Raw genomic sequence first — 72,089 nt, forward strand, 5'->3', positions numbered from 1 at the left:
GAACCTCCTCGTTAGTTTTTCAATCAAGAAATATGAAGATAATTTTTTCTTCATTTTAGCTTTCTCTGTTTGCCTTGTTTGCACCCAAACCCCACCCTAGACTTGCCGCTCGCTGCCATTCTATGTCCCTCCTCCCAACTTTCTTTCTATAATGATTCAACATTTGCAAAACAGTCTGCTACCTATTTAGCCTCTCTAAACGCATAAGAATAAGAAAATATGGGAACTCATAATATAGCATTTGGATGCTTCTCTTGACGGGACTTGTCTTTTGATTCAAGAATCATGGTGATCAAATCTCCCATTGGAACAATTTTGCCATCTTGCACATGGGTCAACTGTGAATCCAAGTTCATATCAAGCCCCAATAACTTCTGCAATTGGAACCAAATTAGTGAACATCGGGATTGAGCCTATCTTTAGAATCCGCCCTTCATTATTTCTAATCACAAAACCAATTTGGATATAACACAGTTCTGGGGCTTCTAGGAGGCCAGTTTGTCGAGGAGAATCTGCAAATATTCATGGAATATGGAGCCCTAGATTTCAGTGCCCTTTATTTTCAACATGTCTATGGACCAAAATCATTTTTAAACCCTCGTATAATCGCTTCTGACTTAACCACTGGATTTGTAACAGCATTTTGAATTAGTTCTTCATTCCTTCCCTTCCACAGCAAACCAAAAGAGATATGCCCAAAGGGATTGCCACCTACACATCTCCATAGAGTTGGCTTTTGAGAGCATAAGTTCCACAGCTTGATGACAAGATTGAATGTGAGATGGAAAGACTCCCGAAGTGCACGCCAAACTGGGCTTATTCTATTACCTTGGAAAATCAAATGATTCAAAGATTCGGCTCCTTCTTCACATCGGTGACAAATAGACAAAATGAAAAATCTAGTGTGGATTTTCAATTGGATAAATGTCAAGAATTTGGGCTGCATGCATCTGTGTTTCTAAGAGTAATTTTTTGTATACCGCATGCATGCAGTGTACAAAAATATACCATTCCATCTGATTGGACCACGTAGCCACCACTCTTCAATATGCATTTACTACCTATAGTTCTATTTTTTCGTTTGAAATTTTGAATGATAAAAATATTCTTCTTTTTCTAAAAATATTATGACATTCTATCAGTGCTGGCTTAAGGGTAAGACCACCAAAGCAAGGGCTTTAGGCCCCAATTTGTTTTAGGCCCCCAGGCCCCCTCCTTCTACCATCCATCTGCACCACATCCAGCCATCCACCTACGGGCACGAGAAGATGAACGGCACTGGAGAAAAAGACGGAGACGGCGAGACAGGAGACGACGAGCGGGAGCGACGAGACAGAAGTGGGTGAGGAGGCCTCAAGGCGGAGAAGAGCGGTTGCCCGTTGGGGCCGTGGGCGAAGAAGTTGGCAATTCGGGCAGTGGGGTCACCAGAGAGCTTACACAGGGAGGCCTTGAGGCAAGTGAGGGCAACACCAATGAGAAGGCCATCAGAGACATCGATGGTACCACCATTGATAGAGAGGATGCGGACCCGTCCCACCATCCGACGGTAACGATCTGACTTGAGGGGCATCTCCTGGTCTCCGACGGCGGACATTCCACGCTTGAGGGATATCTCCAGTGGGGCAGAGTTTCAGGCTTCCGACGACATCGTGGCGGGGAATTTTCGAGCTTCCAACGTCTGAGCGACGGCAAGAAAGGCTGAAGGTCAGAGTCTCCATGCATCGGTTTGTTTCTTTTATTTTTTTCCTTTCCTGAGTCACGACACATGTGGCAACTGGGACTGGCAATAGCGTGGTCGAAAAAATAATGCTGCATTATTATTTTTTTTTTATAAAAAGAAAGTTCAACTAGAATCGTACTATGGATTCCCTTCACTTTTAACAGCACCTTTTGTAACAATCATGCTAAATCTTTACTATTATAGATGGAGGCCACTTATCCCTGCTTCAGCATACTATACACCTTTTGTTCAGGTTCAAAGTTTGACTGGGTTACTCAGATTAATGTTCATTTTCTAACGATTTTTATACCTTTTGGATCTACTGTATTATTTATAGTTGTTGTTTTTTTTATTTTCTTTTTACTTTTTGAACTTAGTCCTCTCCGTTTACTAATGCAAATGTTTGTATTGAGGCTATGTTCAGATGTTTTGTACACAATATATATTTCTAAATAAACTCCTATAGTCGTGTACAAAAAAGGCTTCATATTGGATATAATATGAAGGGCAAACAGAAATATATGAAGGCTAATTCTTGTACTAAAGTTATATCATTTTTTAGAGTGGTATAATATATATATTTATTATTTTCTTCTTCTACTAAATGATAAAAAATTTTATACAATAATATATCTGATCTAACTCTTAAATCATTGTCACAAACATATTGAAAAAGTCGTATTGAAAATGTTAAAACAATAAAATTTCAAGCTCCACAAATAAGAGATATTTTATTGAAATTAGCAAAAATTAATGAAAATTCTAAAACTAAAAGTGAAGCTAAATGCTTAGCAACAAATGAGTTTAAAAATTTTAAATTTTTGTTGGGTATGACTATTTGGTATGATATATTATTTGCTGTTAACTTAATTAGTAAAAATTTACAATCAAAAAATATGCATATTGATATTGCTATAGAACAACTAAAAGGTCTTCTTTCTATTTTTAAAAAATATAGAGAATATAGATTTGCATCTACTATAATTTTTTTTAAAGCAATTATATTTGAAATAAAAATAGAGCCTAAATTTTATGATAAATATATCATTTATAGAAAAAAATAATTTGATGAGAATGTTTACAATGAAATAATAAAATCTCTTAAAAAAATATTTAGAATTAATTATTTCTTATATATAGTAGATCAAGCAATTTTTTCACTCCAAAAAAAAATAGAACAGTTTTAGATATATTGAAAATATATTTAGTTTTGTATTTAGCGATAAAAAATCAAAGTCATTAGACAATGATAGTTTGAAAGAATATTATCTTAATCTTGAATATTTCTAAAAATATAATAACTACTCTGATATTGATAATTTAGATTTATTTTTAGAGCTAAAAATTTAAAAAAAAATTATACAAGTGAAAGATAACAGTCTAATGGACATACTCAATTATATAAAATGATTTGACTCTTTTTCAAATACATATATTATTTTAAAATAATATTAATAATTTTAGTAAGTATTGCTTCGATAGAAAAAAAAATTTAAAATTAAAATTAATAAAATCTTACTTAAGATCAATAATATCTCAAAAAAGATTAAATGAATTAACTATATTATCAATTAAAAAAAAATATTAGAAGAACTTTATTATAAAAATTTAATTAAAAATTTTGCATCTTAAAAAATTAGAAAAATAAAATTTTAATAAAAAATTTACATAAAGTTCAATAAAAAAAAGATCATATTTTAGTATTTAGCTTTAGGCCTCTCAATGTGTTGAGCCACCCCTGCATCCTGTGATCATATTATGACATCCTGCGGCAAAATTATAATTTCATGTTCATAATTTGGCCACAGGATGTCATAAGGGAGGGATATTTTCATCATTTAAAAATTTTATAAATTTTTAATGATGAAAATATTCTTTCTTCTTTATGACTTTTAAAAAAAATTATGATTTTCTATATACAGAAAGTTATAAGTTGACCACAGCAGTCATAATGTGGCCATAGAATGTTCTAATTTTTTCAGAATAGGAGGATATTTTTGTCATTCAAAATTTTAAATAAATAAATAGAATGATAGGTATTAAATGTGTTATTAAATGTGCGTTGGATAGTAGTGACTACGTTCTTCAAGACGATTCGATGGTACGCTCCACATTACTTTTATTGCACCGCACGCGATGCACAAAGACTTTCTTATGTTTTTAATTTTTATTCAAATTTTTGTGGCCCATCTAATAACTTCCAAACCGTATATCCAACAAAAATGTGGGCCCCAAATGTGTTGTTGGAAGGGGCTCACGTGCTACTAGATGCTCGTGGAACAAAAATAAGCACTATGAGAATGTCTTTGTACAATAAAATTGACGTGGAGCGTACCATCCAATTATATTGGATCACGTAATGTACTTAATGATGAAACATATATTTAATATTGTCAACTTTTTCTTTCTCTAATTTTAGTGACGAAAATATCTTTTTTTTATAGAATAAAAAAAGAACAGTATTATTACTTCCTGATGTCTTGTATGACTTCTTGTATCTTTATGACATCTTGATAGGACTGAAATCTGATCGAATTCGGATTGGATATTAACATATCCATATCCATATTTATTTTATCTGATGAATATAAATACGGATACGAATATTATTCGAATGAAAAAATTCAAATTCATATTTATTTTAAACAGATACAGCTACAATTCGGATACTTGAAGTAAAGATATAATTACAGATATAATTTAGATAATTAAATTTTATAACTATAAAATCAAAGATATTACTAAATATATAATAAATCAAGTTAATAACATGTTTATCTGATTGTATATTTTTTTAAAAAAATTAATAAATACTGCATAAAATTAAATAGGATTACGATAGATTTGGATATTCGCATACGAATCAGATAGTTGTCATTTATATCCATATCTATTTTTTTTATAGATATGGATAAGGATATGGATATTAGTCAGATCCTCAAATTTTTATCCATATCTGAATTGACTAGAATATGAAAACAGATCCGGATCGATAATATTCATACCACTTTCACCCCTACATCTTGAACAATATATATGACTTTCTAATGTCTTGGATAACTTTCTATGAATATGTATGATATTTTGAACAATATATATGATTTTTTATGAATATATATATATCTTGAATAATATATATGCTTTCTAATATGTTATACGACTTTCTATGAATATATATAATATCCTAAATAATATATATGATTTTATAATACCTTATATGACTTTTTATAAATATATATAACATCCTAAAAATATTTATAGCTTCTTGATGTCTTATATGATTTCCTATTCGTTCGAATTCCAAAAAGGGATATATATCGAGGTATTGAAAAACTCAAGCCTGAAAGAACCTATTCCTGTTTAGTAGATTGAAGAAGAGCCTTGCTGGATTGTTCCCTTGCTGAAGTACCTCAGATCGGATAAATTACCACATAATAGCCGGAAAGTTCGAAAAATCCGCAAGCAAGCTGCCTGCTATGTGCTTCATGATGACAAATTGTGTAAGTGATTCTTCTCTCTCCCGCTTCTGAAGTGTCAGCGACTATCCGAAGCAGACTTTGCACTAAGAGAGGTCCATGAGGGGATTTGTGAAAATCATGACGTAAAGACTCTTTCTTACAAATCCTCCGTAAGGCTATTGTTGACCTTCGATGCAAAAAGTTGTATTCAATTTTATCAGAAGATGTGATCACTATCAGAAGACTTCTAATGTTCAGCATCAACCAGCGGTGCTCCTTGCTCTTATCACCGCTCTATGGCCTTTCGCTTAGTAGAGAATGAATATTTTGGATCCCTTTCCTCAGGCCTCAGGTCAGCATAAATTTCTCCTCGTGGATATTGATTACTTCACAAAGTGGGTGGTGGCCGAGCCCTTAGCCTATATAACAAAGGCTAAGGTTAATGACTTCATCTAAAAATCCATTATTTGTCGCTATGATCTCTTGAGGGTGCTGGTAACTAATAACGGCAAGCAGTTCAGCAGCTTCTGACTCTGAGAATTCTATGAAGAACTTGAAATTGAACAATGCTTTACTTCAGTCGGATATCCACAAGCAAATAGGGAGGTTAAAGTAACGAATAGGACTCTCTTACAAGGCCTGAAGGCTAGACTTTATTAGACTGGGGGGTCCTAGGTGGACGAACTGTATCATGTGTTGTGGCCAAACCGAACAACTCAGAGATTTTCGATCAGAGACACTTCGTTCAATCTTGCATTTGCAATTGAAGCAATTATACTGGTTGAAATCAGATTTCCTTCCTCAGAGTCAAGGAGTACAAGGAGGGCACCAACTCTGGATGGTTGTGAACCAACCTTGATTTGATTGAGGAGAGTAGGGAACAAGCTGCCGTGCGAATAGTATCCTATCGACAAAAAGTGGCCAAATACTATAATTCTCGAGTCAAGTCTAAAAATTTTGAGTTGGTGATCTGGCCCTGCGGCATGCTAAAGTCTCACAACCTATGGAATAGAGAAAGCTATCGTCTAATTGGGAAGGTCTTTATCAAGTGGATGAGATGGTATGCATCGAAACTTATAAATTAAAACAGCTTGATGGAATTCCACTTCAAAGATCGTGAAGCTCAACTAACCTCCGCATGTATTATCAGTGATATTGTAATTTTACTGAAGTATATGTATGAATGAACGCTCTAATTTGTCTACGTCGGTCCTTCTATATATAAGTACAAGTAATATTTAAATTGACCTCTGATCAGCCTTGAGATGTTAAATACCTTTGATCGGCTTATATTTGAACTTGGTCTCTGATTGATCTCGAAGTGTTAAAAATTTTTGATCGGCTTATATTTGAACTCAACTTCTGATTGACCTCGAGATGTTAAAAGCTTTTGATCGGTTTATATTTGAACTCGACCTCTGATCGACCTCGAGATGTTAAAAGTCTTTGATCGACATATATTTAAACTCGACCTTTGATCGATCTTGAGATGATAAAAATCTTTGATCGGCTTATATTTGGACTTGATCTCTGATTGGCCTCGAGATATTAAAAATTTTTGATTGATTTATATTTGAATTCGATCTTTAATCGATCTTGAGATGTTAAAAGCCTTTGATCGACTTATATTTGAACTTGACCTCTGATCAGTATTGAGATATTAAAAGTCTTTGATTGGCTTATATTTGAACTCGACCTATGATCGGCCTCGAGATGTTAAAAGTCTTTGATCGATTTATATTTGACTCGACCTCTGATTGGTCTCGAGATGTTAAAAATCTTTAATCAACTTATATTTAAATTCGGCCTTTGATCGACCTCGAGATGCTAAAAATCTTTGATCGGCTTATATTTGGACTCGGCCTCTGATTAGCCTCGAGATGTTAAAAATTTTTGATTGGCTTATATTTAAACTCGATCTTTGATCGGCGTCAAGAAGTTAAAAGCCATTGATCGACTTATATTTGAACTCAATCTTTGATTGGCCTCGAGATGCTAAAAGTTTTTGATCGACTTATATTTGTACTCGACCTCTGATCAGTCTCGAGATGTTAAAAGTCTTTCATTGGTTTATATTTGAACTCAACTTTGATAGGCCTCAAGATGTTAAAAGCCTTTGATCGGCTTATATTTAAACTCGGTCTCTGATTGGCCTCGATATGTTAAAAGTCTTTAATCGGCTTATATTTGAATTCGACCTCTGATCGGTCTTGAGATGTTCAAAGTCTTTGATCGGTTTATATTTAAACTCGACCTTTGATCGATCTGGAGATGCTAAAAGTTTTGATCGACTTATATTTGGACTCGATCTCTGATCGACCTCGAGATGTTAAAATTTTTGATCAACTTATATTTGAACTCGATCTTTGATCGACCTCGAGATGTTAAAAATCTTTGATCGACTTATATTTAAACTCGATCTTTGATCAATCTCAAGATGCTAAAAACTTTTGATTGATTTATATTTGGACTCGATCTCTGGTCAGTCTCGAGATGTTAAAAGCTTTTGATTGGTTTATATTTGAACTCGACCTTTAACCAACCTCGAGATGTTAAAAGCTTTTGATCGATTTATATTTGAACTTGACCTCTGATGATCTTGAGCTATTAAAAATTTTTGATCGATTATATTTAAACTCGACCTTTGATTGACCTTGAGATGCTAAAAACTTTTGATCGGCTTATATTTGGACTCGGCTTCTGATCGATCTCGAGATGTTAAAATTTTTTTATCGACTTATATTTGAATTCGATCTTTGATCGGTCTGAGATATTAAAATTTTTGATCAGTTTATATTTGAACTTGACCTCTGATCGACCTCCAGATATTAAAAGTCTTTGATCAGCTTATATTTGAACTTAGCCTCTAATCGACTTTGAGATGTTAAAAATTTTTGATCGACTTATATTTGAACCAGCTTTGATCGATCTCGAGATGCTAAAATTTTTGATCGATTTATATTTGAACTCACCTTTGATCGATCTGAGATGCTAAAATTTTTTATCGATTTATATTTGAACTCGACCTCTGATCGGTCTCGAGATGTTAAAAGCCTTTGATCGGCTTATATTTGAACTTGACATCTGATTGACCTCCAGATACTAAAATCTTTGATCGCTTATATTTAAACTCGACCTTTAATCGATCTCGAGATGTTAAAAGTTTTGATCGACTTATATTTGGACTCGACCTCTGATCGGCTTTGAGATGTTAAAAGTCTTTAATTGCTTATATTTGAACTCGGCCTTTGATGACGTCGAGATTTTAAAAATTTTTGATCGGCTTATATTTGAACTCGACCTTTGATCGCCTCGAGATGTTAAAAGCCTTTGATTGGCTTGTATTTAAACTCGATATTTAATCGGTCTCGAGATGTTAAAAATTTTTGATCGACTTATATTTGAACTTGACCTTTAATCAACCTTAGATGCTAAAAATCTTTGATCGACTTATATTCAAACCTGATTTTGATCGGCTTAGAAATTCAAAAAGCCTGAAATTGGCTATAACTATCCCTATTATAGTATCAAAGGCAAAAGAAAGGTACCAGTGCATAATCTGAGAACTAGCATCATATAGCTACTCCCACAGCCCGATTCTTGAACTCGGGAGTAGGGGGCAGTATTACAAAGATTGAAATTTTATTAAGATAAAGTTTTTATATTTTATGATGATCTTACAGAGTTAGTATGATTCAAAAAATGATAAAAAAAAATACATGAACGTATCGTTGGAAAAGTTGTAACTTTATTCCAATAAGGAATGTTTATAAGAGTCTGATCAGCTCTTTGTCTAACATTATAAGATGAAGAAAAGATAAAATGAGGAAAAGAAAAAAAGCTGGCTATTCGGCTGGTGGGGCATCATCAGTTGGTTGCACCTCGTCGACCTCGAAAATTCCCCCACCATTAAGATCTTCGACGCACCGCACTCCACGAAGAATTACAAATTCGAAACATATGTAAGTATTCCCTCGCTTTTCATGTAGCTGCTTCAAAGCATCTTCCATATCCATCTCGAGACTGGATAGCTTGGACAGATCAAGTTGTGGATACAAAATTCGAATTGTGTTCTGACAAAAGCTGTAGCCGGAATAACACCCGATGGCAAAGGTCGTAAGGATTGTTAATTGAGAACTATCCATTAGCTGCTCATGAGATTGGGAATGAGAAGCTCTTTCTCCTCTATTGGAGATTAATCTTCTGGTTTCCGCTCTCCCGATCGAGATCTTTCATCATGGAAGATCGAAAGAGACTCTATTGGGCCGACGTTGGTGATGGGAGCAGTCATTGGATACCTCGTTGTTGTACTTCCTTCGAGCGACGATGATCTTCTTGCAATTCAACACCTTTTGCAACTTTGAAATTTTCTCACTGACGTTGCGGAGTTCGTCTTGAAGTTGCAATATCCGCTTGGCCTTGTCCATCCAAATTTTTTGCACTTAATCAGGGACTCTAAGGCACGGATTTATCTAAGAGCAGAGTCAAGCTAACGACGATATATAGTCAATTTCGCTACTATGCCTCAGGACCTTTTTCCCATTGCATCGGATATCCTTTATATCTCTTCGGCCAATTGTGCCTTCTCGGTGTTGTGTGCTACAACTCCTCGCGAACCTCTTGTTGAAGTCTACTGATTTCTTTCTCGATCTCATCAAGTTTCTTTTGAGCCTTTTGAAGTCTCTTTCTCCGATCGATGGCTTTTCCTTCGAAGAATTTAAGTTTTTCTCCAGGCTCTTAATACGAGCTTTAATATTAACCACCGTCATCAGAGAAAGAAGAGTGATCAGTAAAGAAGCAACAGCTACCAGATCGACGTCGCAAGCATCATTCACCAACTATATAAACAATTGAAAGTGGTAAATTCAAAAAATTCATAATTTCATTTCATTAAATAAATTTTTTTGTAGAAATAAAAAAAAAGAGATAAAAAGTACAAGCATTCGATCTCCGACTTTCTTTTAGGAAGTTGTATCCAAGGAGGCTCGGAGGAACCTGCATCAGCAGTTGAAGAGGAGAGCGGCTCAGCAACATTCTCTTTCTCGAAAATAGGGAGCTCGGAGGTAGTGTGAACTTCCTCGTCATCTTCACCTTCATCTTCATAGTCCAAGAAGGTGAGATCAAGCTCCGAATGCTCCTCCTCTATTGATATTTGACAGTTGACCTAACCTTCTTTATGAGCTCGATGAAAAATTTTCTCGCTAAAGGCCACTTGGCTGTGACGGTATTCTTCAGATGCCTTGAAAATCTTAACCGCTCGAGCCATCTCCTCAGCAAAGGCTGGTGATGTCTTGAATTCCTCGATGGAAGAGTGCTTGGCATCTTGAATGCGCTCCTCAATCTTTTCTCTGCCTCTTTCTCCCTCTCTAGGATGAGGGCGAGATCGAACTTCACCTGCCCGAGGGTCCCCTAGAGATCCTTGGCTTCAGCCTCTAGTCTTTAATTTTCACCCAAGCTATCTGAGCGTCCATCTCGACTTTCTTCTTGACCTCTCGTGCTTATGCTTCCCTGACTGATGGTCTCCATATTTAATACGTCTTAGCAGAGAAGAGTGGTGTTTGTATAGATTTCAAAAATTTCATCATCAGTTCGATAATTTTTTCGTCTGAAAAACTGCACGCAAATATTTGGCTTAAAAATAGCTCTTCAGAATGCCAAGATAAATACTCTCATAGTTTTACTAGAGCTCAGACTAGGGAGTAGGAAGGTATCTGTTAGGACTAATTGGAATGGACTGATGATGTATAAAGATTCAAACCCATTATGATCCATCGGATCCATATCGACACCTCTCAAGCGGTCTAATTGTTGTAGTTTGCCTGACCTCTGATCGATAAATGTCTGTCCCGATCTCTAGTCAGAGATTATTTGTCCGACCTCTCGTCGACATGTTCTTGATCGATTTTGATCTAAAAGAGCTAGTCGGATTGCACACCTTAAGTAGCACAGTCGCATGATTGATTATGACTCGTCCGACCTTTGGTCGGCGTGTGTTTGGTTCAATCATTGATTGAAGAATCAGTTGATCGATTTTTAGTCACATCCGATTCCTACATGACTTGCATATCGGAACAATCTCTGATCAGCATAACAACTACGAGTTGGCTAGTCTGCTGGATCAATCCACTTAATCGAGCTTTGGTCGAAAAATTCAATCCCAACTTCTAATCGACATGCTACATTTTCTGATCTCTCCTCAGAAGCAGATTGATCGGGCTCAGATTCTAAAAGCAGGTGTCAACTGGCCATAACTGTCAATACTATCTAGCTATAGCTGTTAATATTATCTGGCCATAGCTGTCAATGCTATCTGGACGTAACTGTCTGATCCTTAGAATCTTTTAAGTGTAACCATCTGATCCTGAGAATCATAATCAAATAACTGCATCAGATTCGGCTAATCTGTCTACTAAAAATGGTTACACAGCCGTCTCCTTTATAAAGACTCGAACTCCGAGAATCTAGGTAAGTAATCTATCTCAGAGAGCTAAAACTCTGCTTCTCTGTTTGCGTGTTCTGATTTGAGCATCGTAGGTCTTCGTCGGAGCACAATCCTCCGATCCGAACTTTTTTGCAGGTTGCTCCAGCATTGCGCTTCTCAATTTTTCGACATTAACCAGAAACAAACAACAACAAATATTATATAATATATTATAATATATATTTTATTTTATTATATATATTATAATTTATTATATTATATATATAACATATATTATCTATATTTAAGAATATATATTATATAATACTATATATTATAATATATAAAATATAATAATAATATATTATATGATATTATTATATATAATAATATTTATATAATAAAGAATAACATAAAAAATATTGATAGGTCCTGACAATTTATCCAAAAAACTAGTAATGTAAAAGAATATTGATAATAAATTTTAAATTATTTTTAAAAATATAAAAAATATAAATAAATTATTTTTTATTTATATATTATTAAAAAATATTTTATAAAAAAATATAAATTTTTAGATAAATTTTCCATCCATAGACGTTTAAATAGAAAACGCGCCAAAATAAAAAATCCGCTTGACATTTGCTTTTGTTGCCCGCTCTGAATGTTTTTTTTGTTCGTAGCCGTGGTGCCTCTCCTTCTAGGGAAGGAAACTTTTTCTTTGTTGGTATTATAATTATAATTTACTCTTTTTTTTTGGGGGGAAGGCATTGTAATTACTACAAATGGAAGATTAGAGTAGTCATTATCATTTACACACCTTAGACGGAACCCAATCGTTCAACCCGGGTAAGAAAATCCATCTGGCAGGTGACGTGAGAGGGTGTGTCACCCATTAGGGTGTCTCAAGAACTTTTGATAGAACGACCGTTGGGGTTTTAGGCACTCGGAGATGGAGCTTGGAACGGCTCTTCGTTTTCCCACGAACAGATGAATTCTGGGAATTAAATCAAGTTTCTAATTTTGGAAACCCTAATTCCATCGAGTTTCCTCTCCTTTGATCTCTAATTTCTTTTTGAACTCCTGCTCGCTCGCGATAGGACCGTAATCCAACTCAAACTCTCTCTGTCTCTCTATTCTTATCCGTCCGACGTCTGAGAAATTTTCGATGCAATCAGGTAAGACCCTCATCAAAAGTTTTTTTTGCTTCTATTGTTTTCTTGGTTTGCATATGCCCATCTGGATTGCTTTTACTTCCAAAGGAGCAGACGTTCTTCATTCTCGTTTTGTACTCAGGTATCTAAATTTTGCGAAGCATTTATCGTCAGGGATTCCAGTTGTTGCTTGATTTGGGTTTTTTTGTTCTTGGGTTAAAGAACATGTTCAACTGTACGGCATAGTCTCTTTTTTTGCAAATTTTTTATTGGAATATGTATATGGATTTTCCATAGTAGCAGAGGTTTTTTCTGTCAATCTTGATTCCCGTGTATTCGTTGGATTACAGTTTTTCGATCCATATTAGCGCCAAAGCTCTAGTTTTTCTCGCCGCTGTCTTGATTCTTGATTCTTTGGTTTTGCTTGGATTACAGTTTCTCGATTCATGTTAGCATCAAGGGAATTCTCCTAGAAGTTTAGAAGTGATCCGTTGGAAATTGGTAGACAAGAGCGTAATTTTCAATGGATCCGCCTCCGGATCGAGCCTTATCTTTCTTCATGCCTCCTCCTCCTTTTGCCACTGCTACCAGCGGCAATGTGATCGCGTTGCGGCCACAGAACCTTGCAGACCAGCCAGAATTCGAGGCTCCGCTTTTGACGAGACCAAGAAATTCAGATGATGCCCCTCTGAATCCACTGCGAAACAGACAACCAGTATCAACGATGCCTCGTCCCCCAAACCCTCAGTTCAACCCTTCTCGAAATCCTCCAATCAGAGGAACAAGTTGCATGTTTTTCAAGACCCGGCTTTGCCAGAAATTCAAAACGGGGTCTTGCCTATGGGGGAACAACTGCAACTTTGCGCACGGGATCGAAGAGCTCCGCCAGCCGCCACCCAATTGGCAGGAGTTTGTTGCTGAGGAACGGGTGAATGGTAGTGACCGACAGAGGATGCATAAGAATAAGATCTGCCGGAAGTTCTTTAACAGACAGGTCTGCCCGTACGGGGATCGCTGCACTTTTCTCCATGTACAACGAGAGAGCTCAGGGATGGCCATGGGTCCTATGGCAGGGCCTGATAGTGTTGGGGGATTTAGCTCTGCAGCGGACTGCAATGGGTCTAATCAGAAGCCAAAGGCAAAGATTTGTTACAAGTGGGAGACCACAGGTCATTGCTCCTTTGGTGAGAGTTGCATCTTTGCTCATGGCCTTGCAGGTAATCTTCATTGGTTAGCTTTAGACATCATAAATTTCATCGAACCTAGTTTTTTCTTTGCTTTTGACTTTCTCATCCTGACTTTGTGCGGTTTTATCTTTACTATTTATTTTGAGCTGACTTCTGCTTTGTTTTCTATGCTGTGCTGTTTTTTTTTTTTTTTTTTTAATGATCTAGGTCTTTGGAAGTTATGTCATTGGAATTCAGTTCTTTTTCTGCATGGTGGTCTTTATTAACCCTGAAATGCATATTGTTATGTTATGTGTTTCTCATTTGTATCAATAACCAATCTATATTCTTCTGACAATAATCTCTTGCTTGATATTGTGCGACCTGTTTTAGTGTTTCAGAATGACAGCTTTTCTAGTAATTATAGTGAGCGTTCTTAGTCATGACATGCTTGTGTTTGAATCCACTTTTCATATGCAGTAAAGTTTTGCTTACTTCTAATCATGTCTTCAAGCTTTCTGGAGAACTTGCAATTCAACATGTCAACTGAATCGTTACTTGGATTAAAGGTCCAAAATTGTTTCTTCACAATTGAAATTTGAATGGCACATCAAAAGCTGAAACGTTGGAGTATGATTAATCTTATAATCCTCGCTGTCCAATTGAATATATAGTCATATTTAAAGCCCTAGTCAAGATTTTAGGGTGTGCGTAAATGCATGGCTATACTATTCAGGAGATGTCATATAGCTGGAGCGCAATTGCAAATTAAGTGTTTTATTAGAGGGACTGGTCACATGTTTGTTGAATTGGAGCCTCTCACCATATCCATATTGTGGAGTACTGAAAGGTAGTGGACAACTTCAACAATATTCATTACTCCAAACATCTGACTTCTATCTACATCTAAATTGTAGGTTCAAACTTTTGCTTTTGATCCATCTTGGTGGATAGCTGGTTTTCTAAACACCCTCTCAAGTCTTTACATGGCACACGATGTACTCTATATGTTGCTATTTTCATGGTCGTTCACCCAATTTTCGACTTCATTTGTTTTGCTATGAGTTTGCAACATCTCTTCTTCCTCATGTCAAGTTTCCTATTCACGAATATTCTTCTGTGACTTCTTTTCCTCTTTGTTTGATGAGTAATGTTCTGTGCAAATTAAAATTAAGTTTGGTTTTCTCTTTTATTAATCTGCCATTTCTTTTAATAATCTTGTCTTTCAAAATCTTGTTATGATGTTGGCATTCTTATGTACACATGAATGCATGGTTTAGTTATTTGATAAAGGTATATTTGCATTTTCCAGCCACCAACCACTATATGATTCTGTTGATGATCTATTGCCTTGATACTCTCAGCCATTATTTCTCATGATCCATATCCAGTTCTTCCGGAGTGTATGCCGTGGGTTTCACAGTCATGCCAAATTTTTATTCGATGTGCTTTGTTCCCATCTAACATTTTCCTGCTTGGTCCAACCATGTCTTCTAGTTTCCACGTACTCTGTACCATTTCAATCAACAGGTTGGTTATCACTTTATCAATGGAAGAGCAGATTAGTTCTTCGCAATTTTGGGACAACGTGGATAATATCTCAGAAGCACACTGATCGGACAACAACATTAATTCTGTAATCCTCAAAGACCCATCGAATACTTCTTCATGTATGAATGTCAGGTTCTGTAATTTTAGAGCTTGAGTCTAGATATAGGGGTGCGCGTATATACTTCACAATGCTATCTCTAGGATATCCTGTATATGGAGGAAAGGATGGAATTTTGAGTGTTTTGCCAGAGGAGGAACTTTAGGGTTGTTGAGCTAGAGTCCCTAATCAATTTTATTGATATATGTGGAACACTGCAATCTTCTCTCAGAAAAATGGAATACTGCAATCAATTTGATAGGTAATCCATAATTGCTCTGGTATTTTCTACTGCTGCTACCTCATATCCTTAACTGATGCTTCAACTTGTGGTTGCCAGCAATGTACACTTATCATCTTGAACGGGCAGTTGATTTTCATACACCTTAGAAAATCTTTATGTGCACAGAGTTCACATCCTTTCTGCATCCAGGGATTTGCTTCTCCATGTTTTTGTGGATCATTCATGACATAAAATGATATCCATCTCAAAGAAAATTTATGCATGATATGAAAGGATACTCTCTTGCGTCAAACGAGAAAATGCCAGAGATGTTATTCCATGTCGGATTTTAGTCTCATGGCATGTCTTCTCTATCCAATCAAAGCAACAATAGAAGAAACACACTCAACTACTTTTATTTATTGTTCTTTCTTGTTTTGTATTGTAGACCTATGCTAGTCAGGATTTTTTAAAGTTAGAGATGTTTACTGTGTCACGTAACTTCACATGCTTTTTCTATTTGGCACAGAGTTAAAGAAGTCTGGAGGCCATGTGGAGTTAGATGGTGGAAAAAACGGAGCAGATCCACCGAAACCTCTTACTAATTCTACAAATAATGTCCCACCAACTAAAGCAGAGTCCAGTTGTATGCATGAAGCTCAGCAGAAGGGTGTTTTTCCAAAGTTGGATGAAGCTCAGCAGAAGGGTGTTTTTCCAAAGTTGGCTAAGAAACTAAGTTGCATCTATGCAGATTGGATTGATGGCGCTCCACTCTGTTCCCCGCATCTCCCGCAGCTCTCAAAGCAAAGCTGAAACTTGATTTAGGGCCTAGCCATCAGACGCTCTTTCTTTATCAAATACTTTTTGCTTAGTTGTGGCATTTCACTTTTTCACTTTATACTTTGTTTTTCTTTGGAAGTTTGATGGCCTTCCATATGTTAGCAGACAACTCCATGCGAATATTACAGCATTGTCTTTCTCACAAAAAAAAAAAAAAAAAGAGGGAAAAAGAAAAGAAAATACATCATTGTCTCTCAATTTAGAGTCATGAGAACCTTCAGAATTTTTTTTTCTTTTATTTTTTTTTTTTTAAATCATCGTTTTTGTTCTCAAGAGCTATTGAAATGGGTATAACTGTATCATTTGTCATTATATATAATGAAAATTTTACTAAGTAATGAATGGTCGAACTGCTATATGAACTTGTTGATGGGAAGTTGCTTGCGGTTGTTGGTTCTAAATGCCAGCTATTTCTGGAAAATTTGGATATAGATGTATCGTTTGTTGTTACGTATTATATAACTGTTATTTGGTGATGAATGGGTAATCTGCCATAGGAACATGTTGATGGCAAGGTCCTTGTTGTTGTTTATTTTAATTTCCAAGTTTTGTTTAAAAAAAAAAGAAGAAGAAATTTTCTCTCTGTTCCTTGTTTCTGTATGATTGGGCATCATCTTTTCCCCTCTTCTTCTTGAAGGTTATGATTTTTCATTTATTAACCATGTGGGATGCTGGAATTGGGCTCTTGTTATCTATTAGATATATGATTGCTAATTGTGGACTAATCAATTTCCTAAATGAGGGATTTACTGCCTATTTATTTTCCTATGTGAGGAGAGATGATTCCTTATTTGAGGACATATGATTGGTAACTATGGACTACTTTGTTCCTCTAACGATGGGATCTTGAAACTGTGGAGTAATTGACTCCTCTAATGATGGGATCTGTTGTCTATTTATTTCCCCACTTGTTCATGTGATTTCCTTATTTGTTGATCTGCACATATCCAAAAATTTGTAACGGATACATGTACGATTGTGTACAAATATTCACATGCCTATATCCAATCCATTTGACAGCGAAATTTCTTTCATTATCATGTATAGATTGATAGTACTGATGGACGAGGCCTGAGCAGGCCATTACTAGTTCATCAATCTCGCGTCTCTACTGCTACTGACTTGCCTCTTGCGATGATGCAACGGCGACTGGGGTCATGTATGCTGTTCTTTCATTTCATTCTCTATTGATAAATGACTAGGTCGCTACGAATGGGTGCCAAGTCCTACACCATGGTGCATGGGTGCTCCGTTTCTTATTCTTTTTAAACAAATTGGCATCCCGAGAAATCGGCAACTTCCTTCACACTTAAACAATTAAACAGCCAAAATGGTTGTTAATTTTAGGTTGCAGTAGTAGTTGCAGCCTTCTAGTAAACCTAAGTTTAAAGTATGAACTAACAAGTTTTTGGGCGTCATACAAACTAACATGGAGCCCCAATGGATGGGTTGGAGCTAGCCTCATGCTTAGGGTTGGAAATGGACCAGGCTACACCTTTATGTAAGCTTAATCCAAAACCTTTTTAGAACTTTAGGCTGGGCTTAGGCCTAAAAATTTTTGGAAAATCTAAGTTCGAGCTCGAGCTGAGCATGATTGGGCTAGCCCAAATTATCTATTTGGATCAAAAATTGGTTGGCCCAAATCTGCAGCATCCATCGCTACAAACCCCACCTTCGAAAAATAGCTGGTTGGCCCTCGCTCAAGTACTCAAGTGGCACTAGGTTGAAGATAGAGCAATAGTCTGCACGTCAAGAAGTCTGGCAGCGGCAAGAATTACATCCGCAAAGTCTTGTTCATTGATATTGCCATTAATGCCACTTAAGGAGGCCATGGCAGAGGTAGGGTTGGCGGTGGAGGTGGGCTTCAGCCCCATCAGCAAGTGGTACCCTGGGAGGGTAGTTGGGCTAATCACAATGAAAATGAAGATGAAAAAGAGTGAAGAAATTGGAGAAAGATCATGGTACCTCAGGTCCTCAATGAAATCTACAATTGATCGATGACTGGCGACTGATGAGTGGCAATGATGGATAAGTTTCAGGGAGGACTGATGATTAGTAATAAGAGACAATTGAATTAAACTTCGAAGTGGCCAATCGATAATAGAGATGGAGAGAAAAAATTGAGAAGTGAGAATTGAGAACCCCAGAGCCCAACAAATAGATGTTTTGATTTGAGAATTGGGATTCCACCGAAACTCTTCAAGAATCAAGAGAAGAAGAGCCTAGGTCACCCATTTCCAGTGATTCTAGTTGGGCCTATTAAATTAAGCAAACCTATTTTGGTCTAGCCTAAATAATTGAGCCTACGTGCTAAATTTCAGACTGGCCTAAATGATGATGATATATCCATTTTTGAATTGAACCATGCTAGGTTTGAGCCTGAATTTGAGCTTCGTGTCTAGCATGAATTTGGGTTTGGGCTTGGGCCAGGCTCAAGTGAGCTCAGGTCGCACTATGATATACCCAAGCCTAGCTTGAAAAGTAAATGGACTCTATATTTAAGCCTACAATCGGTCTAAATTTTTTATGCCTAGTCTATAGCCCGTTCTAAAGTTGACCGATCTGATGGGCTTCAGACTGGTTTGAATCCATTTCCAACTCTATTCATGATTATCGTTGGAGTCATCGAGAGAGGGGTGGGTAGGGGTGGCAATTGGATCGGCTTGGGTCACATACGAGTCGAGTCAAATACAAGTCGGATCAAAAAATTTCAAATCTGAACTTGATTTATTTATTAAACAGATAAAATTTCAAACCTAAATCTATTTTATTTAATAAGCAAGTAACCTATTTAATCTGCTTAATCTATTTATAAAACAGGTCAGAAAAAATTAATTCCTGAAGATCATCTAATCTGAGAAAGGCCATTCCTAATTCCTATATTTGACAAACCTATTCAATCACAAAAAAAAATGCATAAGTGCACAAAAAAGAAGGATCAATAAATCATTAAGTATTTCAAAAAATATCAATCTTAAACAAAAAAAGTCATGACTTCTATTGTAGTAATAAGAAACAAAATAGAAGAATATAATAGCCAAATCCTAGATTCTTTATATCAACAATAGCATCCAATTAAGATCCAAATGAAAACTACATTGTTTCCATCAAATAAAACCTAATTGCAATCTACTATGGCTACAAGCTTGTCTTTTGATTTAGAATAAGAAATCATTCAAAAAGATAAAAATGGAAAGACCATACAAAAGGAGAAAGATAGGAAATGTCTGAAACTGAGAGGGTGGAACCAAATCAATGATGAAAAAAGAGAGATCTACTCACCAATGGAAAGAAGTTGGTGCTATTATAGAGGTTAGCATTGAAGGTGATGGAGGTCAGCGGTGCCACCTATATCTTTCATCACCCCTCCTGGGTGCATGTGATCTCCTCGTCTAGGGGGTCCATTCATTTCGTGGGTATCAAAACCTTAATCATATAAACCTAAAAATTTGATCGAGAACTAAATCAAGATCGAGATCAAGTTAAACCCAAAAAAAATAAATGGAAAGAGAGATCAATGGAGAGTGATAAAGATTTGGGATTTGGAGGAGAAGAGAAAGAGATACCTTTTCTCGCTAGGCTAGGGTTTTGAAGAGCTCATGCTTATTTGCATTACGATGAGACAAGTCTACAAGATAAAAGTAACGAGGCCAAAAAGATAATAAAATGAAGGAAGAACAAAGGAGGAGAGAAGAAGGGGCATTCTACCTTGCCACTTGATCATGAGGAATGAAAATAACGTTTGGAGCTCTCCGAAAAGAAATAACGTGATTTAGGACAAAGGATCTGAAAGAGAGAACATGCCATTTTGGGGTGGACTTGGGACTCTAGTAATTAATGATCATTTTTTTTTTCTTTTGTGGAGGTTGGGTTTGGGAGAGAATAACATTATTTAAACATCTTATTTGATCTAATACAAAAGTTAAATGAGTTAAATTGATTAGACAGAACAAGAATTTAGAACCCAAATACAATCTATTTATTAAACATGTTAGAAGGGCCAATCTGATTATGACATGAATCCATTTAGTATAAATCTAAACCTACTTAAAGCTGATCGAATATGGGTCAAATTGATGTGTCGGCTGGGGAAGGGGAAATTTGGGGGGGGAATAAAAGAAAGCGCATGCAGAGCCAACATTACTCATTAGCCTGGAAGAGTAGTAAATGCAAGCGAAAATGCTAAAGTCGGTTGTCTCGTTTGCCGACTTTCGTCAAACTCCCACGCGGTCGGGATACACGTCATCAGATCCGCGGTAGCTTATTAATATGAGTGGGTAAGCGGCGACAGTTGTTCTTGAATGAACAAAGGAACCAAAATCCATTGAAGAGAGGACACGCGAAAGAGGAGCCAGCGGTTGGATGGCATCGCTTCTTCCCTTCTTTCTTCTCTTCCTGGTCTTCTCTGGTTCCTCGCACATGTGCTCTTCTCGCAAGTAAGTCTTCAAGATTCCCATTCTATCTCTTTCCTGGTGTTTAGGGTTTTGTAGTCCCCAGTTGGGGGGTCTAATATCTGTTCCTCTGCCTGATCTCGATTGAACAGCCCGTAGGGAGTTCGATTTCTTTTAATGGATTTCTTGGAGGTTGAAACATTTCGGTTCTCGATGGAATCCCATGGGATAAAAGCGATTATGTTGGGGACTCATGCATTCTTGGTCGCTGGTTATGCGGGTTTCGGTCAGTTTGATGTCAAAAGAACCTGACGAGAGGGACCGCCCCAGTTTTCTACACTGATTTCTTTGAGATGAGTCGGTTAATAATTGAATTCCCTCAAAGATCAAATCTTGGAAGGGATCGTTGTGGCAATGTGTAGGGAGAAGTATTACTTGGTAATTACTGTCGAGAACTTTTGATAGCAGTGGCATAGGGATTTTGTGAAGTCATTGTCTAGTATTTTTAGAAATTAAATTTTCGTGCCGAGTTATATGATTGGAATTTTTTGATCAATGCATAAGTATGAAGATTTCAGTTAGTCTGAATATAAATATGGATTTCTTGGATATGTTTTCTTTTTCAGTTGGATACTGATGAAATCAAATCCAGTAGGAGAATGATTGGAAGAGAATGATTGTCGGAAGAGTTTTGATTTTGGATTAAAGCATTTCTTGATCATTGATGATGTGGGTTTCTTTATTGATTGGAGTTACGTAAGTTGCTGAATTCTTGTTGAGATCCATTAAAGATCAAATCTTGGAACAAATTGCTTCGGGGATCGGGAGAGGGAGAATCTCTTGGTCTTTACTGATGAATGTTTTCAATAGGAGTGTCTGATATATTTAAACTAGTTTCTGAATCTATTTATATGAAACTACATTTTCCTGCTAAGATATACAATTAGAACCTTTATGATCTAAAATCTTAATTTGAGACTTATGATAAAGCAGTCCTTGAGAACTGAAATCAGATTTTCCCTGTCTCTGTAGAAGTGCAGATAGATAAAGATCATGTAGGGCCAATTTTGCTCCTTTCTCATGCATTATAAATGGCTCTTGACAATCATGCATTTTGGGAGGTTTTATGGCCCGAAGTAGAAAGCAAACTCTCTGTTGAAACCACGTGTTTGGCTAGTTTGGTTGTAACCCTATCACTATTCTCATGTCTGCATGATGTTTGCATTAACACCAAGCTGATGCAACTTTAGCCTCAATTTTGCAGTTGGCATTATTAATCTACCTCGAAACCTTTCATCTCCATTTCATAATTAGTTCCCGATCATATTTTTCCTACATGTCTTGTTGCAAGTTGTTTTCTAATCTGTCAGGTAATTGTTCAACACTACTTTGTAGGAACAGATTCATGGGGCCAGTCACACTCTTTGCTTCTTGAAGAAGGCTGCTAGATTAAGTTATTTGACTTGGCTGAAATTTTAGAATGGTTTGTCCTTTAGGTTTCTTTTTGGATTTTTTTTTTTTTTTTTTTTTTTTTTGTGGGGTTTGGGGGGGGGGATTTTTATGGGCTATTCATGAAAGAGAGTCCTACATGGAACTCTATTACCTAGTTAATAAATGATCAGTCAAGGCATGCCTTACAAGAATGAATTGGAGGCATGATCTGTAAATTTATGGATGAAGGCAAGTACATCAGTTATAATTATAATGCAAGCATATGCAAAGGACTTACCACTCCTGTTGTATCCTATTTTCAATTTGTTATCTTTTCATCATGCTTGCATTTGATCTATATATGATTTTAGCAATTCTTGTATCCAACTCTAATATGTTTTTCCATGATGTTTACCAGGCCTATCGTTAGGCTTGGGGTCCTTGACTTGCTTATCTAACCAATGAAAAGTTCATTGGGACCTCCATAGCCTTGTATGCAATCTTTAACTTTATAAAATGTTACCATATTAGATCAACAACGATTTTAATGTTCAAACTGGGGTAGTGATGAGCGTTGTGGTCTATTCTGCTATCAGAAACTAGGGACCTCATATATGTTGCCCGACACACTTATTTATCTTATTTCCTTAGAAAATTAACACCTCTAATTAAGGTAAAAAGGACAACATGATGGCAAGATTCTGTTCTCTATATTGGCTGTAATTGTTTGACTACCATGCTGTACATGTCTATGAAGAAAAACTACATTCATTCTGAATCGATGTGAGTTAATGTACTTGAATTGTAGTACCATGAGTTACCAAAGGTTGTCTTACCAAATAAGAAAATGAATATGTCATTGATATGGTGCATTATTTTTTGGAACTACTGATTCATAATTATTGTTCTATTTTTTGGTCACTTGCTGTTGTTCTATCCAGAGGTTGTTAAATGTATTGCTCTCAATTACTTATTACCTGACTTTTGGTTGCTTTGTATTGATTTGGCCCTGGAAGTGAACCACTCTGCTAGCAAAGTAGGACTCATATAGCCATATACAATTTGACAAAGTAATACTTCTGTATGTACAAAAAAAAAGTAATACTTCTGTTATACCTATTTATGTGAATTTGACATACATCTCGATGCATTAAGTTGTCTAATTCATTCTATAATTAGAATAAGATAGTAAGCTTAAGATGTTAGCTTCAGTTATTGTCCTATTGCAGGGTGGAATTGGGAATTACAGCAACAAAACTTGAGCATCATTTGCATCCAAATATTTCAACCTTATCCACTGGATTTGATCCCTCAAAAGTAGTCCAAATATCATGGCATCCGAGGTCAGTTGTAATTAGAGGTGCCCAGTCTTCTCATGCTTAATCTAACTTTTTTTTTTTTTTTTTTTTGAGACTATCTTTCATGGCCACTGTCATTGATTAGCACTGTTTATGACATTTCAGACATAAAGTAGTATGAATTCTCAATTAGAAAAAAATTGTCTTAGTCATCTTTTGTTTGTTAACCACTTGACATTTCTTCCTCATGTTAGGATCTTCTTATATGAAGGTTTTCTTTCTGATGAAGAGTGTGATCACATGATTTCTCTGGTAATTTCCTGCACTTTCACTTTTACAGTTTGGTACAATGCATCACATATCCTGTATTTTTGAGTGCAGGCAAATGGTAAGCTAGAGAAATTTATGGTGGCTGACAATGACACAGGACATATTATACCAAGCAGTGACTGTACATGCACTGGGGTGTTCTTGTCCCGGGGTCAAGTGAGTCAAGTGTCAATCCTCTTCTTCTTGTTGTTTCCCCCCTATTGATAGCTTACCAATGATTGACAATTTTGAATATTTTGGGGATTTTGCTTGCCCTAAAAAATCATGTTGGTCATAGTTGCATTTTTATTGGACCCTTATTTGTTTTCTAAACTCTATATAGACAATGGAATAGCTGCAGTGTTGCAACATACATCCTTAAGAGTACTGATCCAAGCAGCATCTGTTAGGTTCTTTCCTGTATCTCAATATGGTACGTTAGGAGTAATTTTCTTTCCCAATATCATCTATGATTCCCTTGGCCCATATATCAATTACTAGAACCAGTCACCATAATGTCTCACAGGACTTGCATTCAACTGCTTTCTCATTTTATATTGGGTATTGTAGTCTGCAATATATAGTTATTCATCCAGTCACGTGGCAAATTCTCTAGTAGTTTTTTTGCCATGCAATTCCCTATTTTATATAAGTTTTCCTGTTATTCAGGATGCAGTTGTCTCAAAGATTGAGAAAAGAATATCAACATGGACCTTTCTTCCAAAAGGTATGACTTTAAGTCCCATTCATCTTTTAGTTCTTTCTGCTCTTAAGTTCTTGTTTTAATTCATAGTCACATGGTATTCAGAAAATGGAGAAGACATTCAGATCTTGCATTATGGGATCAATGAAAGTTATCAATCACATGTGGACTACTATCAAGATAAATCCAAATTGACATATGGTGGGCACTGTATTGCTACTATTCTGATATACTTGTCTAATGTTACTCGGGGTGGTGAGACAATTTTTCCCCTGTCAGAGGTGAGGAAACTGATTCATATATGAATTTTCTTTTTCCATCCTTGTTACAGCAATGTGAGATGGATCAATTGTCGAGTATCTATCCCCATTGCAATTTGTGGTCATCGGGTTATTGGAATTAAAATCTGTTGATGATTATTTTACAGATGCTGCTGCTACTCGGTGTTTCATAGCCACAAGAAAATTGAGCATGTTTGGATAATTAATTTTTGTAGACTTGGGGTGGATATAAAAAGCCTTTAACATCCAACAGTAGTGCAAATATATATATATTTTTTAATACATATGTCATTATTGAATCTAATCTAATGCTTTAATTACTGCAATCGGCAGTTAAAAGATGTGCAAGTGAAGGATGAGACATGGTCTAGCTGTGCGGCCAAGGGTTATGCAGTAAAACCTGTCAAAGGCAATGCACTTCTCCTTTTCAATCTTCATCCTGATGCCACAGCTGATCAAAGTAGCCTTCGTGGTGGTTGTGCTGTGCATGAAGGAGAGAAATGGTTAGCCACGAAACGGATCCATGTGAGAACCTTCAACTCAAGGAAGCCTTTATTTGTGCCTGGTGATGACTGCACAGATGAGGATGATAATTGTCCCCACTGGGCTGCCGCTGGGGAATGCCAGAAGAATCCAGTTTTCATGTTAGGCACTTCAGACTACTATGGATCATGCAGAAAGAGCTGTGGTTGTGCTGACAGTTTTAAATTTGTATAAATATTGTGACGCACCCTGAGGCAACGCATGCAGTAATGCTGGCAATTGGTTTCATAGATTGTATATTATGTCATGAATCTCATGATCTTGCATGGAATTGACAATTTTTTGCAGTTGCACAAGCAGTCAAGTGATTTGTCTTCTTCATGATGTTAACCAACAAGGCCATCACAGAGCTCCCTTGTTCTACATTCCATCAGCTTCTTGCCATGATATGTTCCTTGCTCCCAAATGATCCTTTTCTACTTTCCGGATGCATTAACCCAGCCTGTCTTCGTATCTGTATTCGATCAGGAATATAGGGAACATGGTATTGAAAGCCATCAATTGGAGCTGAACATGGTATTGAAAGCCATCCATCAGGAATATAGGGAACAGCAGTCGTTATCAGATACAATGGAACTCTATCGGCATCTCATATCACGAAAGCTTACTAGTAGTCGGTATGACTGGAAATACTAGCGTTGTGTATATGTGAGTCCTGGAATAACGAAGTAATTGATGCATTCTTGTAGTATTGCGTCCCCGATCCTGAATGAGACCCCGCAGATGAAGGCGTCAGTAAACCCTGAGCTCATCTTGTTGCGGTTCCATGAAGACCGCAGCTTTACATGCAAAAATCAAATGCTGGACCGCAGCTTTGACCCGCAGGTATAACTTATCTGCGCTTCCATGAAGACCGCAGCTTTACATGCAAGATGAATCGTTGGAAGCTTTGACACGCAGGTTTAACCATCTAAAGTGAGTGTACGTGGGTCCACAATATCAGCGAACAGGTGCCGCGACGGTCACGCCGTCAGCCAAGAAGCTCGGACTTTGGAGGATGTGTTATTTGTACGCTATTTTTACTTGTGGCCACGCCTCATTCGATGCCCCTTATAACGCCCCCCCCCCCCCACGCGTGACCCCTCCCCCTTTCTCTCTCACTTAAACTGCGGTGGAAAACGCTCTCTCAAGGCTCTGGTTTTCTTCCTCTCTTACGATTCTTGGCGGCGGCGATGGCGCTTCTAATGAGAAGATTGTCGAGGGCTAGTGCTCTAGGACTCGGCAATGCGTTGAGAGTGGAGCCCAACTGGAAATCCGGTGGCCGCCGGTTTCCCTTTGGGGCGGCCGCTGCCGTCTCCAGCGGCATCGCTGTCTATTATTTCTGCTCGTCTCCCACCATGGTAAATTTCTTGCTACACAAATCTCATCTGGGTGCCTTGGATAAAAACCGTCCTTCACAGATATTTCTCACGGTCAATTTTGTTTTCTTGAATCCTCATCATATCATCGGATCACTTCTGTTTTCATCTATTTCCTTTACTTTTACATGCTCTTTTGTTTCTTCGTCTCGATTGTTCCATGGCCACAAATTTTTCTCTCTTCGATGGGAATTCAGGGTATCAACAATGGAGGATTCTTTATTAGGGTTTGGTGCCTTTCTTTCTCGCTACACTCGTTCTTGGTTCTCGATCCTGGTATATTTATGGTCCCTGACTCATTTTCCCCTGTTCGAATGATAAGTTTGTGATGGGTTGCAGATATCGTTGATCATGGTATCTCTTTTAGTTTTCTTGTGGCGTAAGACCTTTGTGTTGATGTTATAAAAGGATGGTATGGCATGTCTTCAAAATAGAAAGTTAAAATCTTGGGAAAGTCACTATATAAAATTTAGACCGTACAGATGATAGCAGATCGAGAAGAGTTGATTACAGTGGTCGCCTTTTCCATGATTGTTGGAAAAAGTAATGGTTTTGACAAATGATAATTATATTTTCTTTATGGATATATTTTTTACTGACAAGTCCTTTTTTTCTTGTTTTTTCTTTTTTCCCTTGCATCGGCCTTCTGGACATCTGCAAATTTAATTCTCATCCGATGTCCATGCAACACCGCCATCCTGTCTTTAGTTAATTTAAATTCATTATATTCTGGTATTCCTATATATATCTGCATCTCTACAGGTGTAAGAAGCATCCGAAAGCTCTTATGGAAATTAGATTTTGCTCATATCTTGAGGGGCACGCACACCCTGCTTCAGCCAGTATTTGTGTTTCCATATGCTTATAATTTGATTTGCTTTTACATGTCTTCGTATATTGAATTCTTCATGCCCTGCAGTTTTTTCGCACAGTTCATGTGGCAGTTTCTGATACTCTTTCTAGAGTGCTATTAGATTATAATTCATATTGCTATTTGTTATGAATTACATATACAATGATTTTATTGTTTAATTTTGCAGCTGGCCCAGCTTGAACCGAAAAGTGAAGAGCCTGCTGGCAAAGTTGGTGAGTTCCAACTTCAATTTTTCTTACTAATGGAAATCTGAACAGTCTGGATCGGGTGAATGCTTTTCATGATCATCTAGACTCAGTTTATTTCTAGAAAATGTCTTTTTCTTGGTATTATCTCTTCTGGCTTTTGTGGCATTAAAAATTCGTATGTACTTTTTATGTAGACGTTTTATTTATCTGCTTGCTGCCGTTCACATTATCAAAGGGTATATATAATAAGTGCAGAAGACTGGGCCAGTGGGCTCTAATTAAACATCAATTAGCAGACAAATTTTTAGTGCTGAGAACATATGGAAAAGCTAGGATATAATATATGAGTAAGGTTAACCATATCGATCTAGAAACGCAAAATGAATCTTTCAGCATATTCTTGCTAGAGAGTGAATCTACTATATAACTTTATTGTTCATGCATATTAATACTGCACTTTCTTTTGTTGGATGACTAGTCTAGGCTTGAAACATAGAAATTTTATTTATCTGCTTGCTGCTGTTCACACTATCAAAGGGTATATATAATGAGTGCGGGAGACTGGACTCTACTTGAACAACCATTAGCAAACAAATTTTTAGAGCCGAGCACATATGGAAAAGCTAGGATATAACATATGAGTAAGGTTAACCATATTGATCTACAAATGCAAAGTGAATCTTTCAGCATATTCTTGCTAGACAGTGAATCTACTATATGACTTTATGGCTGATGCATATTAATACTGCCCTTTCTTTTGTTGGATGAGTGGTCTAGGCTTGATAGTTCAATTATCCATCATCACCAAAAAAAGTCAAATTTCTCTTTTCTTGCACTTTATTTAATTGTATTTACCTTCTTACGTTCTTGCTCCAAACCTAAGTTCCTTACAAAAATTACTACAGTTAATGAAAGCCAGATCCATTTTGATCTCATGTCTTTCATCCCTTGGCTTTTTATTGTCTTCAACCTCTGCACCTCTATACCCTCTCCTGCACCAAGTTTCCTATGGATTCCACAGTCCAAATAATCATGCAATGCCTGAAGCAGCCCTACCAATTCCACTCCTATCCATGTACATTGCACAACTGAAGCTGGTATTTGTTGTAATTATATAATTGGCTCACTGTTAATTTATTTGTCACCTTATCGTTGGACCTGAGTCACCTATTCATAAAGTCAAGGAGAAAAGGAGAAAAACTTGAAAAGAACACTGCCAAAGTATGGTTAGGTGTTGCATCGAAAGTGATAACTATTATTTTTTTGAAGAGGCCAGAATTTCCATGGAACAATAAATTTTTGACCATGCCAATCCCACTTAAATGTCTTTGTTAGATAAGCATTTTTTTTAGACCCACCAACAATTAGGAAGTTCTTGGGTCCTCTATGTGTTTTTTTTTTCACACTCATGCTCTTTTGATGCAAGTTAATTGCTCATGCTCTCTTGAGCTTTGCACTTAATCTTTTTGTTCATTCTCAGCACTTGACCCAGAAAAATGGTTGGAATTTAAGCTGCAAGAGACTGCAAGGGTCAGCCACAACACTCAGTTATTCAGGTAATACTATTTGATGCTTTTTATTTGTTCCTGTTTTTATCATTCAGGATGGCTGTGGAGGGTTTTAGTACTTGGTTTTTGATTTTTTTATATATTTTTTTTCAAAATATTTGTTTCTTGGCAAGTTTGTGTCGTGATCGTGAAAACTCATGAGGTCTTAGCTGTATGGCCTGTCATCATAATTCTTCAAATTTCAATTTTGAAAATAGACCTTCGTAAAAGAATAGACACTGAATTGGATTAATTTGTGATTGCATTGTTGAGTTCCACATTCTTATGATATAGCCAGTAGTTTTTGCACGTGCATGGGATGTCTTTGTCCAAATTTTTTCTTTTTCAGTGCATATAACTGGAATGTGGCCTAGCAAACATGTCTCAGAATGATTTTGCTGGGTGTTGGTCCTCAAATTGTGAGGGAATGCATACGATTTTCTCCAGTTCATTAGTCTCATTTGCTTGAATCTGACACTCATTACTAGGCGAGGAATAATTGTGGTGCTTTTGCTAAAAACTTACAGGTTCTCATTTGATCCTGCTGCCAAGTTGGGGCTTGATATTGCTTCATGTATTCTTACAAGGTATTATTGTGCTTACCAAGTTCTTTTTTTCATACTTAATGATTATTAGGTGTATCTTGAGAATTTTTACAGAAGTGATCTATATCTCTCTTATGGCTGCTACTAATTAATGTTTGAATTGAATGAGCCAATACATTGTATTATACGCTTGATGATCCATGAATATTGAGGTAGTTTCCAGATACCAAGGAAACATGCTTGTGAACTATTAATACATGAAGAGGGAGGTGTATATTTATTTAAAGATGCACTGTAAAGAAGGAATCTAAAGGGAGGATGGTGAGATCAAGGAGTAGGTGCTAGTGAGATTGTTTACCATTTTCTTTTATTTATTGTGAAACCCTTTTCTATGTATGTTTTTATGTATACATGCATGCATATGTCTGTTCTCATCCATCCCAAGTTTTATATGAGTAAATAATTGGACGAAGTAAGTAAGATGACTTTAACATCTTTTCTTTTAATATTTTTAATGTGGTTTAATGTGTACTTGCTGACTTTCTTCAAGTGCCATGGTGATTGCAGGGCACCAATTGGAGAGGAATCAGAAGGGAGAAGAAAATATGTTATTCGCCCGTAAGCCTTTACATTGGACCATATTCATGATTGCTCATGCATTGCAAATTATGATGGTATTCGCAAGATGCATTTGTATAGTCAACTTGGGTCATGGCATCAATAATCTGCGTGGTTTCAAAGCCTCGGGCAGATATTGTCTTTGGATAAATGTAAATTATATTTTGTTATTTTTCTCTTTCTTATGTTCCAAAATCCAGAAAGTTAGGAATGAAATATGACTTTCCTGACTAGGAACAGGTACTTGCGTAGAATATGGGGATTTACAAGGTTAGGCTAGTTAATGTAGTTCTACGTTCTCATAACCAAATTTGTACTTAGACATGCTAGTACTCTTATAATCACATCCTGAAGATCCGATTAAAATGGGGCATGGTTTGGATTTTGATGAATGTTAAGTTAAAGATTCTTGTCAACTTGTTTCCCTGAAATCTGAAAACTTGCTTGGACATGCCATTCTCATCAGTTTTTTGTTTTTACCTAACCATATTGACTTGAGAGAGAGAGAGAGTGTGTGTGTGTTTGGTACAAGATTACAGAGTCTGAATTTTCAGTTTTTCAGGTTTCATGTGCCTAATTAAAATAATTCAAAACAAAACAGTTATATATATATACAGCTACACCTATAGAATTGGAGCATAGCATAGTGGTATATTTAAACTGGTAGCTAAAAAATGTGGCTTAACCACTGGTAGGGATTTGTCAGGCATTTACTTATATCCTACCTTGTATTACATCAATAAAGATGTTTGCACTAATGTTGCCGAAATACCAGTGATAAAGTTCTTGTTGTCCTTTTTCTTAGTTTCGTTGGAGATTCAGGTACCTGCTCTGTTGTTTAGCTCATCAACTAATGTTGTCTAGCTCCAGTAGGATTTTGCCAAACTTTGCTCCACAATCTGAGCAAGACCAATCCATGTTGATCCAGGTGATTACCCTTAAAGAAAGTAGTTCTTGGCCCTCTTCTGTTTATTTATATATTTTTCTTTGAAGATGAGAAAACATTCCCTTGTCAACTAATAGAGTTGACAAAAGTGTAGCTGTTTCTGTTTCAATTGTATCTGAGTGCAGCATCCTTAAGATGCTAATTAAGGGGGAAACACTTTAAGAAACCTGCTTTAGAGGCCATAGCTTACTGCTTTTCACTGTTATGTAGAAAACGAAATGTCTATTTAGATGTTAGTGTCGTCCATCAATTTAAGTATGGATCTCTTGGACTAAATCAGTCCTTGTCCTATTAAAGTCTGGTATCTGGGTCCCCTTTCTTTTCCTGTCTGACCACATGTCTACAACAGAACAACCCATGTTACATTAAAAAACTGCACTTTCTTTGAGATATTCCACAGCTGTAATATGCATTTAGGTTTTATGAGAATCTATATCTCCTATAATGGTTGTGAAATATTACATGTATATATTTGTTAAGCCACCTGCTTTTTTTTTTTTTTCCAGATATACTCCTATATCAGACCCAGATTCAAAGGGCTATTTTGATCTATTAATTAAGGTATGATGACACCAGCCTATGATGTTGGTCATGCCAATTTTTTAGCCGTTTGTCATCTTTTTTCTTCATTTAAATTCTAAACTATTACTTTTTTAACTATGAAATATTTTGATTGTCTTTCTTTGACCATTCATGGGTTTTGTTGTTATGTTTCTTTATGCAGGTTTATCCTAATGGGAAGATGAGCCAGCATTTTGCAAGTTTAAAGCCAGGCGATGTTGTTGAAGTCAAAGGGTAAGTTATCAGATGAATTTTTGAAAACTATTCTTGCATTAGGAGTTGTTCTTTTTAATTTTTGCTGAACACTTTTGACTGCCAGGCCAATTGAAAAGCTGAGATATAGCCCAAATATGAAGAAGAAAATTGGCATGGTAAGTAATAATTGATGATTGGTGGAACTCATGCTACTATATTTTATAGTTCTATGTATGATTGCGAGCTCTCTTCATGTTGTACAAAAATATTTTCAATTGTCCTAAATATGATATCCAACTTCTCTTTTTCAAATAGGTTAACATATGGAAAGAATTTTTTCTCATACCATAATTATCTTTTTTTTTTTTTGGGTACAAATACCATAATTATCTTTGCTCTAATCATTTATTAAGATGCTCATGACTTCCTTTTGACTATGCCACTTAAGTATAATTATGATGTGATGCTTGGGGAATTGCATAATGCAAAAGAAGATGGAGGTGCTAACATATTAATTTATATCCCTCCTTGGGCAATCAACTTGATTGAGCTGGGGCACTCTTCAAATGCTAGCTTTGCCTGGATATAGGGTGATGCACCACATAGCAATCATTGTTCATAGATACAAGTAATAAAGATTATATTGTACTGGCTTCTCAGATTGCAGGAGGCACAGGTATCACACCAATGCTGCAGGTTATCAAGGCTATTCTGAAGAATCCTAATGATAACACTCAGGTATGCTTCATTATCTTGGCTAGAATTATGAAACTCTCACCTGTTGTTTATGTGAGCTGTTTTCATCATTGGTTCGGCCACTTTTGCACATGATTCCACTTTTCTTCTTTTTTCCCCTCTTTAATATGAATCCAACACCGTATATTAAAAGCTTTCATTGCCATTCTTTTCACAAGCCATAATTTATTCTTAGAAGGTGAAGATTTTGAAATGGTGTTCTTGGACTGGTGACGACAATGGCATCATGATTTCCGTCAGGACCGTTCCTTTTGTAATCAAAATGAACAGATAAATAATTAAGACATCTGAAATTATCTAATTAACTGAATGGATATTGTAGATAAGATGATACTGAAAGATTCTTTCATAACCTCTGTTCAGATGACACTGTTTAGCTGCATTCTGGTACTGATCCATGCTTTTTTTCTGAATCAGTTTGTACCACACTAATATGTTGCTAAATATTGGCTGTCAGTAAAATCTGTTTTTAGTCTTTAAGAGTTCCAATTCAAGCCTCTTCCTTCAAAGTTTCTATGATGAACCTCCATGCTAGTCAGCTTGCTTCCCTTTGCTGAAGGTTGGATGACAACAAAATCTGTTTTTAGTCTTTAGAATTTTCAGTTCAAGCCTCTGGTTTGTTAAAATTGGTGTTCCTCCTCCTCAGTGACCTTTCTAGGATGAGCTTCAAATTTAATGAGCTTGCTTGCGTTTTCTTTTGCTCAAAACTGGTAGTCATCACAATAATATGAATGTATCTTTGCACCTAATCTAACACTAACATTCTACAATGTGAAGTGGACAACGTGAAACTTTACCAATATGATAACCTAAATGTATATCGTAAGCCCTTATCATTCAGAGATCATTGCTAACATATTACTGGATGATATTTTGCTAGAAACAGGCACTCTTAACCATCCAATTCTCCTTTTCTCAAAACTTGCATTAATCATGATAATATGAATGTATCATTGCAACAAATTTGACATTAATGTTCTATGTGAAATGGTCAGTGTGATACTTTACCAATATGATATCTTAATCTGTATGGTGACCCCTTGTTCATTCAGGTATCATTGCTCTATGCTAACATATCACCAGATGATATTTTGCTAAAAAGGGAGCTTGACAGACTCTCTGCTAGCTATCCAAATTTTAAGGTAGCTGCCACAAGACTCATTCTTTTAGTAGAAAGATCCAAAATTGGGGTTCCTGGATCAATTATAAGCAAACTCAATTTATTTCTTTTATTTTTTCTGTAACAACAGGTATTTTATACTGTGGACAAGCCGTCTAAGGACTGGAGAGGAGGTGCTGGGTATATATCAAAGGACATGATTGCGAAAGGCTTGCCTGGTCCCACAGAAGACTCTCTTATACTTGTGAGTTGTTATAAATCTATTACATTCTGTATACACCCACATGTTAAAGAATTTAGAAACTTTAATGCTTGAAGCGGTTAAATGAATGCCCTGTATCTTTGCAAGCGGTTCCACATTTCTGGCATCATAAGTTCAATATATATGCTTACATGAAAATGATTTTATGGGCATAATTGAGAGAAACGAGGTGATTATCATGACAGCCATGTTTAAGGAGTTGTGGGCAAAGGTGCTCTATTGAGACAATCTGGAAAAGTGTAATCTTATTAAAGAATTAACATAGTGAATAACAATAATTAATAAGTGCCCTCAACTGTTTGTGTTTTCCAAAGAAGTTAATCTTACTTAACCAAAGTAGCTGTATTGATAACATGCATTTTTGTATTTATACAGGTCTGTGGTCCCCCAGGAATGATGAAACACATATCTGGAGACAAGGCAAAAGACAGATCACAAGGCGAGGTATGGAGCATCCATTCCTTTTGTTGATCTTTTCTTATTTTTGACTTGGGATAACAAATGTTGTGAAAATTTGGAAGTACTAAAACAGAGGGAAACTAGAATTAAAAAAAAAAACTCTTTTAAGCTTGAGAGATACTGTCATTCACTAAACTAAAACAAACACATATTTGCATGCTATTAGTAATGGAATTGCTCTGGCTACCTGCTTGAAGGGCAGAAAAAGACCTCATTCTATACATACGAAATATGATCGAAATACTACTTGCCTTGTATGATGAGCTTCACCATTGTTAACTGCAATCACTGTATTTAGTTCCAGTGTCCTAAATCTTTCGTGCTCATTTGCAGCTCACTGGTCTACTCAGGGAAATTGGATACACAGAAGAGATGGTATACAAATTTTAAGAGGCTTAAAGAATGCAAGGCTGAGAAATTTTCCCCTGCCTGATGACCTGGGCTAGAGAAAATACGATAGTCGAGCTTTTTATAACCTATGTTGGAGGCAAGATGGAAGATTGCGACATTCGAGATGATCAAATAAAATTTCATGTGTCAACATACACCGTAAATCAGTTTCAAATCATACAACTCTCTGGAGCTTTGAATTGCTTTATCAGCTGTTGGAGCCTGAGCACTTCTTGCTTTGCGATCTGGTATATACTAATGCAACCATAATTATTGCGGAAACATGTACAATCTGCATTCCATTTTACGTACTGGGAGGGCTACCAATGTGCTCTATCCCTGCATCGCCTACAGGACCGAGGAGAGTCCTCGCCCCTTACAAGTACACCTGCTTAACAGGCAGGCTGGGCCTGATTCGGGTCGGGCTCAATCTAAAGTTTCCTTTAATTTTTCAGGCCCGTATCTGGCCCAACCTGATGTTTAGGCTGACTTTTCATGACCAAGCCTGCTACTTATCGGACTTTGGGCTTTTGAGATGGGCCACGGGCCTTAAATTTCTCTCTCAAAAAAAGAAAAGCACTTGGAGGGAGGAGGAGGGAAGGGCAGGGTGGTATGGGGACGTCTGGGTCAGTAGGAGGAAGCGGAGGAGGAGAGGAGGGGGAGAGGGGATGGGGGATGGTCGAGGTGGTGTGAGGAGTGGAGGGGGAGGTGGGATGAGCGGCTAGAGCGATGGGAAGAGGGGAGGGGAAGGTTGCACGGGTGGTGGTATGGAGGGGCAATGGGACGGGGGGGGGGGTGGGGGGGGATGGGATGGGTGCAGTCAGGATGATGGGAATAGGAGGAGGGGAGGGGGGAGGTACGGTGGAAGGACAGGACTGGGAGCAGGAGGCAGAGGATAGGGGAGGTTGGATGGCTGTGGGGTGGGGGGGGGGGGGTACAAGAAGGATGAGATGAAGAGAGTAAAAAATATATTTTATTGTATAAATAAATAAATAAATAAATAAATAAATAAATATATATATATATATATATATATATATATATATATATATATATATATATTTGTTGCTATTTGATAGTTTATATATATTATATTTTTTATATAAATATCAGATGCGGATTAGACTCAAATTGGGTCAATATAAATTCGAGCCTAGATTCGTTGGAACTGGCCTGGACACGAATGGGCTGTTTGGTTTCTTATCGGGTTGGGGCGAAAATTTTAGGCACCCGTGACAGTGCTAAGCATTGGTGTGGTACCATCCCTGGTATGCCTTAAAAATGAAAGGCTTTACTCAAACGTACATCAAGAAGCGGAGCGGCTCGGAAAATCGGACAGGATGAAGCATCTGTAAGTCATTGTGCCACTGGTACGTACCGGTTAGCTGTTCGAGTCGAATAGCATTCGTGTGTCTAATCCCGTTGCATACGGATGCTTGCTTGATCGATGATTCGTATTGCTAGCTAGTACCATAGCTCCAAAGAGGATTTGGTATCTGATCATCCTGACAACCTGACAGTCCGCATGTTAAGCGGAAGCATGCATGCACCCAAAGCTTGAGCAGGCTGATTGAACGGCTGGAAGAACATTTGTCAGAGCGAGGCAAAGTGCTTGGCCAGGGTGGTATGAAGTTCCATAGTTGTTGACCTGCTTAGAAGCCGATTCAGCTCGTAAGAATGGGTGCTTCATATCAGATCGGTGCGACTCTTGATCATGACCGGTAAGATCGCAACGCAATGGTCTCTGTTGTCCCTTCAGGACACTATCATGCGTCAACTTGCTTGGTTCATTGTGAAAGGTTATTCCATTTCTCTACATGAATTTGGAGAATGCCATCAATAGAATCCCCTATGTAAATTGTTGTTTTTGGTGACTTTGTCATATCACGAGCGGACTACATCCGTGATAGTCGGGACTGATCATTCAGCTTCCAAAATATAAAACATAAGAAAATAAATAAAAATCTCTACCTTTTAACTTGAAATGATGGGACGATATTTGAATTGAGTATATCATCGTTATGTTTAGCGTCCAGAGAAAAATTGTTGGAACTCAGGGCTCTAAAATCCAGGTTAAGAGTTTTGGGTAGTTTATTGAATTGAATAACATGTAAGAAATTTAATCTTGATACAGAAATAACATATCTTTAGCCATTGTTGTTCAACGAATAAAAAATGAAGAACGTTGCGAAAAATACCGGAAGACGGATCATATAGATGAATTTGCTTTGCTTCAATCCTACAAAAGAATACTACAAAAGAATTTTTTTAGTCTATATCTAGAGGATCTTGAAATCTGTTACTGATGGAGAGTCACAGACTGTATTTATAGACTAAACCAGATACTCTTTTAGATTAACACAAATTCTTGTCCATCAAGAAATCATAATCGTAGTGGAGTCCTTATTTTGATCAGAATCCATCTTTATTTTAAAAAAAAAATTAATTATTTATTATCATCTTAATTATCTTGAATTGTCTTTAATGATTAAGTCACATATAGGGCACATCAAACCCCTAATATTAGAAGAAGCACAACATTCTCCATTTGGCCCACATATTACAATCAAGATACTGAATAGGTGATAAACAAAACTGTAATATAGTGTAAACCAACTCAAGTCAAAACTCTCACTTAAATAAGAAATTTCAATACACATGACGGTTATATTCTATAAATTAAATACTTCCTTCCATGTATTACGATGCATGAAATCTTTTATTTAAGCACTTTATACTTTTCTTTATGAATAACTTCCTATAAACTATTTAAAGTCCAAATTTATGATATGATTTTTTTATGCATAAAACAAAACTATGTCCTTTATTTCTAAGAATATCATAAATATTTATACAAAAAGCGAATTAAACAAGAATTGAACCAATGATTTCCATATGATCTACATGATCTTTAAACTGTTTGACCAATACTCCTTTAGTCATAGGATCCGCAATCATTTATTTAGTACTGATAAGCTGCTTCATTCTTTTTAACGTGATCTTTAATAGTAAGATACTTTATATCGATGTACTTGCCGTAACTTCTATTTTTATTATTTTTAGAAAAGAAAACTGCAACGAAGTTGTCGCAATAAATTTTTATTGGTCTTGCAACAAAATCAACAACTCTCAAATTAGAAATAAGATTCCTCATCCATACTACCTGTGAAGTAGCTTCATAGCATGCAACGAACTCTGTCTCCATAATAGATGAAGCAATTATGGATTGCTTGTTACTTTTTCAAGATACAGCACTTCTAATAAGGAGAAAAATGTATCCTGAAGTAGATTTTTTTATATCTACACATCCATCAAAATTGAGTTTGAATAACTAATTACTTTCAAGTGACTGGTATGTCTATAGGTAAACATGTAATGCTTGGTTTCTTGTAGATATCGCATAATTTTCTTTATAGCTTTCCAATAATCAAGGCCAGAATTGCTTTGGTATCTGTCCAAAATTTTTACTACAAATGCTATGTCAGGTCTTGTATAGACCTGCGCATTTATCAAGCTTCTAATTACAGATGCATATGAGATATTCTTTATCTGGTTCTTTTTTAATTCATTTTATGGACATTGATTGTGACTGAATTTATCACTCTTCATAATAAGTGCAACTGTAGGAGTATAATCTAATATTTTAAACCTTTTCAAAATCTTTTTTGATGTAGACCCTTTAAGACAAACCTAGAATCATTCGTGATCTCTCTGTGAACCTCTATGCCAATGACATAAGAAGCTTCATCTCATATCCTTCATCTCAAAGTTTTGAGGAAAAAATGGTTTTATCTCCTTTAACGAACCCAAATCACTGCTTGCAAGTAATACACTACAACAGAAAGGATTATTTGCGATGTAAAAAAAGTATCGTAAATACTAAATTTTCATCGCAAATATCTATTTGCGATGAAAATTTTATTGCTAATACTGCATCGCTAAAAATACGGTCGTAGATATTATTTTACGATAGAAAATAAATTTTGTCGCTAATAAAATATTTTTTTCGATGAAAAATCTACGTTACAAATTTTTTTATTTTTTAAATTATTTAAGATAAAAAAAATTTTCATCACAAATATAATCTTTTACGATAAAATTTATTTTCATCGTAAATAAGATTATTTACGATAAAAATTTTCATTGCTAATAATTTAATAAAAATTTTTAATATTTTTTTAAAAATAAAATAAATTATTTTTTTACAACTAAAAATTTTCATCATTAATATTTTCATCGTAAAAAACACTATTGGTAATGAAAAATTTATGTGTAGTAAATAATTTTAAAAATGATGTATAAATTTTAAAAAATTATTTGCGACGGATAATTTTCATCGCAAATAATCTTATTTGTGATGTATTTTCCATCACAAATAATTTCATTACTAATTAAAATATAATATTTTTTAAAAATAATTCATAAATATATATTTTTAAATATATATTTTTAATGTTTATATTTATAATCTATAAAATTAACATAAAAAATTCATACAAGAGATCAAAAAATAATTCAATCATTTTATTATATTAAAAATAAATTTAATAATTATAAAAGATCCAAAATAAAAATAAAAAATAAAAAAATAAGCTGTTGGCCATCAAGCATCAACATCTGGAGAAGGAAAGCGAGTGGAGGAGTTCAGACCGACCTGCTGCTGCCTCATTAGCTCCATTATCTACTCCATCTATGTCATCTGCTCCATCATCTACCTCATCAGCTATCGATTCTCATCAGCTATCGATCCTCATCAGCTTGCTGTCGATCTTCAGCAGTCTATCTCTGTATCTCCACCAGTCGGATATTGCAGGTAGCATGGACATCAGTCCAGGATGAGCATGAGGATGGGAGAGCTCTGATCCCATACCCTAGCCTCCTAATATAACAAGGTCTCATACCAAGCACCTGATCACAGATCTGATCATCTGTGGGTACGGTCGAGCCCTCAGAGATAGGTTGGGATCTAATCTCTATCATACGATCCTGAAATTAAAGTCATAGGTATTCTAAGTTTGTACTAAAAATCAAAATACCAATGAAAAAAATAGTTAGAAAAACTTACATAAAGCTTCTGGCTCCCCATCGTCCACTCTCCTGACCATCGCTGGTGAGTCCGCTGGTAATCTTGATCCTATCAAGAAGCTCGTCACTATCTACATCTCTTTGCAATTTAAGAATAATTAATAAAAAATTTTTCAAATAGTTAAAGAGTTAAAATATACTAAATAAAAATTATTTATCATCTGCTCTATATGACGAGCGAATGGCCTCGAACCGCTATAGTACCCGACGATCTGTCTCGCCTGATGGGCGATATTTTGGACATATCGATCCTGTACAGTTAATAATCAAATTAGTAAGTAACTAATTGAATTTAAGAATAAATGATTTAATTATTAAACTCAAAAAAAAAATTTGGATGCTTAACTTGATATGCCGGATCCTCATATCTGCGGCATATGACAGTCCAGTCCTTGATGCTGATGCTGTCATATATTCACTGTCGTGCTGCCTCCACTCCTTGATCCTGTGCAATATTGTACCAGTGGTGGTGAATGCAATATTGGTAATCCTTAAAACACGAGCATAGGTGATCATCCATAGCTCACCGCACATAGTCATACTCAAAATCAACAATATCAAAAATAGCCTGCCAATGACAAATATTATTAGAATACATAAATAACTAAATATTTTACTAAATATTATTTTATCTATATGTGGCTATAGAAGACCTCCCTCTGGGTCGGTGTAATGTGATGCCAATCGAAGAGCATCACAAGGACATAGTTACGGCATATGATGCCGAGCTCAGTCCATCATGGCTCAGACCATCCTCTAATGGGTGTGGTGTAGTCGGACAGAATCTCAATACGGAGATGCTGTCCCTCGTGCTCACATTTCTAATGTTCCAGGATGAGGTTCTTTGATGGACCTCGCTCTCGCCTCACCACCTACACCGAATGACTGGAAGCAATAATGAATAAATCATTAAAAATACAGCTATCTATAAACCTAATAGATACAATTAAAATTAAATTTTATTATATAAGAAATATTAAAATATCACTCAGACCCGCCTCTACAATAGCCTCTGGCGGCTTCGATAGTGCAGTAGTGGAAATGGGAGAAGGCTCATCCTCAGGGGGAGGCAAGAAACTCTGATGTGGCTGTCTCCCTCATGGCGTCGTACCTGCAATGCTTAAACCATGCATATAACTACCTCAACATATAAATGAATGTAACAATGAACAATAATAGCAAAAAATACATAAATACCAATAAATAGAATTATATTGCATATCATTATTGTAAGAAAAGATTCAACAAAGAATATAAATCTACTCATCAATATCCATATCCTCCTCGATTTGAAGGTCTTTCTCCAAATCGCAATAATCAACTAATATATCATCTTCTATCTTATTATCATTTATGAACTGATCATTGCCCTCCGAATCATCAAGATTAAATACAAAATCAGCTTCAACTTTGTTGGACGGCAGATCAGTCCTATTCAAAGAGTTGTCACAAGTTTTTCGTTAACAAAGAGCTCGATCAATGTTTGTTTTTCCTCTTAAAATACTTTCTCTTCAGGTAGATCTGAATTTTCGTCCATCTCTAGTCGGATTGGTATGTCATATACACTCTAGGTATTATTGTTTGTACGACATGCCAATCACCTCGATACTTCGGATTTTTCAAATATATTACTTGTTTCACTTTAGTTGCTAATATATACAGTTTATTCTTGTACTATATTCGTACAAAATTTATATCGATAAAGCGTGGATTGATATGAATACCGATCTTCTTATTGCTAATATCCCACCATTCACACTGAAATAAGAATATCAAATTATTGGATCCATACTTCAATTCTATGATATCTACTAATACATCAAAATATTTAATCACCTCTTCTCCTTCATATTCTATCATAGCAATCTCACTATTCTGGATCCATTTTTGTATCTTAAGCTCTCTTATATAAAATCTCATTCCTCCAATGATATAGGATGCATAGTGGTTAACTTCTCGATTGGGGCTACATGTTAAATTGTATAACCCATCGGTCGCATCCTCTTCTTTATTGAAATGCTTAGATTTCATCTACAATATAATATAAAAAATTATATTGGTTTAAATAATTAATTTTATAATTATAAAAATATAACGTAATACCTGTGAAACTTACAAGATCTCCAAATCATTTTATAAATTTTCTCCTATGTCGGTCATCAATATCTATATTATTTTTTCTGAAAAGTATCCTCTTATGCTTACTGCAACAAGTCATAGTTTTTAATTTTATATCGATATAAAAAATTAGTTAGAATATTAAAAATTATATTAAAATGGTACTTACTCAATAAAATCTTTAATTTTTTCATAATTATTTAGAATATAGAAGTGTGTCTTGGATAGCTCATTTACGTCTATAAACTCATATCTCCTTCCACTTATGGATCGAACCATTTGTTTGAATATAGACAGTGTTGGCTCAATGTCATCCCATTCACAATCTGCATGACTGAATCTTATTTCGATATCGTTAAGATATATCGAGAAGAACGTGACACACTCCATAGCTATGTATGCTTCCGCTATAGATCCTTCGGACCGTACCTTATTGCACACATACTTTTTCAAATACACAACAATCTAAAAATAAAAATAAATTTAAATTTAACTAATACATTTATATCTCATAATTGATATGATAAAAGGATTACGATTTCTTTACCTTTCAATAGGATACATCCATCGATAATGTATCGATCCGACCAAAAGAGCTTTCTTTGGAAGATGAATAGCCAGATGTACCATAACATCAAAAAATGATGGTGGAAAGATTTTTTTTAACTTACAAAGAATGAGTATAATATCCTTCTCAAACTTTCAAGTAGGTTAATCTTCAATTTTCTACAACACAGTTCTCGAAAGAAGACTCCCAACTCAATCAATGCAGCTTGAATATTACCACTAAGATAGCCATGTATGACCACAAGATGCAAGCTCTGCATTATCATATAGGAGTTATGACTTTTCATATCACAGATATTGTCGTTGTTGCTGCCCACACACCGTGATACATTTGAAGTGTAAGCATCAGAAAATTTTACGGCTTTGAGCTATCCACAGAAACTCTTCTTCTTCTCGTCAAATAGTGAATAACATGCAGGTGGCATAAAAAAATTATCACCTCGATGAACTAAATACAACTTCGATCGGATTTTTATTTCTTGCAAATCAAGATAAGTTTTTGAATTATCTTTTATTTTTCTTGTGATGTTTAACACTGTACCGATGACATTATCATAAATATTCTTCTCAATGCGTATTACATCCAGGTTATAACAAAGTAGTAGCTATTTTTAATATGATAGTTCGAAAAATATGCTTTACTTCGTCCAATTCAGCTCAGCTTCAGTATGCTTCCGCTTATGAGTATCCGATATTTTTTCAAATTTCATATTTTCATTGGCTTCAAGTTGTTCTAAAACTTTCACTCCACTTAGCTCCTTAAGTCATGAATGTCGGTCGGACTTACCATCAAAGTATTGGTTATAATGGATCCTCCAAAAGAGTGATTAGCAAATAGAAACCTTCAATGACCCATGAAGCAGATTTTCCTTCTATGCTTTAAATGTAAGAAGGATGTATCCTTCTTACATATTGGACATGCCAGATATCCTTTGGTACTCCATCCAGATAAGTTTTCATATACAGAAAAATTATTGATGGTCCATAAAATCAAAGCATGCAACTTAAAATTTTTTCGCTGATAGAATCATGTCTATTCTCTATTTTTCTATAGCTCTTTCAGATCATCGATTAAGAGTCATTGATATATATCAATTTTATTACTTAATATTTTCGGACTCGAAATTAACAGTGACATAAAAAAAATGATTCTTTCATATACTTTCAAGAAGACACATTATATGATATTAGCATCACAAGCCATATGTTATAGAAAGTACTCGAATTGTCAAAGAAATTAAATCCATCTGTCGCTGAACTAAGTCAGATATTATGTGGGTCACTCGCAAAGGAGATACTTTGCATTGAAGTTTTTTCATACTACAGAATCGGTCGGATGGCTAAGTATGTTCTCCTCCGGAACTCGCTGCTCATGATGCCATCTTATTTCTTCAACTATCTTTGTGGACATATACAATCTTTGAATTCTTGAAATTAATGAAAAATATCTCAAAACCTTATGAGGTATATTTTTTCTTTTATTATTATCAGTTTTGTACCTAGGCTCATCGTATTTCAGATATTCATTTGCTTGTTTGTTCTCTTTATAAAATAATATACAGTCATTTTTGCAGGCATGTATAGGAATATAGTCAAGTCTCAATTCTCGCATGTATGTTTTTGCTTCAGAATATGATTTTAGAAGTCTTTCTCCATCGAAAAGAGCTGCTTTAATCAATGTTAAATTTTGGTCAAATGACTTTGACTCCATCGATTCACGATTGTAAAATGAAGCAATTTGATCAAAAACTTTAATTTGGAAAACTTTATACAATTTGGATAGAGTGGCTCTCGTGCATCCCTTACAAGCTTTGCAAACTATTCAGAAGTCCTTCTACCTTATTAATATTGAGTTCATGATTAGAATTATTTTTGACTGTACTAGTACTCATGGGTATATTTGAGTGAACATCCTGATGTAACTCGTTCAATAGTGAACCTATACCACCATATTCAATAGGTTCAACAACATCACTATCATCTTCAATATTATCATCGTCATGCATAACTTCATTTAGATCACCCTTCCCATGCCATATCCAATGAGTATACTTCTTGTCCATACCATAACGTAGTAAATGTTCCTCAACAAGTGATATGTAATGATATACTGTATTGACACATCTCTTATATGGAACTTTATTCTACTAGTACTGTCAGCCTTATGCCGTGCAAACTCTATAAAATTTTGAACACCCGCTTGATATTCAGACAAAAAAATATCCCTGACATTCATCCAACTTTTGTCGATATCCATCTGACAACAAAAAATAATGCTTAATGAGTCCTAACTCCACCAACTCCTTCCTAATAGGTGTGGCCCTATCCCTTTAAAAAATGTATCTCTTTTATTGTTGCCCCAACTTTGTTCTTTATTCCATATCTGAAAAAAATTCGACAGCATCTCTCTACAGTTCTCTAAGTATACAATATAGATAAATCATATTTTAACCATATTTAATATATACCGGAGAACAAACGAGATAACTGCAACAGAATTTTTCATAATAGAATAAAGAACATCATGACAATAATAAAACATTGATGCATTTTTGAACTGCTCAAACGGTTCAAGAACTGTTCACAGAGTTCATTTTGGGGATCCTGTGACTGACTCTTGAACGAAAGTCTAAGGTTACATCAATGCATGCATTAAATCACTACTATGCATCTTTCTATGAAAATAAAATAGAGAGATGTAGCTGGATCCGACTCGAATCCCGATCCAGATTCGGATCAGATCCCGATCTGGATCCCAATCTAGATTCAGATCTCGATCTGAATTCTAATCGGATCCGATCCGAATCGTGATCCGAATCCGGACTGAATTCTAATCTGGATCTTGGATCAGATCTCAGTCCAGATCAAGCCTCGATCCAACCCGGATCATTATCTAGATCCGAACCAAATCCCAATCCAAATTTCAAATCAGATAATTCATATGCATTAAAAATTCACTGAAGGATTCGGTTAATCTTAGTTAAAATATTAAATCATAATCATAATATTTTATATATATTAAATTTTAAAACAATATGCATTAAATTATAACAAGCAAAAAAAAGATTAAATTATAACAAAAAATATTTTATTATTAATCAAATAATAAAATATTTGATTGATATTTGATTATTATTATTATTTTTTTTTATTTTTCTCCTCGTTTCTCCCTTCCCTTCCTCCATCCCCGCCCCGACCGACCTTCCTCTGTCGGCGACCGACCCACATCCGCCCCCTTCGACACGCCACCCACAGCCTCGCCCCACCCGTTGTGCCACCCCTCCGCCCTCCGACCCTTCGGCCCCTGTGCTATCCCCGACCACCCACTCCCACCCCACGAAACCCCCTCCGCCCTCCAGCCCCCTGACCCCCTCTACCCTTTGGCCACCCAGTCCCATGGCCCCCAAGCCAACGTCCCCCTAGCCCCATGGCACCCGAACCTCCTCCAAGCTGCCACCATCCTCCTAACCCCCACTGCCATCCCCCTAACCCCCACCGCCATCTCCCCAACCCTCGGCTCCTGCGCCCGCACCCCATCATCGTCAAATGAACCCCCGCGACCCCCCCTCCTCCCTGCCCCGACGAACCCCACGGCCCTCCCACCCCCACCAGCGGTGCTCCTTCGCACCCCACGACCCCCGTTCCCCACGATCGAACCCCCTACCCACCCCTTCCCCTCTTTCCCCCATCGGTGGCTCTGTGCTCTGGCGGCTACTGGCACGTGTCGGTAGGGGTGTCGGACGTTGCTCGTTGGTGGCCCAATCAACTAAAAAAAATAGACTGGTGGTGGGCAGAAAGTGATGACATATTGTACCTGAGGAGGAAGAGGAGTCGCTGGTGACAGGCTGTGGAAGCAACGATGGAGCTCGAGAAAACGACGGTGGAGCCGACCGATGGAAGCTCGGGAGCGAGGAAAGTCGGGAGGAAACACGGGAACCCAAAACACATGCAGATGGAAATGACAGAAAAACCATGATATTTATTCAACTTTTAGCTACATAAATTATTTTTCATCGTTAATAATTATTTATTTACGATGAAATATCAATTTCTGTCGTTAATAATTCCTACCAAAGAAATGAATTTTTAATCTCTAAAATTTTTTTCTCTAAAAAAATGAATAAAAAAATTATTTGCAATGCAATATTAATTTATGTTGCTAATAATTATTATTAACAACATAAAGGATTATTCCATCACTAATAATTCCACCAAAAAATAATTTTTTTCTATAAAATTTTCTCTCTAAAAAAATTAATAAAAAATTTGAAAAAATTATTTATGATGAAATTTTAATTTGCAATGCTAATAATTATTATTAGCGATGAAAAGGGTTATTCTGTCACTAATAATTTTCATCAAAAAATAATTTTTTTAATTTTTTCTTTAAAAAATTAATAAAAAAATTTAAAAAAATTATTTGTGATGAAAAATAATTTAAGTATTTTATGATCAATTTTTTGATCATAAATTTTTTTATACTTTCAACTAAAAAATGATTGTAAATATATTTTACAATCGAATATAATTTTTTTTATTTTTTCTAAATATGATATAATTTTAAAATTTAAAATCCATCTTCACTGTTTATTATCTAAATAATTATCATTAGAGTATTATCACAAAAGATCATTTCGATCCGATAGCCGTAGCTATATTGATCAATAAAATTTTATTTCGACGTCATAAACGATCGCATGATGATCTGATAAATAGAGATCACTGATGGATCCAAAAATTACAATGATAATTTTGATGATATTTATAACATATTATCAAAATTTTACTTCAATCGAATATCGTTATCATGGTCAGTTTAGTACAGAATGATTTGGACCATTAAATAAAAATCAAATGATCAAAAAGTCAAACGACGTTCGATTATATAGTGATTTTTTTAGCTAAATAATCTTTGCTATTACTTTGATCATTTATATGATGGTGATTATAAAATTTAAACTGCACATATATAAATCATCCAAAACTATATATCTCTTCATACACATTCTTAAATCCTTAAGCAATTATACTTATGCCTTTGTAAGATCTACTTAACATGGATGGTTCGTATATATGAAGCTTGAATTTTACGATCACCACCATATAGATGATTAAAATAGTAATAAATATTATTTATCTAAAAAATTATTTTATAATCGAATATCGTTTGATCTTTTGATCATTCATTTTTTATTTAACAGTCTAAATCATCTCGTGCCGAATCGATCATAATAATGATATCCGATTGAAGTAAAATTTTGATAGTATGCTATAAATATCATCAAAATTATCATTGTAAATTTTTAGATCCATCGATATTCTTTATCTATCAGATCATATGCAGTCATTCATGACCATTGAAATCAATTTTTTTGATCGATATAGCTACAGCTATTGGATCGAGGTGATCTTTTGTGATGATACTATAATGATAATTATTTAGATAATGAATAGTGAACATAGATTTTAAATTATAAAATTATATCATATTCAAAAAAAAATTATATTCGATTGCACAATATATTTACGATCGATTTTGTTATTGTAAAATATTTAAAAATTTTTGATTGAAACTTTGATCATAAAATATTGAATTATTTTTCATCACAAATAATTTTTTAAATTTTTTTATTAATTTTTTTAGAGGGAAAAATATTTATTTTTTTATGGAATTATTAGCAATGAAATAACTTTTCTCATTGCTAATAATTATTGTTAGTGAGGTAAATTAAAATTTCATCATAAATAATTTTTATAATTTTTTATTTTTTTAAAGAAAAATTATAGAGGGAAAAAATTATTTTTTAATCAAAATTATTAGCGACAGAATAAATTTTTCTATCGTTAATAATTGTTATTGGCAATGTAAACTAAAATTTCATCATAAATAATTTTTACAAACTTTTTTATTAAATTTTTTTAGAGAAAAAAATTTTAGAGAAAAAAATTTATTTTTTGATGCAAATTATTAAATTTATTGATTATTTATGATAAAAATTTATGTTGTAAATAATAGATATTTATGATGTAAAAATAATTTTCATCATTAATACTCAAGTATTTACGATAAATATTTTCATAGCAAATAAGCTGGCATTTATTTATTTTTAAATTTTTTATTTTTTATCAATTATTCATGATGAAAAATATGCATCATAAATAATTTGACTTTTATTTATTTTTAGTGACATAAATATTTAGTCATAAATAATCTGATATTTATTTAGTTTTAGAAATTTTGATTTTTTGCTGACTATTTATGATGGAATAGTTGCATCATAAATAATAAATTATTTATGATATAACTTCTTATTTTATCATAAATATTTAATTATTTACAATATAAATTTTTTATTATAAATTTTTGATATTTATTTAGTTTTAAAAATTTTAATTTTTTATCAACTATTTGTGATGAAATTGTTACATCACAAATAATATATTATTTACACACATATTATTTTTACGTCATGAATACTTTATTGTTGGTGACATAAATTTTTTATCATAAATAATTTGATATTTATTTATTTTTAAAATTTTATTTTTTTATCGATTATTTATGATGAAAAATTTGTATTGTAAATAATTTTTGTTTATAATGTAAATATAATTTGTATCATAAATACTTAATTATTTATATGAAATTCTCGTTACATCATAAATAATTGATTATTTACGATGAAAATAGTATTCTATCATAAATACCTTAATTTATGATGAAAATATTTATACCATAAATAATCTATCATAAAAATTTATTTTTTTGTGTGATATATCATTTACATATAGAATCAGATATATGTATCTACTTCTACTAACCTTAAGATATATACATTGATCTATAATATTCTTTGTAAAAATAAAAGAGCTAATAATATCATGAAATTTTATATATTATTAGCGGGAGGCCTGTTTAAGTCCGTATATGGGCTTCTTTAATTTGCAGACAAGATGACTATCTTTATCTGTATAGAAATCTTCATGTTGACTCATGTACCCTGTCTCATCTAGATTTTTATTCAAAAGTATCATTTTCACATCCATTTATTATAACTCTAAATCAAAATGAGCTACTACTGTCATGATTATCCTCAATGAATTCTTCTTTGAAACTGGAGAGAAAGTTTTAAAATAGTCAATGCCTTCTTTTTGAGTGAAATCCTTAGCTACAAATCTGACGTTATATCGTTCAATATTATCTAAGGAGTCTTTTTTGATTTTATAGATCCATTTACAGTCAATGGCTGAAGTACCTTTAGGAGTTCAACGAGATTCCAGACTTAATTTTTAGCCATACATTTCATCTCATTTTTCTTGGTATCAAATCAGTATGTGGATTTATTTCTACTCATGGTTTGTGAAAATAACTTAGGATCATTATCCAGCCCAACATCAAAATCGGATTCTCGTAGGTAGACAATGTAATCACTAAAAATTGCAACCTTCTTTCTTTTGTAGATTTTTTAATCCTACTATATTTGTATTTTGAGTATCCTCAATAGTAGGCTCAATATGAACTTATTCTTCATGGAGTGGTTGTTCTTGAATTGATTGTTCATGATCTTGTGGATCTGCTTAAATAACAACCAATTCCATATCTTTTGTAGGTTGATCAATTTGATTCTTTATTTTTCTAAATTCATCCTTACGAGAAAAATTACTCTCATTAAGTTCATAATCCTCAAGAAATTTAGCATTCCTAGATTCAACTATTTTGGGTACATTGTTAGGGCAATAAAATCTATATCTTTTAGAGTTTACCGCATAGCCAATAAAATAGTCACTAACTATTCTGAAATTTAATTTCTTTAAGTGTGGATTATAAATCGGTACCTCAGCTAGATATCTCTATATGTGTAAGTGACTTAAACTCAGTTTCCATCCTTTCCACAACTCAAAAAAAATTTAGGTACAGCCATCGATGGAATCTTGTTTAAGACATACACTGCAGTTTTTAATACTTCACTCCAAAGAGATAAAGAAAGATTAGAATTATTAATTATACTTCTTATCATATCCATTAGTGTACGATTCTTCTTTCTACCACACCATTTTGTTGTGGTGTTTCAAGCATCGTGTATTAGGCAATAATACTCTTTTCTTCAAGAAACTTACTAAATGAGTCTATGGATTGAACTCTTTCTGTATTTCTTCTATAATACTCTCCACCTCTGTCAGATTTTACGATCTTTATTTTTTTACCCAATTATTTCTCACTTCTACTTTATAAACCTTAAAGACATCTAATGCCTTATTTTTTTAAAGAGAAAATAGAGATATATATATTTGGTATGGTCATTAATGAATGAGATAAAATATTTTTGACCATTAAAATAGAGAGTAGAAGATAGTCCACAGATATCAGTGTATATAATTTCTAAAATATTAGAACTCCTGGCATCTTTAAAGGACTTGTTAGTTTGCTTTTCATTTATGCAACCTAAATAAATGCTAAAATCAATAAAATCAACATCTTTTAAAATGTCATCATTTACCAACCTCTTTATTTTCTCTAAAGAGATATGGACTAATCTCTTGTGCGATAAACTCGAAGATTTTTTTTAATAATATACTTTTTTATGCCAATATTATCACTATATATAGATGAAGGATACATTCAAAATTTAGATTTAAATCTAATTTATATAAACCATCCATCAGAAAATCAAAACCAATACCTATTAATTTGAAAATAGAAACTAAATTTTTAGAGAAACTAGGAACATAAAAAGTATTTTCAAGATCCAAAATAAAAGTAAAATTCAAAACTAATCTAAAGATTTTCATAGCTTCCATATGTGAACGTATCCAATTATCTGAATAAATACTTTATTCACTTTCCTTCGGATCCCTTAGATTGAGAAAGTCCTGTATGGTATTGGCAATATGAATTATAGTACCAAAATCAATTCATCAAGTATTATTAGGAATATCAACAGAAAAAGATTCATGACACACTAGAGATATAAAAATACCTTTTTTTAAAAATCATTTCTTATATTTTATATAGTCCTTTTTCATGTATCTCTTTTTTTTACAAAAAAAAGCATGCATCTTTATTGCCGTGGCACTTTTTTTGGCACTACAGCATTTTTCTTCTTAAAAGCATCTTTTTTCTTTATTTCTTTATCATGAGTAGCAAGATTAGAACTTTCATGCTTTATATCCTGCTTCTTTTATTTCAATTTTTCTTCCTCTTGAACACACATGGTCAAAAGTCATTAACAGACCATTTTTCCTTTTATGTATTATAGAAAATCTTGAAAGGGCCATATTCTGTAGGTAGAGAATTTAAAATAAAATGGACTAGAAAAGCATCAGAAATCTCAACTTTCAAAGATACCAGAAAGCCTCTTCATTAAGATACTGACTAATGCTTTATCAGAATTTTCAAACTATTCTTCAATGGTCTTTATAAAATCCTTGACTCTATTATATTAAGGGATCGATTCTTTAATACTTTTAGACATCTGAGACTTGATGTGTATCAAACTCAAGTGATTAGATCGCTCCTATTTCTCGTATGCCAAAATCTATTATGACGTATTTGAATCCATAAGAATAGGTGGTTCATCCATATGAAGCACCAAATCAAGGTCTTTATACCTAAGAGTGTAAAGAACACTATCTTTGTAGTCAGAAAAATTATCACCATTTAATATTGGAATAAGAGTAGCATCATTAATATATGTAATAGGATTAGCTGCAATAATCAATAAGTAAAAAAAATTTAATGCTATGAAGCATAAACTGTAATCTGAAATAATGAATATTAATTTTAGTAGTAAATTCTAATCTTTTTATGGGCAGAAATGCATCATGCATAGAATTCATTAATACTTTATTAATAAGATCAACAATATAGATATTAAAGATAATAAATTTTTATATCTGTGGATCTAGAAAAAATCTATCCTTAATACCTAGACTACCATATTATTCTAATTAAATCATAAAAATAATCATTTTTTGTAGATAAATTAATTATTTCTATGATTTAATTATAATTTTATTTATATGCCATTATCCATTAATTTACCATCTTTATGTAGTTTTTATCATATCCGAGATACTGTGGCTGCTCCTGAACATAATAAATCAACTATTTTATATAGTTTTTATATTCAGGATATTGTGGCTACTCCTGAATACAATAAATCTACTACTTTATGTGGTTTTTACTATATTTAGGATACTATGACTACTCCTGAACATAATAAATGTATCAACTTTAATATGACATTGAATAGCCCAAATAATCATGTAAAACTTAATTATGGTTTTCATTTTTATCATGATCACAAAATTTTCAGCAAATAAACAATAATCCAAACCTTTTATATAACCAAAATAAATTACAAAATATAATTTAAAAGAACCTTTATGTAATAAAGTTTATTATGAAGACTAAATAATAATCCAAGGGTTTTTATACAATAAACTCTATGATAGGGATCCATATGCAATTTTACAAGGATCTTTATTTAATTAATAATTTTATTAGGAACCAAATGGCAAAAGTCCCTAGATTGAATTGAATGAGTCAATTAAAAGGGCTTTTTATTGAATACAGACTTTATAGGGGCTTAAATGAAAAATCTCTTTTTTAGTAAATAGGTCCATGTTAGATTTCGGATTTTGGGTTGAGACCCAAAATCCGAACACATTATGCCACCTTCTTCCACTTCTCGCTCTTTCTTTCCTGTTTGCAACCCTAAAAACCCCTTTGGCTGGTGGTGGAAAAATTTTCTAAACATCGTCGGTGAGACATCAAGATCCTCTACCACCAAGGGTTGGCTTGAGACCGCTGCCCTGACCACTGGTGAGTCGGCTTTTGACCGATCTTGATGGGAGAATGGTGGGAAAAAGGAGAAAAATGCCGACAGTTTTGTCCCTTAAATCTGGGTCGGTGATCGTTGGAAGTCCCAATTGGCGGACCACGCCCTTTTGCCACATCCATCTAGGATGACTTGCCGTCAGCCGATATCCCAGATGGCCATCGGCAACCTCTCGACGTCCATATGTCCAGATTCATCGGTTGTTCTAAAGTCCGATGGTTTTTTATATATATATGTGTGTGTGTGTGTTGTGTATATATATATATAAACTGGATGGTTATCAGAAGGGGTGATGGCCGGCAGTTGCAGGCCGAAGGTCCCATCGTCCTCATCAAATGAAGATGCCGGCACTAGGGAGGAAGCCTCGACCATCATGATGGGAGGAGGAGGGCCTCAGTCTTATTTTTTTCCTTATCAAAACCTTTACTTAGTTATTTATTTCAAAATCAAGTCCTAAAAATAAATAACATATATTTTAAAAATAAATAAATAAATAACCAATTCTTTATAGAGTCTGAAAACAGATCCAGATCAACGTCACGGCCAGGATTCACTGTCAGCCAATCTCCTGGATGTGGGAAAAAGAAAATCCTTTTTTTTCTCCATTGTGCAGCAATAAGATCAATAAGACAGAACAAAACAGCATAAAGGACAACGCTGATACAATTAATTATAAAAAATTTAACCTTGGTGTAGAAATAATATATCTTCAACCATTGTTGTTCAAATCTAAAGATGAATCAAAAATAAAAAATATTATAAAAAATACCAAAAAATAGATTATATAGATGAATTTATTTTGTTCCAATCCTGCAAAAGAATACTGCAAAAGAGTTCTTCCAATCTATGCTTAGAGGATCTCAATGCTTAATACTGATGGAGAGTCACAGACTGTATTTATAGACTAAATCAGAAACTCTTTTCAATTAACACAAATTTTTATCCATTAAGAAATCATAACCGTAGTGGAGTCCTTATTTTGATCAGAATCCATTTTTATCTTAAAAAATTTTAATTATTTATTATTATTTTAATTATTTTAAATTATTTTTAATGATTAGATCATATACGGGCATATTAAGTTCTTAATATTGGGATGAGCACAACATAACACTTTTCCAAAATATTATGCTAGATTTCGAGTTAAAATCTTCAGCTTTCTATGTAATATCATAGATTGTTGAATTGTGTAGGATCCCATTTTCATTGTTATCATGATGAAGTTCCCTATGTCCCTCTGCTACCTAAGACCGTGATGTCCTCCATCTAGCTACATCTTGTAACAACTCAAGGAGCAAGCATCTCCTCTAACTCAGAAAATGTATCAGGAGCTAACGTGACGCAAACACCTGGATAAATGGCGCCACAAGCTCTGACATCATCACTAACGTGAATGCTTGTCTGATGCAATCGAAAAAGTAAAAAAGAAAGCAAAAAAAGAGTGCTAGCAGACAGCTTGTTATCTCTCAGCAACAAGGAATACATCAACAAAAGTCCTTTAGGCACTGGCGTCAGTTGATTCCTTAGAGAGCGAGAGATTGTTATCACATTTCCGAATCTGGAACCATCGGCAACGCGATGCTAGTGTACCACACGAGCCTTGACTGCAGTAACATTTTTTTTTTTTTTAATACAAACGGACGCCCCTACCATTTTAGTGTGAGTACATTTCAAAAAATTAGAAAATAAAATATCCTGTAACAGGACATTTCATACAAACAGCAGTAACACTTCTTCAATCGCCATTTCACATTGACAACCGGACAGCAGTGCAATGTTTCTTTGCGTACGGCAATATAGTATATCCTTGGATGATATGGATCCATTATATCGGCGAGAGAGAGAGAGAGAGAGCGCTAGAGGTCTAGGCCTAGGAGTCGGGTTGTGTCGTTTGTATGGAAGAATGATTGATCTTCTTTGTTCACCTCGATCGTTAGACCATATTTTGCACATATTTTAAGGAATGATGTGAGCTTTGTGATCCATGCTGATGGATGGAAAAAATTTGTCATACTTTGAAAGATACGCAGAATACAGTTCAATGATTGAGATTGCAAAAGATGACCAATCAAGATCCACGAAATCGATATTGAGATCCATGCTGACTGGCCGGTATGAGTTGATATGAATCCGTATCAGATTGAACTGACATAGAAGCGAAGAAAGGATCCAGAGAGGAAGAAAAGAGAGAGAGAGGAGGAGGGAGAATGGAGAGAAAGAAAGAGGATGGCTGGAGGATACATCGACGGTGGCCACAGATGGGCTGCAGGAGCACTCAAAGAGCCGTCAAGATTCTGTTTCCTCTGCCAAATCGTAGTTGAGAAAGAGATAGAGAGAGGGAGCAAGAAAAGAAAAGGAGAGAGGAAAAACTAGCAAAGAGGCTGTCAGAGGGCCTCCAGCTGCCAAACAGTAAAATCATGGTCCGTAGCTCCGCGATCGTGAAACCAAGATGATCGCACCTATTTCACAAGAATTTTTTAAAAAATCTCAACCATAGTGAAGCCAACAAATCCATTGCTGACTCTACTATTCATTATCATTCTAAAAAAATATGATAAACAGAGATGATTGTTCTTGTTCTGTGGCCGCGGCTCCATCCATATCTTTTCTACAGTCCGATGACTGATGGCCACTTGGCACCCTCTAATGGCCTCTCAGCTGTTTGCACCTCTCTTTATCAGCCTCATTTTCTCTCTCTCTCTCTTTATTTCTCTCGATTAAATTTTCTATCGGATGATACAAAGCTGCGAAGGCCTCTGTGGCTCTCTGATAGTCTCGACTGACTATCATCGGTCTTTTAACGGTATCGTCTCCTCTTTTCCTCCCTTCCTTTCTCTTTTCCTCTCCCTCATCTAGTGTTCCAATTCGAAAGGTCGAATCATCCGATTTGTGGTCAGTATGGCTCGAAATGTCCTGAACTCTCTGATTCGAAATGGCTCAACAAATGCTGTGACCCATCATTCTCTCGTGCGAAAGAAACAACTCGAATCCTTGGCCCACTCCTCACAACATTCACCTAAGATTAATTTTCATGCCATCAGAATAATGGTAAAAGTGCCCCTCTTTGTTTGGTTTTCAATCAATTGTTCATTAACAAGATTGATTTAATCATTGAAGTTGTTGGGATATACCGACTGACCCCCATATGCCGACTTACCCTCGGACCGGTCTGACCGACGATCAATGGATGACTCCGACTGACACCCGACTCTACCGACCGCACTGATCGATGACTGCCAATAGTAGCTGCCGACATTATCCAACTGAAGGAGTGTCGGCCGGGCAGACCCATTCTGTTCCCAACCAGCCGAGCGGTGGAGCCCAAATCACCGACTCACTATCGGGGGCGGCAGCTGACGTTCGACCTCAGCAAGGCATTAAACCGACCGACGGTGTCTCCGGGTCTTCACCCGACATCCCACAATGAAATACCAACGTATGATCGGTCGGCTTCCTCAAACGTCGTACGACTACTGAGGGCCGCCGTCATGACAAAGGCATGCGGCATAGCCGTCCTGAGACATTGTCCTACCAAGGACATAGATTAACCCCAGCGATGTGACAAGCCCACAACGACTTGACAGTCCGCAGTGACTCTGACAGCCTCCGGCGATTTGACAACTTCTTCCATTGTCTGCGCCATTAATGACGGCGCCATACCGCGCTCTACTATAAAATGGGGAAGGCAACAGTGCTGGAGGAGGTTCCTTCGAAACCCTTGGACTTACTCTCTCTCTCTCTCTCACTGAGCTCCTTGATTTTTTTTCTACTGCTGCCTAATCTCCTCTCTAACTTGACCGTCGGAGGGTCCCCACCGGAGTAACCTCCGGTCAATGCGGACTTCTTTTGCAGGCACTCGTTCCTGGTGATCAGGCGATGAGGGGATTGGCCGCAACAGGTTTGGCGCGCCAGGAAGGGGAGACAGGGATCACGACCCCCACAGAACTCGAAACACCCTTTCGAAATGACAAGAACCAGGGCTCAGTGATCGAGGACCACCGGATCAGCGAGGCACTCTTCCCGTCGGAAAGAGGCCTCTCCTCCACCCTCCATGGCGGAACCTAGCTCTCCACATCCTGTGGTGACCACGGAGGTGCAGATCGCGACGATCGTGCGGCAGATGATCGTGCTAACGGATGCGGTCAAGAGCATTCAACAACAACCAACCCGATTGCCACGCTCGCCGGTAGAGCAACCGGCGGCACACCCGATGCCCTCCAGGAGCAGCTGTCGACGCCCGCGTTGGTCTCCGTCCCCTCCTCAGGAGCAGCCATCACAGCATCCCCACCGAGAGAGGGAAAGGCGGACACGGCATGATACCCACCAGTCCCGACGACCTTCTCCTTCCCAACTGGAACGAGCAAGGAAGGAGAAGCGACCACGAACACCGTCCGTCTCCCTTTCAGATTCGTCGGGAGACTCTACCCCTGGGGTCTCTTAGCACCGACGGGCCGATGACTACGAATGCAGGTTCGAAGAAATCGACCGTCGGCTTGCCCAGCTGCAGGTGGATGGACAGAAGTCCTCAAACGACGTCGACTTTCAGATCGCCTAGCTTCTCTCTCGACTCATCCTCGACGAGCCGATCCCTAGTCGGTTCAAGATGTCTCACGTAGAGCCTTACGACGGCTCCACCGACCCAATTGACCATCTGGAGAGCTACAAGGCTCTCATGATGATCCAAGGGGCGACCGATGTCCTTCTCTGCATCGGTTTCCCCGCCACACTTCACAAGGACGCCAGGGCCTGGTACTCCGGCCTCCGCTCAGAAAGCATCCACTTCTTCGGACATCTCGAACATGCTTTCGTGGCCCATTTTAGCACCAGTCGGAAGCCGCCGTGAACCTCCGACAGCTTTTTTTTCCTTAAATAGGGAGAAAATGAGACTCTATGACACTTTGTGGTCCGGTTCAACGCGGTCACACTTGAGGTCCGGGACCTCAACGAAGACATGGCTATCTCAGCCATGAAGAAGGGACTAAGGGGGTCTCGGTTCACCTATTCCTTGGACAAGACCCTCTCCCGGACGTATGCCGAATTGCTGGAGTGCACGTACAAATACATGCACGCGGACGAAGGAGCTTTCGACCGGTGCCTAACCAAGGGCACGGGTTAGAAGGAGAAGCGGAAGAAAAATCGAGCTCATATTGAACCCAGCGAGCCCCACCGATAGACGGGTCTCGTCCCGACAACGGAGTCTGAGACCGACGCATCGCAAGTATGACTCCTACACCCCTCTCCTCGCTCCTCGTGCACAGATCCTGATAGAGATCGAAGGAGCGAAGTATCTACGACGGCCTCGGCCTCTGAAGGCAAAGGGCCTCGACCAACGTAACCCGATCACCGAATCTACGATGGCCTCGGCCTGTGAAGGCAAAGGGCCTCGACCAACGTAACCCGATCGTCGAATCTACGATGGCCTCGGCCTCTGAAGGCAAAAGGGCCTCGACCAACATGGCTCGATCACCGATCATCGAATCAACGGCTCGATCATCGATCGCCGAATCGACGGCCTCAGCCTCTGAAGGCAAAAGGGCCTCGACCAACATGGCTCAATCATCGATCGCCGAATCAACAGCTCGATCATCGATCGCCGAACCGACGGCCTCGGCCTCTGAAGGCAAAAGGGCCTCGACCAATATGGCTCGATCGTCGATCGTCGAATCAACGGCTCGATCATCGATCGCCGAATCAACGGCTCGATCACCGATCGCCGAACCGACGGCCTCAGCCTCTGAAGGCAAAAAGGCCTCGACCAATATGGCTCGATCGTCGATCGCCGAATCAACGGCTCAATCGTCGATCGCCGAACTGACGGCCTCAGCCTCTAAAGGCAAAAAGGCCTCAACTAACATGGTTCGATCGTCGATCGCCGAATCAACGGCTCGATCACCGATCGCCGAACCGACGGCCTCGGCCTCTGAAGGCAAAAGGGCCTTGACCAACACGGCTCAATCACTGATCGCCAAATCAGCGGCTCGATCATCGATCGCCGAACCGACGGCCTCAGCCTCTGAAGGTAAAAGGGCCTCGACCAACATGGCTCGATCGTCGATCACTGAATCAATGGCTCGATCACCGATCGCCGAACCGACGGCCTCGACCTCTGAAGGCAAAAGGGCCTCGACCAATACAGCTCGATCGTCGATCGTCGAATCAACGGCTCGATCACCGATCGCCAAACCGACGGCCTCGGCCTCTGAAGGCAAAAGGGCCTCGGCCAACACGGCTCGATCGTCGATTGCTGAATCAATGGCTCGATCATCGATCGTCGAACCGACGGCCTCGACCTCTGAAGGTAAAAGGGCCTCGACCAACATGGCTCGATTGTCGATCGTCGAAGCAACGGCTCGATCACCGATCGCCGAACCAATGGCCTCGGCCTTTGAAGGCAAAAAAGCCTCGACCAACACGGCTCGATCATCGATCGTCGAATCAATGGCTCGATCATCGATCGTCGAACCGACGGGCTCGACCTCTGAAGGCAAAAGGGCCACGACCAACATGGTTCGATCGTCGATCGCCGAATCAACGGCTCGATCGTCGATTACCGAATCAACGGCTCGATCATCGATCGCCGAACCGACGACCTCGGCCTTTAAAGGCAAAAGGGCCTCGACCAACATGGCTCGATCGTCGATCACCGAATCAACGGCTCATCACCGATCGTGAATCGACGGCCTCGATCTCTGAAGGCAAAAAGACCTCGACCAACACGGCTCGATCGTCGATCGTCGAATCAATGGCTCGATCGCCGATCGTCGAATTGACGGCCTATGCCTCTGACGACAAAAGACCTCGACCAACGCGGCTGGCTAACTTGCCGACTTAACTTCGACTAAGAGTAGCAAAATGCCAAGACGACCGCAGTTCGACTTGCGACATACCGACCCAGTCACAATCGGTCGAAGGATATTCGGCTTGCCACCGTCTATCATACGACTCGACATGCTACGTCAATGGATATTCGACTTGCGATATACCGACCCGGTCACGACCGGTCGAAGGATATTCGGCTTGCCACCGTCTATCATACGACTCGACATGCTGTGTCAACGGATATTCGACTTGCGACATATCGACCCGATCATGATCGATTGAAGGACATTCGGCTTGCCACCGTCTATCATACGACTCGACATGCTACGTCAACGGATATTCGACTTACGACATACCAACCCGGTCACGACCGGTCGAAGGATATTCGGCTTGCCACCGTCTATCATACGACTCGACATGCTACGTCAACGGATATTCGACTTGCGACATACCGACCCGGTCACGACCAATCGAAGGATATTCGGCTTGCCACCATTTATCATACGTCTCGACGTGCACGCCCGACCTAGGGGCCGGACAATGGATATTCGACTTGCCATCGTTATCCTATCCAAATACGTCGGACGCTACTTGACTATCAGACTCTGCGGAATGATCGTGTCGACGAGCAACGTTCGGAGGTTGGCCGACCTCCGACCCGACGTGCATGCTCGACCTACTGTCGAGACGACCGACATCGGATCGTTCGTTGATGCGATCGCCAGAGTCGGGGCAAGACATGACGAAAAATCACTCCTTTCGCCCGAAGCCATCGCCCACGTGTTCACGCGAGCCAACACGACATCGGACTCAGGAGTGGGGGGGGGCAACTATTGGGATATACCGACTGACCCCCATACACCGATTTACCCTCAGACCGGTCTGACCGACGAACGACGGATGACTCCGACCGACGACCGACTCTACCGACCGCACTGATCGACGACTGCCGATAGTAGCTGCCGACATTATCCGACTGAAGGAGTGTCGGCCGGACGACCCATTCTATTCCCAACCAGCCGAGCGGTGGAGTCCAAATCACCGACTCACTGTCGGGGGCGGCAGCCGACATTCGACCTCAACGAGACATTAAACCGACCGACGGTGTCTCCGGGTCTTCACCCGACATCCCACAACCAAATGCCGACATATGGTCGGTCGGCTTCCTCAAACGTCGTACGACTACTGAGGGCCACCGTCCTGACAAAGGCATGCGGCATAGCCGCCCTGGGATATTGTCCTGCCAAGGATATAGATTAACCCCAGCGATGTGACAAGCCCACAGCGATTTGACAGTCTGCGGCGACTCTGACAGCCTCCGACGATTTGACAACTCTTCCCATTGTCTGCGCCATTAATAACGGCGTCATGCCGTGCTCTACTATAAAACGGAGAAGGCAACAGTGCTGGAGGAGGTTCCTTCGAAATCCTTGGACTCTCTCTCTCGTTGAGCTCCTTAATTCTTTTCTACTGTTGCCTAATCTCCTCTCTGACTTGACCATCGGAGGGTCCCCGCCGGTCAGTGCGGACTTCTTTTGCAGGCGCTCGTTCCCGGCGACCAGGCGATGAGGGGATTGGCCGCAACAGAAGTAAAAAAAAATATTTTATCAAAATGTAATTAGGGACCGGTGGCTAAATAAATGCTCATTTGGCAGCCTATAAGTAATTTTAATCTTACTTTCTTGTATTCTGAAGTCGGCGTCCTTTGGCCGGTATCCAGGTATCTCTTATACCATGGGGAGAATCTGTAAGCACTGCGATTTTTCATCGTCTTATTTCAAAAGCCGGCAGCCGGGTGACGACTTTGCTTGAATATGTACTTTACGGTTCTGATCTCTGAATCTTCTCTAACCCGAAATCAGATCTGATCTCATTATTGCCAGCTCGATCTAAAGTTCCGATTCGCCAGCTTGCATCGCACGCTTAGGATTAAGTTGGGGCCGCCGCGCACACCTGAGGCCCACCGAATCGTGCTGTATAAATGAACCCCCGGACTCTCACAAAACCGGAGACAAGAAGCGGAAAGCGTCCCTCACGAAGGAAGAAACGGAAAGCCGAACCCCCTCCCCCTCCCCCTCCGCCCTTTCTCTCGGTTTTCTCTTCGATCGGATCGCTTCGCAACACTGATGCCTTCGTTCCACAGCTCGATTCGATCGCTAATCTCTTCTCTCTGAGAGGTTTTTCTTCTGCGATGGAGGTCGAAATCCAGAAGAGGAACATCGATTGCGTCTATTTCTTAGCCTCTCCTTTCACCTGCAAGAAGGTTCTTTGCTCTATCCCTTTCCCTTTTCTCGCTGCAATTTTTTTTTAAAACTTTGTTTCGATTTGTTTTCTTTATATCCTAATTGTTTTTCCTTCTTATCTTTGAATCATATATGTCGCGTTCCTAAAGATAATTGTGCAATTGCTTATTGTTTCTTTATTCGATCTTTCTACTATACTTTTGTCACTCCTCGATTTATGTGGTTATGATCCCATGGAGTTTTAGGGCTCCTGAGCTGGAACAGGATGTGGATGGATTTGGATTAGTTTTCTTGATGATACGTTTCTGGATTGAATTTTCTTCCTTTCCTTTTTGAAAAAATAATTGCTAATATTTCTTTGCAGGGTTATTCTTTTTTTGTTTTAGGGTTTGTGTTTCTCTAGGGTTTGTGTTTTTCTCGGAGGGAATTGAGTGCATTGCGTGGTTATTTAGGGTTTTTACTCGCTCGATGATGCATTTGGAACTGGCTATTTGACATTGCCATTGTTTATTTCTAGAGCTTTCTGTTTTTCCACCATCCTAGGATTTTCAATCATTCTGAGCTGGAACAGGATGTGGATGGATTTGGATTAGTTTTCTTGATGATACGTTTCTGGATTGAATTTTCTTCCTTTCCTTTTTGAAAAAATAATTGCTAATATTTCTTTGCAGGGTGCTTCTTTTTTTGTTTTAGGGTTTGTGTTTCTCTAGGGTTTGTGTTTTTCTCGGAGGGAATTGAGTGCATTGCGTGGTTATTTAGGGTTTTTACTCGCTCGATGATGCATTTGGAACTGGCTATTTGACATTGCCATTGTTTATTTCTAGAGCTTTCTGTTTTTCCACCATCCTAGGATTTTCAATCATTCTAGATGCTGTGTTTCCCAGCGGAGAGCGTGGGGAGGGTTGAGATTTTTGGTTCATATGATATGTTGTGAGAGTAACGTCGGGTCTTCATGTTCTTTCTTACTTCTTCTAAGGCAGAGAAGTGCAATAATGAGTAGATTTTGTTCTCAATGTGTGCCTGTGCATTTCCAAGGGATATATTGTTGGTTTCTCCTTATCATTCATTTTTATATGAGGAAATTCTTTATCACAATTCATGATCTTGGATGTTTTGGTATTTCCTCATCTCAGGGGAGTGAATGTGAGTATCGCCATAGTGAGATTGCCAGACTCAATCCTACAGATTGCCGGTACTGGTTGAATGGAAATTGCCTTAATCCAAACTGTGCTTTCCGACACCCAGTGAGTTCTTCTCTCTCTATCTCTCTCTCTCATGCGTGCATGTGCGCACGCACCCATTTTTTGTTCTTAGAATTGTTCTTCTTATTAACTATGCTGCTTTACCTGCACACTTCATTATAAAATATTATTGTTAATCTCATTCTTATCCAAGATCCTTTTAGCATGCAGGTTCTTGCAAAATCTTCCCACTTAATATGTATGTTCAACATTTCTTCTTATTTCCAATTCCAAATGTTTATTCTTGGATTGTCTTATAATTCTTAAATAAGCTTACGTGATGCCATGTGGCACGGTATATGTGCAATAGACATTGTATCAGACCCAGAATTCTTTGTAAATCTGGAAGCTGTCATTTTTAGACAGATATCAGCTCTTCAAAGGACTCAGTAAAAGACTAAGGGACCTAATTGCTTAGAAAGAAATATTTCAAGTTCTCTTTCTTAATATCAGAAAATAAATAAGATGGTATGCTGTTTATCTTAACTGTAAGTACCCAGCATTCATATGAAAGAACAAGCATTGATCAGAATAAGATAAAGGCATAAAGCATAGCCAATAATCTTTTTGGAAGAAGAAAAGAAAGGCTTTTGATTCTTATATCCCCATTAAGTTTGGATGTATCATGTATGGGTGTGGTTTTTTTTCCTTAGCATATGCTGAACTTTCATAACTTACTATTACTTGATTTCTTGAAGTATTAAGGGACTGCCTTTATGACTATCATTTTTTACTTTTGGTCTGGGAGCAGGAAGGTGAGGAAATGTTGTTCCATGAAAAGAAAAGCAGCTTAGAAACCTTTTCGTAAGCTAATAAGCAGGGAATTTGCTGATCATAGGAAGCCGATGGCATTAATTGCATAAACTACTCTGTAAGCTCGGGTTAAGTTGAAGATTTTGTTTAGGAGGCATGCTGATCCATTTCAAATATGGTACCAGAAAATATGTGATGGGAAGTTATGTTTTATGTTAAAGATACAAGAATCTAAAATGGGTACAAAGTATTCGTTTTGAAACATTGGCATTTGATGGTATCATAGAACTGTTACCGGCAAAGGCTTCTTATTTTCATTTACAAAATAAGCAGAAGGTTATAAGTCAAAATATGGTCAGTGATGATCCACCTTGTGAAGAGGAGAAAGGACCCATTTAATGGAATTACCTTGGTCCAAATAAGTGGAGAAACTCCTTACAAATTTTGGAGCACAGAATCTGCTTCATTTGGAGGTGTGCAGCATCTTAGATGTATTCATGTACATTATGGTGGCACATATAACTAAAGCCATGCATTATTACTTCACTACTAGACTTGTTTGTTGTTTCTAAGAGGCTTGCATATGTTAACTACCTCTGGTTAACAGTGTACAATTATATGCATTTGTCAGTGAGGCTTGCACTCAGATTTTATGCCTGATAAAAGTTGCAGACATCTCTAAATTATCAAGTAATTCTTGCACTTTTTTGCTTTTTTTTCAAGTACTTCATGAACTCTTAGTACCATGTGTTGGAGAAGTGACTTTTGTGGAAAAAATAAATCAAAATTGAGGATGAAACTTGAGTTTACCCATGAATATGTTGTTGGTGAATTTTCAACAAACATAGTACCAAAATGAGTAGTTCGAAGGCTAACTAAAGGAATTTGGAATTCATAAATTAGTACTTCAACATTTATGAAAATAGGATAATGATGAGATAAAAGATAAGAATACAAAACTACAAATAGTTCTGGAATTATGAGAAATTTCATTATTCATTTTAGAACTTGTAAACAAGGTTTCCGAGGAGTAGCCAGGTTTGTCAAGACAGCTTGAAATGTAGATCTTAGGGTGCCTATGGCTATTGGGTGTTCTTTCAATAGTCTTGAACTATGTTACTTTAATGAGAATTATTGAACCATCATTTGACCATAAGGAGATGAAAGAATCAACAAAGTAAACTATATGGTCCAAGGCATATTGGTGAAAATAGAGGGAGGTACATGATAAAAAAACCAACATTAGAAAGTAATGGGGTAAAAAAGGGTTTTAGAACTTCGTTTTGGTTTTAGTTTTCAGAATATTGATGGTTTTGGCAATTTAGTGGTTTCAGCAGTTTTGCTCTGAGTTAATGAGTTTCAGAAAATCAGTAAAATTCAAAAAATTAAAATAAAAAATATATTTCAAATCATTTCACTTTGTCTTAAGTTGTTTAGGATCAAAATGGGTGTAGTTTGCCTAGTTACATATTGAAACTAAATTATTTTAAAGTTTGGCATATCATATATATATACAAGGTCGACTGGATTTAGGCTAAGATCCGATCAGATCAAAACTGGACAATGGAGGTCCTACATTGATGATCTAAGTCGTTGGATGTGATCTACTATCTCAAAACTACTTGCACATCAAAAATTATATGATTTGAAGACCCCTAACCTACTGCATCAAGCGATCAAAAAATACATCTAATTCAATTTTATTTAGGCTGTCCAAGTTTTGACTACTTGATGCATGGGCTAGGAGTCTCCAAATCATATGATGTTTTATGTGCAAATAGTTTTGAGGTGGTAGATCATATTTAACGGCTTAGATTATTGATGTGGGACCTCCATTATAGAGTTTTGACTTGACCGGATCTGAGTCTAAATCTGGTCGACTTGATTCTAGTCTAGCTCTATATATATATTTCTAGTTTTTCTAAATTTTTTTTATTTTTAATGGTTTTCCATATTTTAAATGTTGTAGATATTATACTGAGATGCTGTTAGGTGGGCAGAAGGGAATTATGAAGCTATCACAGTATAAGGGAATTACGTTTTCAGTGTGACATGATTTATGGGCTCACTGTCTGCACCATGAAACTTTTTTGCTGTCAGCTCCAACTGTAAATAGTTTTCAAATCTATAGGAAGGCGAATGAAGCACAAGAGATGGTTGCTCAATCCTTGCGGAGCCTTCTTCACTGGAATTATGCTATATAAGTGAACCTGCTTGATGGGATAATGTTTGCTTGCTTGTCGTTGTTGTGTACCTAAAAAAAAGGAAAAAAATCATTCTTGGCATTTAGAAAAAAAAAAGTGGCTGAAATTACAGTGTGTTAGTGTCCATTCTTTTTTACAAAGTAATGATAATATTTTCTGGGAACTATCTGAACATAAGCTTTCAAACTTACACTTAAACCAATATTTGTTTCTAAAAAGATTTAAAATAACATAACTACGGGCACGTTATATTTTTATATGCAGAGTTTTGGTTTCATCTGTTTTTTCAATGGGGCATGTCCTAATGATATGGTACACTGGTGCTTTATTTCTGTCATTATTTTGGCAATATACCTGTTTATACATATATGTTAATATGAATGATTATGTAGCTTTTTTAAAAAATATGTGAATCACATATTCTCCTGTAATTGTTTTCCTGCAATATGACAGCTGCCTCATTTCCATTGCTGTCATTCACACGTGTAACCTATTTGTGATGTCTTATATTTTTAATTCAGTTCAAAATATGGTCATCTGATCTTTTGATTTTCTTTATTGCTTCCAGCCATTAGAAGGCCTAACAGAAACTCTATCTGAGTCAGTTCCCTTACCATCCTACAGTTCTGTCCCCACAAGCAAGTCAAATGTTTCATGTTACTTCTATTTTAATTCATACTGCATTAAAGGCGATCATTGCCCTTTTCTGCATGACATTTTGCCTGCTCAGAAAGTTCCGGCAACTGCTTCTGAAGCTGCCAGCTTCCATTCAGTGGAACAGAAAACTTCTACTGAAAGTGATACTGGACCAGCATCACTGGAGGTGCCTGCAAATCTGTTGGAGGGCACACCTGAGCTGATCAAACAATGCCTGGCTAAAGAGGCTTTCCAACAACAACCTCTGGAGGAAAGGAGCCCCTCTGTAGAGTCATCAGTTCCAGAGTGCGAGAAACCTGCTATTAAGTTGTCGGACAGTCTGCTTCCTTCTGTGGATTATGTAAATCTTGATGCACATCTTTGCCAAGATCAGAGTTCTGAGGACCTAGTGAAAGAATGCACTGAAGCAGATGAGTGGTGGGAATCCTCCCCAGGATTTGATGTGCTTGTAGATGATGGATCAGAGCCATTGGCATATGAGGATAATGCTGACTACCTGTTAGCTCAGGAAACTGAGGAAAGGCAGTCCAATATTCTTCATGGTCATCAACTCCAGCATGATTTTGAAAGTTCTGCTGGTTATGACCCTAGAGATTACCCTGATGCTGGGCATATGTACGAGCATGGCATCTATGATTCTTATGATTATCTGGATAGGTATAATCCTGAGTATTTTGAAAGGACTCCTGAGTACTATAGGGAGAGGATCCTGGAGCCAATGTTTCATCAGAGAAGGAAACTGCCTCATAGGGCACATGGAGTGGCTGCTAGTGATGGTTTGGATCTTCGGGACCACCTGAGGAAGCATAGGAGGATGGATTTGTATCAGGCTCTTTGTGACTCTTGGAATCTCCATTCCCATCGAAGAAGAGGTCACAGCAGAGAATGTCTTGTCTGGCATAAGATGGCCCGGTATCCAGGCAGGTTTGCTTCTGAAGTGGGAAAAAATATGACCATCTCATCACATGGCAAGTCTGGGTCTACATTGAATGATCACCGCCGACATGGTTGGTTAGGAGAATATCCACGGTCTAGTAGGCATTCTCGATCAAAGCAAAAGGAGAGGGAGGCTCAAAGAAGGAAACATTGGAAGCCTCTTCCCACCCTCTACTCTGAGATTTCACGAGGCTCAGCTTCAAAGAAGGTAAAATCCCAGCCAGTAATTGCTGCTAATTTCAGTGGACCAAAGACACTTGCAGAGATAAAAGAAGCGAAGAGCAGAGCCAAGACAAATGGTGACGGCTCTGAAGGTTGCATGCCTCGGCATTTGAGGAGGCCCAATTCTGAAGACTTTGAGGGCCCCAAATCTTTGAATGAACTTCTCAAGGACAAGAGAAAACCTGTATCAATTGGTGGCAATATAAACAGCCCCACCAATCCAACAGCAAAGCAACAACCTAAGCATATCATTTCTCAGGTTGAGAGGGAAGTTAGTAATGGATGTTTCGATGACACCTGTTATCACAAAGCTAGTGAGAAACAGGATAGGGCCCATGACAGCAGTTCTTTTGATGTTGACAGGGAGGAGGATGGTCTCCATGAAAAGCTTGCTTGCATACTTGCTCAGTAGATATTGGGTTGTTGTGAGTGGTGATTTACCTCATCTATCATCGAGTGTGGTAGAGTATACTTTCTGAATGCATGGACATAACCTTGTTAAAGTGTTCTCTTCAGCCTTTTCCAATTTTGTGTAGAGAATGAGCATCAGTGTACATCTTGTATGCACTCATGCAGTTTTTGAAGTAAATACCATACTAGTAAATACCATACTTTCATCTGTTTTGTTTGTGGAGCTATTTAACAGGATCTATTGGCTGTGGTTTCCGATCACATTCAACTCATTTTCATCGATTAACTCTTCTCATATTATAGTGACATGCTATCTACCTTTTATTACTTGAATTATTCCGTGGTCTTATGGTGCTACCAAATTAAACTTGGTGTAGTTGGAGGGGCAATTTGATATGAGTGCAGTGTATTCTGTAATCAGACTCATTTTTTTGATGGCATTGACTATTCTGTTCATTCATCTTTCTTTTCCTTCACTTTTACGTTTCAGTTGCCATTGTAAAGTAAATGAAGACAATTTGCTTGCCCTGTCTGGTCCAGATGTGTTGCAGTCTGTTTGAAAGCTTTCTGATTAATAACCTAGGTCCCTTTGAGAACAGAATAATCAACAGCCAATGATATCCAGTAACAATCCCATGGTGATCTGTGACTGCAGTTGGTACTTGGCATTTGGATCTTAAAAACAGGAATTTCTTAGTGCGGTACCTGATAGGTAATGATTTTATGAGTTGTTTTTTCAGTTTAATTTCTTATTTGATTTCTTATTGTGCAAATGTGAAAGCTCAGTGAGGTTATGGTGAGCTGCTTTAACCATGAGTGAAAATGATTTCAGCTGTCACTGAAACGAGTTCAGGGCAAATTTAATTTGTTTTTCTTAAATCAAATTGGAATTGGGGGAAATTTTCTTGACGGTCTGCTAAAGAATCTTCACCAGTCGAGGTGAGATTTGCTTCTTTGGAAGGTCTGCAGGTTGGTCAGATAATTTTAGCTGAACCCATTGAACATCCGATTGCATCACAGGCATGCTTGAGCTTTTTTCTGAGTCCGATGTGTCAACAACAGTTGTGAGTTCTTGAGTATCATGGAGACTGGGACAAGAAGACGGAGATGAACATGGTCAACAAGTGCAAGCATTTTGAACCTAATCCTGATATGTCCGTTTGAAATTGATCAAACTTGGTCCCATGCTGTTGCATGGCTATGCTATGCGCCTCGTCAGTATCGACAGGATTGGAGGATAATGCAGAGAGTAAGATATGTATCCATCACATGGCATCTAAATTATCCTCATGATATTGACATTAGAGCATCTGGTGTCAGGTATTAAGACTCATTATATTTGCATGTGCAAGCAACCAGCCACCAGAAGATTCTTTTGGATGTTGCTGTTGAACAAGCCAGCCATTCAGGACCAGCTTGTGTCCACCTTGAAGTTTGCCTGCATGAGAAATTTTTTGTGCACCCCTTGTGGTGGAGAAAATTTGACGTAGAGCATGCCGCTTCGTCTTATTGAATCACGTGGCCATCGCTTTCTAACACACATTTAATATCTGTAGTTTTATTTTTTTGTTTAAAATTTTGAATAACGAAAATATTTTTCTTAAAAATTATGATATCCCTACATCCTTCTACAAAAATTATGACATTCCTTCCTTTTAAAAAAATTATAACATCACATCTCTTCATAAAAATTATGACACCGCTTCACAAAAATAATGATACCCCTCCTTCACAAAGGTGTCATAATTTTTGTGAAGGGGTGTCATAATTTTTAAGAAGGAATGTCGTAATTTTTTTCAAAGGACAAAGATGTCATAATTTTTGTGAAGAGATGTCATAATCAAAAGAAAGGAGTATTTTCGGTCATACAAAATTTTTAAATGAAAAAGACGATCTGCAGGCATTAAATGTGCATTGGAAAATGATGACTATATAGATCAATCGGATAAAATGATGCGCTCCATGTCGGATTTTCTACATCGCACGCAGTGTATAAAGAATTTCTATTGCCTACATATTATAGCAAACTTGTCACACTTGAGCCAGAATTTTATTCTTGAAATATAAATTAGCCAAACTTGTCTGGCCCTTCTTCGGGTTTATTAGCCCAATAAAATTAAATTTATAAATATATAAATATTACTTATGTGTGCTGATTTTGTCGTTTTATTTGTTTATTTATTTATTTAGAGTCAGTTTGTATGCCTGCATGGATCATCCTGAGATAATCAATGCCTTCTGAAACAACCCAAGTTTCCAAGGAAGGTGATCATAGGAAACCGAAAATTGAGGGCAAGGGATTCCTTCTCACATGTGGTTCGCAATATGCATATTTTCCTAAGATTCCAAGAGCCAGATTAAAAAATAAGAAGTTTTCCTTCTTTGCAACCATGTAAATTATATTTCACAAATAACCAGTTACTTATTTTTATGCTTGTTGGGGAATACCCACCGACCGACCGACCGACTGATGGAGGGACCGACCGACCGGCCAACCGATCGACCGACTGGTGGAGGGACCGACTGACCGGCCGACTGGTGGAGGGACCGACCGACCGACCGAGCGACCGGCCGTCCAGCCGACCGA

General features: G+C 36.9%; 4 protein-coding genes across 6 annotated transcripts; all 4 read left to right on the plus strand.

Annotated features, from left to right (window-relative positions):
• Window positions 1–12,540: 12,540 nt before the first annotated feature.
• Window positions 12,541–16,942, plus strand: LOC105040187 (zinc finger CCCH domain-containing protein 39-like). The gene is made up of 2 exons (XM_073253322.1): window positions 12,541–13,970; window positions 16,320–16,942. Exons 1-2 carry the CDS (start codon window positions 13,277–13,279, stop codon window positions 16,601–16,603), a joined length of 978 nt encoding a protein of 325 aa, XP_073109423.1. The 5' UTR covers window positions 12,541–13,276; the 3' UTR covers window positions 16,604–16,942.
• Window positions 16,943–20,910: 3,968 nt separating this feature from the next.
• LOC105040186 (probable prolyl 4-hydroxylase 6) lies at window positions 20,911–25,903 on the plus strand. 3 transcript variants are annotated; one of them, XM_073254976.1, is made up of 8 exons: window positions 20,911–21,066; window positions 23,682–23,795; window positions 24,005–24,062; window positions 24,132–24,236; window positions 24,729–24,786; window positions 24,868–25,043; window positions 25,190–25,265; window positions 25,377–25,515. In XM_073254976.1, exons 1-7 carry the CDS (start codon window positions 20,993–20,995, stop codon window positions 25,214–25,216), a joined length of 612 nt encoding a protein of 203 aa, XP_073111077.1. In that variant the 5' UTR covers window positions 20,911–20,992; the 3' UTR covers window positions 25,217–25,265; window positions 25,377–25,515. The 3 variants fall into 3 exon arrangements, with proteins under 3 accessions (XP_073111077.1, XP_010914902.2, XP_073111076.1); XM_010916600.3 differs by lacking the exon at window positions 25,190–25,265 and having other exon boundaries at window positions 25,377–25,903; XM_073254975.1 differs by having other exon boundaries at window positions 25,190–25,518.
• Window positions 25,904–26,648: 745 nt separating this feature from the next.
• On the plus strand, window positions 26,649–35,616 carry LOC105040185 (NADH-cytochrome b5 reductase-like protein). Its single transcript, XM_010916599.4, has 13 exons — window positions 26,649–26,926; window positions 27,985–28,030; window positions 29,487–29,562; window positions 30,081–30,140; window positions 30,666–30,716; window positions 32,169–32,223; window positions 32,387–32,457; window positions 32,543–32,594; window positions 33,079–33,156; window positions 34,227–34,316; window positions 34,425–34,538; window positions 34,932–35,000; window positions 35,349–35,616. Exons 1-13 carry the CDS (start codon window positions 26,759–26,761, stop codon window positions 35,403–35,405), a joined length of 987 nt encoding a protein of 328 aa, XP_010914901.1. The 5' UTR covers window positions 26,649–26,758; the 3' UTR covers window positions 35,406–35,616.
• Window positions 35,617–62,844: 27,228 nt separating this feature from the next.
• On the plus strand, window positions 62,845–69,695 carry LOC105040184 (zinc finger CCCH domain-containing protein 34). Its single transcript, XM_010916597.4, has 3 exons — window positions 62,845–63,098; window positions 64,212–64,322; window positions 67,845–69,695. Exons 1-3 carry the CDS (start codon window positions 63,027–63,029, stop codon window positions 69,501–69,503), a joined length of 1,842 nt encoding a protein of 613 aa, XP_010914899.1. The 5' UTR covers window positions 62,845–63,026; the 3' UTR covers window positions 69,504–69,695.
• Window positions 69,696–72,089: the final 2,394 nt, after the last annotated feature.

This window comes from Elaeis guineensis, chromosome 3 (assembly GCF_000442705.2).
Source record: "Elaeis guineensis isolate ETL-2024a chromosome 3, EG11, whole genome shotgun sequence".
NCBI lineage: Eukaryota > Viridiplantae > Streptophyta > Magnoliopsida > Arecales > Arecaceae > Elaeis > Elaeis guineensis.

What these genes read in the sequence shown, in the direction of transcription:
- LOC105040187 (XM_073253322.1), top strand. Translation starts at nt 13,277, where the DNA reads ATGGATCCGCCTCCGGATCGAGCCTTATCTTTCTTCATGCCTCCTCCT. An exon ending in CTTTGCTCATGGCCTTGCAG is followed by an intron (nt 13,971 to 16,319) that starts GTAATCTTCATT and finishes TATTTGGCACAG; the next exon opens with AGTTAAAGAAGTCTGGAGGC.
- LOC105040186 (XM_010916600.3), top strand. Translation starts at nt 20,993, where the DNA reads ATGGCATCGCTTCTTCCCTTCTTTCTTCTCTTCCTGGTCTTCTCTGGT. An exon ending in CAAATATCATGGCATCCGAG is followed by an intron (nt 23,796 to 24,004) that starts GTCAGTTGTAAT and finishes TCCTCATGTTAG; the next exon opens with GATCTTCTTATATGAAGGTT. An exon ending in ATGGACCTTTCTTCCAAAAG is followed by an intron (nt 24,787 to 24,867) that starts GTATGACTTTAA and finishes CATGGTATTCAG; the next exon opens with AAAATGGAGAAGACATTCAG.
- LOC105040185 (XM_010916599.4), top strand. Translation starts at nt 26,759, where the DNA reads ATGGCGCTTCTAATGAGAAGATTGTCGAGGGCTAGTGCTCTAGGACTC. An exon ending in CACAACACTCAGTTATTCAG is followed by an intron (nt 29,563 to 30,080) that starts GTAATACTATTT and finishes AAAAACTTACAG; the next exon opens with GTTCTCATTTGATCCTGCTG. An exon ending in ATTTTGATCTATTAATTAAG is followed by an intron (nt 32,224 to 32,386) that starts GTATGATGACAC and finishes TTCTTTATGCAG; the next exon opens with GTTTATCCTAATGGGAAGAT.
- LOC105040184 (XM_010916597.4), top strand. Translation starts at nt 63,027, where the DNA reads ATGGAGGTCGAAATCCAGAAGAGGAACATCGATTGCGTCTATTTCTTA. An exon ending in CTCCTTTCACCTGCAAGAAG is followed by an intron (nt 63,099 to 64,211) that starts GTTCTTTGCTCT and finishes TCCTCATCTCAG; the next exon opens with GGGAGTGAATGTGAGTATCG. An exon ending in ACTGTGCTTTCCGACACCCA is followed by an intron (nt 64,323 to 67,844) that starts GTGAGTTCTTCT and finishes TATTGCTTCCAG; the next exon opens with CCATTAGAAGGCCTAACAGA.